The following is a 72089-nucleotide window of genomic DNA, read 5'->3' as shown; positions in this document are numbered from 1 at the left end:
GTAAGCTTGAGAAATCCATTTATGGGTTAAAGCAAGCACCTCGCAGATGGAATCTTTACTTTGATGAGAAAGTGAAAGAATTTGGCTTTTCTAGGAGTGAAGATGAATCTTGTGTATATGTCAAGGCTAGTGGGAGTATAGTTAGCTTTTTGGTATTGTATGTGGATGACATACTACTCATAGGAAATGACATCCCAACTCTGCAGGAAGTTAAGTCCTGGCTTGGGAAGTGTTTCTCTATGAAGGACCTAGGAGAAGCTGCCTATATTCTAGGGATAAGGATCTTGAGAGACCGGAGTAAAAGACTAATTAGACTTAGTCAGAGTACTTACTTGGATAAGGTGTTGAAGAGATTCGGCATGCAGGACTCCAAGAAAGGAGAGTTACCCATCCAGAGTAACGCCAGATTGAGTAAGACACAAAGCCCTAGTACTGAGGCTGAGATAGCAGAAATGAGTCGAATACCTTATGCTTCGGCTGTAGGATCGATCATGTATGCTATGACGTGTACTCGACCTGATGTATCCTTTTCTTTGAGCATGGTTAGCAGGTATCAGGGGAACCCTGGCAAGGCACACTGGACTGCGGTAAAGAATATCCTCAAGTACCTACGGAGGACTAAGGACTGGGTCCTTACCCTCGGTGGGAGTGAAGACTTGAGAGTTGTAGGGTATAGTGATGCTAGCTTTCAGACTGATAAGGATAATTTCCGCTCTCAGTCAGGCTAGGTCTTTACCTTAAATGGAGGAGAAATTTCTTGGAAGAGTTCCAAGCAAGAGACAGTGGCTGATTCAACTTGTGAATCAGAGTATATAGCAGCTAGCGAGGCGGCAAAGGAGGCGATATGGCTGAAGAACTTCATTGGAGACCTTGGAGTTGTACCAGCTATTAAAGAGCCAATGGAAATTTTCTGTGATAGTGAAAGTGCAGTTGCCTTAGCCAAGGAACCAAGGGATCACGGGAGATCCAGACACATCGACAGAAAATACCATTTCATCAGACATCGAATAGAAGAAGGACTCCTCGTGGTAAAGAGTGTATCATCGGATGAGAATCCAGCAGATCCCCTCACGAAGGGACTGACTCGGGTTAAGCATCTCCAACATGCTCGGAGCATAGGGCTGAAGGATGATATTAGATTTAGTAGTTAGATAACCTTGAAATTTGTAAAGTGTAATTGACATTAGATGATGAATAAAAGGTGTTTTATTTATGAGTAAAGTGTTGCTATCTCTTGTCGATCGTTTACTATATTTCTTTTGCATGTTTTGACTTCCAGAATAATTATGTTTGGTATATCATATTATTCGAACCTCCACAGTCGGTCATATGTCGGAAGTAGGTATGAATCAAGACTGTCATGATTGGTTGCAAAGGTCTAAGTTGTTGGACATGGCTACAACACTCATGAGTGCTCATAAGTTCTGAGCATTGGACTCAACCCACGCTCACTGGAATCACTTCATGGAATTTATCTCGAGTGATCGTGAGACGGTAATATCATATAATTCTTCAAACCTAGAGATATGATTTGTTACTTATGAGTTGGTTATGCATTGATTGTACGTTAACGCATTGGTAACTCGATGTTATAAAACGTGCTTTTGTGTATAATTCAATGAGTGGTAGAACAAACATATGAGTCGAAGTTTATCTGTTCCTTCTTGGATTAGAAGCTGATATCTGGGCCCCTCGATGATTTTGTTTTGACCTATGTACCGGGCCCGGTCAGAACTAAGTTGACGTGTTCAATTAAGTTCTTTGTCAAAAAAATCGGAAATCGGGAAACAAACTGCTGGACACAAAGTAAGACACTGTTCCATGTATTTGTCCAGCTGATATCTAGAACAGAGGATTATATGATCACTTAACTGAAATGGCGTATCATCATCTTCTCAGTTCCGAGAAACCTTGAAAAGAGCTACGATTGCTGATCGGTTCCTGAAGTCATACTTGCAGTTATAGTTATTATACTTATCCAAGTGGGAGACTGTTGGATAAGGTGTCTAAGTCCATAACTATTTCTGGTATGTACTTGACCCGACCCGGCATGGTCCATTTGGGTTGCATGGCATCATGCATTTGGATAGACTAAATGAGAGAAATAACACTTGTGGTTTATTAATATATTATAAGTTCTAATATATTAATAGTATTATTTAATTAGTATTGATCAAGAATTAATCTAGGATTAATTAAGTGATCAAAAGATGACTAATTAAATATATGGGTTGATCATGTAAATCATCCATAACTTGTATAGTGGGCTAAAAGGCTCCATGGATAATCAAGTTGGGTTAAACCCATTGAATGCTCCATGGAGGCTCCATGGGAGTTACAAACCCATGGGTCATGGAAATGAAGAGTCATGCCACATTAGGGTTTACATGGTGTAACCCTAGATGTGACACACTATATAAGCAACATGTTCTCCACCAAAATCGGGACACTAAAAAACAAGAGGGCTAGAGCCGATTTTGCAAGTGTAAGATTCTCTCAAAGTTTACTCCTTTGCATTTGGTGTTGTGTGAAGCATTTGAGGCATCACACTTGGGGTGCTAGGCTCACAAGGTTTCAAGGATCATAATCAACAACAAGGTAAGTTATTCTATCTTTCATTCAAGTTAAAAATGTTCCCCATGTATGCTAGATAGGAATATAACCTTGGAATTCAACTTTGCATGATTATTAGACAAACATAGATCCAAGGTTATTAGGGTTGCATGTACACTTAGGAAGTGTTAGAATGCTCAAAACCCATCAATGGTATCAGAGCCTAGGTTTGTTTGTTGTTTTTTTTTTGTGTGCAAACAGCTTGAAAAAAAATCGTTTTTCTGTTTTCTGCTCGTATGAAAGTTTGCACATTTGTTGCTGGAAATGGACTAGAAACATTACCCTAAACTGTTTTGATGTAACCTATTAGTTTAATTAATGTAAAATGTGATATTATTGTTACCATGCTTGATTTGACTGGTATAACACGACGTTCGAGACATCGAAATGATATGAAATTCGTCACTCGTAGACCTGTAGGTCCCACTGTAGCTAGCAGCAAGGTGTGGGATGGTCAATCCCGTATAGATCTATACACAAATTCACGCTCTCCCTCCAGGAGACTCTGGTACAAAACATGGCTCTGCATTGAATGTCGCGCCACGAAGTAGTATCTCAAATTATAATTATTGTATCTTAGTAAGTTCGTTATAGTATCTTAGTATCCTCTTGTTATAGTATCTTAGTATCTTCTCTTGTTATAGTATCTTAGTATCTTCTCTTGTTATAGTATCTTAGTATTCTCTAGTATCTAGCATGAACTGAACCCATAAAGTATACCCCTAGAAGTTTACTAGTAATTTACTTGGACTGTTGTTGAAAAGACTCATTTTCTACTAAGTTATGCTGATACTTTAAAAATGGAGTTTTGTTAAACTATAAAGTAGCATAACTTTAAAAGAGTTTTTGAAATGTTTTGACCACTTATAATTGACATAAGTAATCTTTTGAAAATGTTTATAACAAACAATTACACAATTAACATTGTGTTCAACTTGTATTCCCCCCCTTAAAAGCATTTAAAACAGTTTAAAAGATTGATTACGGGGTATGAACTCACCTTATGTGGGTGATTCAAACGAATATGCGCGTAAGGATGAGAAGTTCCACGAATGAAGTCCCGAGACTTAACGAGTCCTAAATGACATATAATGGCATATGTTGACATAAATATAGTGTTTAGAAGCAACCAAATTCAAGGAAACACCTTACGGGACTAGGAAACACTTCGACCAAGTGTTGGAATCACATGTGATTCACTAAAAGGGAGTGTACGCCCACTTGGAGGAGTGTGCGGCCATGGGTGTGTGGCCAAGGAGTGTGCGGCCACACACTCATGGTAATGAGTGCATAAAAGTCTATTCTAATGATACGAAATCTTGTAGGACTAATGCTCATCAAGTGTTGAAGCTAGAAAGGCACTTTGGAGACCCTTAAGCACTAAACAAAGGGATGTACGGCCACATGGAGTGTGTGCGGCCGTACACTCCTTGATGAACATGGTTTGGGCGTTTTCTAAGGCTCATATCTAGTAAGTAACAAGCTTAGGGGATGGTACTTACAATATGGAAGCCTTTAGGGGTGTTTGAAGGGTGTTTTCAGGGTGTTTGAGGGGCATACGGCCACAACTGTGTGTGCGGCCGCACACACCATATGTTCTTGAGTTCTGGGAATTTTCTAAGACTAAATCAAGTGTTCTAAACAAGATTCGAGCATAGGGGGAGAGTACTTACGATCCGGAGGCTCGAGAAGGCTCACAATCACTAAGAACAAGTGTGTGTTCTTGGTGAAATGGATGAAGATTTGAAGATCTAGCCAAAACATGATTTCCAATGGATGAAATCAAAGATTGTTACTTGTTTGAAAGGATTAACAACAAATCAAGGGAAGAACACTTACATTCTTGAAGATCTAAGCTGAAAATCGGGTGATAGTTGAGAGAGAACTCGTGTTCTAGGCTTGGGAGGGTGAAAAGGGATGAAAGGAGGCTGAGTTCTAAACTTATACACGTGAGTGTGCTGCCAGGAGAGGGGTGTGCGGCTGCACACTCATGTGTGCGGCTGTACACTCCTTGTGTTGGAGTGTAAGGCCCGATTTTGATGCTAGAAGTGTACGCGATCCATTCCTATGCTCAATGCTTGAATGTACTCACCTTTGGACCTTTAAACGGACTCTAAACGAGGCTAAATGATAGCAAAAATGAGTCTGACATTCAGTTGAATTGACTGGCTGAGCTTTACAAGACAAAAGTACAAAAATTTTCGGGTTGTCACACCATCCCATGCAGGTATTTACACTATATTGTCTAATAACTCACCATATTCTAACTCTTGGGTGCTTGATACAGGATGTGGTATTCACATATGTTCTAATTTGCAGGGCCTAAGAAGAAGTGAGGATGTGGAGCACGGGAAGATAAACCTGATCACGGGGAATAGGAAGACTGCACCTGTTTCCAAGATTGGAGTTTATACTTTGTTGCTAGATAGTGGGTTAAAGTTAGATTTGAATAAATGTGTTTACTCGTCAGAAATGGCGAGGAATATTATTTCCTTTCATGCTTTGTACAAACAAGGTTTTACCTTTTCTTTTGATAATGAAGTTGGTAGTATTAATGCTTTCTTTAATAATGTTCTTTATTTTAAAGCATTACCTTGTGATGGTGTGTATGAAGCTGTGTCGGTTGTAGATAATTTAGGAAATAATGTATTGTGTATTGATTTTTCTACTAGCTTGGATAAAGCATCTTTGTGGCATTGTCGTCTTAGACATGTAAGCAAGAAACGCATAGGCCAGCTCCAAAAGGATGGAGTCTTGGAGTCGTTCGACCTTAAGTCGGATGATAGTTGTGAATCTTGTCTACTTGGAAAAATGACAAAATCACCCTTCACTGGTACTTGTGCAAGGGGTGAGGGTTTGTTGGACCTTATACATACTGATGTATGTGGACCATTCAAAACCGCCACAAGGGATGCCAATCGCTATTATGTGACTTTTATTAATGATTTCAGTAGATATGGTTATGTCTACTTAATCAAACATAAGTCAGAAACTTTTGAAAGGTTTAAAGAGTTTAAACAGGAAGTAGAAAATCAATTGGGCAGGAACATTAAGATGCTTCAATTCGATCGAGGTGGTGAGTATCTTAGAACTGAGTTCCTCGACTATCTTAAGGAGTGTGGGATTGTCTCACAATTGACACCTCCCAGGACACCACAGCTGAATGGTGTGGCTGAGAGGCGTAATCGAACTTTGTTGGACATGGTTCACTCTATGATGAGTCGAGCTTCGCTACCAATCTCTTTTTGGGGGTATGCCTTAGAGAATGCCGCCCACATCCTTAATCTAGTCCCTACAAAGAAGGTTGCCAAAACACCTCATGAGATGTGGACTGGGAAAGTTCCCAATTTGGACCACATCAAGATTTGGGGTTGCGAGGCTTTCGTGAGGCGCAAGACTCATGATAAGCTCGAACCTCGAAGTGAAAGGTGTATTTTCATCGGCTACCCACAAAAATCCTTTGGTTACCTCTTCTATAGACCCAGTGAGAATGTGGTCTTTGTGGAAAGGATAGGGGTATTTCGAGAGAGAGAATTTATAAGCCAAGGAGACAGTGGGAGGCAAATTGACCTTGAATAAATTCAAGAGTCAATTGGTGAAGGAACCTCAGACACTAGCAATCAACCTGAGGAGGAAACTCCTATTGATCCGACTGACGAGTCTGTACCTCCGAGGCGTTCCACAAGGGTTAGGAACACACCTGAGTTTTATTATGGATTTCATATTACTACGGAAGGAGATACATTTATCAGTGATAGTACACTGGTAAATATGGATGAACCTAATAGTGTTAAGGAAGCCATGGCAGGCCCGAAGTCTGCTAAATGGAAGGAGGCTATGAACGGCGAGATACAGTCCATGTATGACAATCAAGTTTGGAACTTGGTTGACAATGTACCAGGCCATAAGACAGTCGGGTGCAAATTAATCTTCAAGAAGAAGACCGACATGGATGGGAAGGTGCACACTTATAAAACGCGACTGGTTGCGAAGGGTTTTACTCAGACTCGGGGTATTGATTATGATGAAACTTTTTCACCAGTGGCGAAGATTAAGTCTATTAGGGTTATGCTAGCCATTGCTGCATTTCATGATTATGAAATATGGCAAATAGGATGTCAAAACCGCTTTCCTTAAGGCTGAGGATGTTTACATGAATCAGCCAGAGGGTTTTGTCAGTGTAGAGTACCCTAATAGAGTGTGCAAGCTTGAGAAATCCATTTATGGATTGAAACAAGCATCTCGAAGCTGGAATCTTTGTTTCGATGAGAAGGTCAAAGAGTTTGGCTTCTCGAGAAGTGAAGATGAGTCTTGCGTGTATGTCAGAGATAGTGGGAGTATAGTTAGCTTTTTGGTGTTGTATGTAGATGACATACTACTCATAGGAAATGACATCCCAACCTTGCAGGAGGTTAAATCCTGGCTTGGGAAGTGTTTTGCTATGAAGGACCTTGGAGAATCTACCTATATCCTAGGGATAATGATATTAAGAGAAAGGAGTAAAAGACTAATTGGACTTAGTCAGAGTACCTACTTGGATAAGGTGTTGAAAAGGTTCAACATGCAAGCAATGCCAAACTGAGCAAGGCTCAGAGCCCGAGTACAGAGGCTGAGATAGCTGAGATGAGTCGATTACCTTACGCTTCCGCTGTTGGCTCGATCATGTATGCTAAGACTTGTACCCGCCCTGATGTGGCCTTCGTTTTGAGCATGGTCAGCAGATATCAGGGGAACCCTGGCAAGGCTCATTGTACTGCGGTAAAGAATATTCTCAAGTACCTGCGGAGGACTAAGGATTGGATCCTTACCCTTGGTGGGAGTGATGACTTGAGAGTAGTAGGGTATAGTGATGCTAGTTTTTAGACTGATAGGGATAACTTCCGCTCTCAGTCGGGCTGGGTCTTTACCCTAAATGGATGGGCAATCACTTGGAAGAGTTCCAAGCAGGAGACGGTAGCTGATTCGACTTGTGAATCAAAGTACATAGCAGCGAGCGAAGCGGCAAAGGAGGCGATATGGCTGAAGAACTTCATCGGAGACCTTGGAGTTGTACCAACTATTAAGGAGCCTATGGAGATTTTCTGTGACAGCAATAGTGCGGTTGCCTTAGCCAAGGAACCAAGAGATCATGGCAGATCCCGACACATTGACAGAAAATATCACTTCATAAGACACAAGATAGAAGAAGGACTCCTCGTGGCAAAGAGGGTATCGTCGGATGAGAACCATGCGGACCCCTTACGAAGGGACTGACGAGGGTTAGGCATTTATAGCATGCGAGGCGCATCGGGACGAGGGATGATATTAGTTTTACGGATTAGATAGTTATTACTGAAACTTGTAAAATGTAATCGACGTTTGATGATGAATAAAAGTTGTGATTTATTTATGAGTAAGGTGTTGCTATCATTTCATCTTTGCATGTTTTGACTTCCAGAATAATAAATTTATTCAAATTCTCCACAGTCGGTCATATGTTGGAAGTAGGTATGAATCAAGACTGTCATGAATTGGGCTTGTAGATGACTAATGGTGTTTAGCCATAGCAATGGTTGCTACAACATTCATGAGTGCTCATAAGTTATGAGTATTGGAATAAACCCACGCTCAAGACCTGGCCATCGCCAACCAAGAGGGGGGGGGGAACCAATGGTTACGAATCTGCATCGAATTTCCTCCGGAAACAACCCTTGGCAACCCGATATTTAAGGAAGCACAGCTAACCTAAGCGGGGGCAGAATCAATGACCCAAGGTTTGGGAGTCAAGGAACTGGAAGACAGACAAGCGGTGGACTGACCTCTTTAGGCAAGAGAGGCAGTAGGAAGAGAGCCATTAGAAAAGAAAGAAATTCAAAATGTTCCTGATGGAAGTGGCCATGGGTAGCTAAAGTGTCTGCACTTTGATTCCCTTCCCTGTAGATATGAGAGATGGACATGGAAGGAAGTAAGAAAGTTTTTAAAGATCAGATCATATAAGGGACTGTCCAAGGGACTACACCTCCACAGATGCTATCAAAAATAATTTTTTCTCACTCTCCACTGCTACTTTGGAGTAGCCTAATCTGTAACAAAGCATCAGACCAAAAAGGGGAGCTCTGGCTTCTGCAAATGTGTTGGTACCTGGGTCATAAAAGGTAGAAAAAGCAACCAAAGCGGAGCCCTTATAGTCCCTAATAATGCCACCACCTGCTGCCATGCCATTCCTTGAAGAACCATCTGTGTTCAACTTCAAAATACCAAAAGGAGGAGGAGCCCATTTGATCCATTTTCCTTTAGGAATCTTAGGGGAGACCATAGGGATATGCATTACTTGGAAACAAATAGAATCATGAAAACCAGAAGAATGAGTGGGATAATCAAGCTGCAATGCAATAAATCCTTACACCAGTATCACTTCATGGAATTTGTCTCGAGTGATCGTGAGACGGTAATATCATATAAGTATTTAAACCTAGATATATGAGTTGTTGCCTATGAGTTGGCTGTGCATTGATTGCACGAAAACGCATCAGTAACTTGATGTTATAAAACGTGCCTTTGTGTACAATTCAACAAGTAGTAGAACAATCATATGAGTCGAATTTTATCTATTCCTTCTTGGATTAGAAGCGATATCTAGGCCCCTCGATGATTTTGTTTTGACCTATGTATCGGGCCCGGTCAGAACTAAATTGATGTGTTCGATTAAGTTCTTTGTCAAACAAATCGGAAATCGGGAAACAAACTGCTAGACAATAAGTAAGACATTGTTCCATGTATTTGTCCGGCTGATATCATGAGAGCAGAGGATTGTATGATCACTTATCTAAAATGGCACTTCATAGTTCAACAGAGTTTTCGAGAGCTATGATTGTCGGTTGGTTCCTGAAGCTATATAGGCAAATATAGTTATTAGACTTATCCAAGTTTGAGACTGTTGGATAAGGTGTCTAAGTCCATAACTTATTTGGTATATACTTGACCCGACCCGACATGGTCCATTTTGGTTGCACTTCACCCGAACTATTTATATGGATAATATTATGAGAATAGTATATTTGTGACTAATTAATATATTATAAGTTATAATATATTAATATGAAATCATATTATTTAATTAGTATTGATCTTAAATTAATTATGAATTAATTTAGTGATCAAAATGTGACTAATTAAATATTGGGCTATTATATTTATATAGTGTGGGCTAATACTCATTAGGAAATGGGCTAAGCTTTCATGGGAGTGCATGGATGATCCATGGAGCTTTTAACCCATGGATCCTTGGAAAAGGAAAAGACATGAGTTATTAGGGTTTGCATGGTTCATGACCCTAATCATCTACACTATATAAAGAGGCTTGTGGTGCTTGAAAGGACACTATGTGTGTGTGCATAAGAGTGGCCGATTTCTAGAGCTTCTATACTCTCTCATAAAGTTTTCCAAGTTTGTGGTGATTTGTGATTTCCATTTGAGGCATTCACATTATTGGTGCTAGGCTCTCAAACTCCTAAGGAATCAACTCACTACTAAAGGCATGTAATTCTTCTAGTATCTTTTATGTTTAAAAGTACCCCATGCCATGCTAGATAGGTTATGGACCTTGGAAAATTATTTTGCATGTATTTTAGTCAAACATAGATCCAAGGTTTCTAGGGTTTCATGAACACCTTAGGAGTGTTAGTATGCTCAAAACCCAACAACATACAGATCCGGTGCTTTCAGTAGTACGGGCCCAATACTACCTTCCACACCAATATGTACTCATCCCAAGTCCTCCTCCTAGGATCCTAATTCACAGTACTCTATCCCTCACAGATATCAAACTACTCTCTCGGTAGATTCCTCTATGCTCATCTAGGTATCTATCCTAGATCACTCAACTCTCTCTAAAAGATTCCTGCTATGTGTCTCCTACTCAGTCCACACAGATCAAATAACAAATAAGATCACTCAATAGCATACCCTAGGCTAAGGCATCATGAATCAGGCAACTCTAGCTCCAAATTCTGAAGTACCTAGCCTATCCTCTAGCATGCATGCCTAACATCTTATAAATATCTCATAACACAAATAAGTAAGGGTATTTTGGGAAATCACCGTTCGGGCTCTGGCTGATTGTACACACTGCTCCAACTTGTTTTTCTCTTAAAACTCTTACTCATTTTAGAAAAATCATTCCTTTTGAATTTTTTTCTCAAATCCTCAGTTTGAGTCCAGACATACCCAAGGGTACATCCGAATCCCTCAAACCAAGGCTCTGATACCAACTTGTAACACCGTAAATTTTCAAACAAAATTTTCATTTTTCAAAACCACATAAATCTCAATATGAAATTCCAAAACCACAATTGTCAAATATAAATTGTTTGATAAATCCAGGATCCACAAAACATGAACTCCATCTTGTGTGTGTACAATCAAGCCGGCACCTTGTTGCGATCCTGAGAAGTACCTGAAACACATATCACATAACATAGTAAGCACAAAGCTTAGTGAGTTCCCCAAAATACCACACACATCTCATTAGACTCTCATGGCTATACTCGAATAAGACCCTCCGGTCAATGTGTCTCAGTAGAACCCTTCGGTCCCACAACTCGGGTGGACCCTCCGGTCCTAACTCAGTAAGCTCGGAATAATACACATCATAAATCACAAAGACATAATGCAGGATATCACAATACTCAATATAAGAATACAAGACCCTCCGGTCACACATAGTTACCACTCAAGGTAAGTATAGTGAGAAGACTCACCTCGTAAGCAAACAAATGAATCTCGTACACAAATCACCGATCTAGCCTCCGCCTAACACATATGATAATTATCTCTAATTAACACTCCAATCACAACTCTAAATAAACCAAAGGCTATTCTCTCTTTCTCTAACTCTTGGAATGGGTAAAAGACCATTCTACCCGTCCATGGTCTCAATAATCCCTGTCTTGACCAAACCCTAAAGTCAGCTGAAGTTAACACTCGAGTCAATAGTCCATGTTGACCCGACTCGTCGAGTGCACCTATGTGACTCGCCGAGTCTCCTTGTTCCTTCAGAAAAATCACGAAAACCAAACCTAATTCGTCGAGTTGTCTCATCAACTCGCCGAGTTACTCATGTACGGACTCATCGGGGAAAACCCTAGCCGTCTCGTCGAGTCAGCTCATTAACTCGGCGAGTCCATTCAGTCTATATTCTCATTCAGACGTTTAAAGGCAGATCTACAGCTCCAAACTCTAGATCTAGTATCCCAAGGCTCGAATGTCACGTAAAGCTGCAAGCTTTTACGTTCATGCATGGCATATTAGGCTCATAATGCCAATACAAACTCCAACAAGGGTTAAATTCACAAAACCTTGTCTCTTGCTCAATAAAGTACAGATCTTTGGGCTCTCACGTCCTCCTACAGTCCAGATCTGAGGTTTCAACCTCATGATATGCTCAAATAACTCATTGTCAAAAGGATGGATGGGAGAAAACCCTAAAAACCTCCCTAAACTAAGATCTCACAAAGGAAAGGTCAAGATAGAAGAATTTTACCTTTGCACTGAAGCTAATCACTGCAGAACTATGGATCTACAGCCCCTCCTTGATCAAACACGCCAAGCTCTCCAAATCTCCTTCCAAAGATGCACAAAACCACTCAAGTTAACCTCTCTCTCTCTCTCTCTCTCTCTCTCTCTCTCTCTCACACACACACACACACAAATCAATCTGATCGATTAGGGTTTCACATAGGGGAGTTGGGTGGCTGGTGAGGCAGAAATGAGGGCTTAAGGTCCTTTAAATAGGACCCAACCCCGGAGATTTTGGGTTTCCTCACACGGCGCCAACTCGGCGAGTCGGCTCTCTGACTCGTCGAGTTGGTCATTAAACCCACGTGGCCAATCCGACTATACTCGACGAGTTGGGCATACAACTCGGCGAGTCACTCAGTCAACCCTAAAAAAACATATATATATATATATATATATATATATATATATATATATATATATATATATATATATATTATACCTGAGAGTCGGGATGTTACAGACACTCTATTTTTTGTTCCAAATCGAACATCATTTTTTCCAATGTTCAATGTTGACCATTTTCCATTTGAAACCATATAAATTTTTTATTACATTTTTCTCATTTAAAAACCATATTTTTATATAATACAAGTTTTTTTTTTTTAATTCAAAGAATAATCTTATGTATAAAAATGTATTAGTTATATTATGAGAACGAAACTAACCTTAAGCTTCGAATAGTAATAACACAATTTTATCAATTATCACTTATGAAATATTATTTATTTTATTTTTTGTTTTAGGTTTTACACATATTTTTTTTTACAATTAAATAATTCTATTAGGTACACGATATGCAACTAACTAAGCTAGTCTAGTGGCCTAATTGCATACTACTGGAAAACTATATCCTAGTATACACATGATACATATTGGAGTATATAATATAGTGAGAAGAACTCACATGTACAATTTTTCATAGGATTAACATTTAACCGGACAATATTACTGACGAGCAACACGCCAACGGGGATTAACCTATAATACTATAGCTTATTAGTTCCTATGAGAATCTAGTAAGAAGATTAGATATTTCACTAATCCTAACGAATATTGAGATTTCTATCAAATAAGAACCAGCCAGATAAGACAATTGGGATGCAGGACCATTTCAGCTTACAACCTTTCTGAAATCCAACAACCAAGCCAAGGTGACCATTCTAGACACCTCTCCAGTAAGTAGATCAATCAATATTATAACTGGAATTACTGATAAATCTAATTTAAATATTCATAATAACGACTATGAATATAAATATAAGTTACCCTTAAAAGACTAGTAAGCGTAGCTTAACTTTACAGAGAGTTTCTAACGAAAATCGGGATTTATGCAGACAAAATTTCGATACCGAGCACTTCTATTCGTCGGGACCTCCTATGACATATGCCACAGTATCTCATTAATTAGATTCTTTAGAAACCCGAAAATACCTTAAAAGTTCGGATCTAGAGACAAAAGTGGGAGGTTTTTTGGTGTGGAGAAAATGAATGAGCAAAAGGGCTATATATAGTGATTTTTCGAAGGCACGCCACACAATTTGTTAGGGTGCCTCACAACTTTGGTCAAGGGTGTTGGCGTGGCTCCGATAGGGTGTCGAAACATGTCATATTTTTGTAGTGCGTCAGACGCACGCCAAGTCTTTTGTCGGGGGGCGCCCATGTACACGCGTATTTTAGTTTTTTCAAAAAATCATATCTTCTTCATACGAGCTCCATTTTTGAATTTCTCTATATCAACTCTTAGCTATCGACGAGATCTACAACTTTTATTTAGACTCCGTCGGCTAGTTTTCATTTTGTTTTTAAAGCTATATTTTTAACAGGCTTAGACTGTTAAAATCCGTATAGATCATAACTCTCTCATACGACATCCGTTCTTGGATGTCTTTATATCGACATACTCCTATTAATGAGATCTTCAACTCTCGTTTAAATTGTTTTTCCTAACAATCGACCGATCTTGATTGCGGTTTCTGTGTCGTACACTGCTAAGCTGAAACTTCTAAAAAACATAACTTTCTCATGCAAAGTCAGATTTGGATGTTCTCTATATGCCCGCTCTAGGTTTTATGACTACTACGACTTTCGTTTTGATTGCTTAGAAATAGAATACGTATTTGCCACACAATAACCCGTAGGTTCCATCTGATATATATATATATATATATATATATATATATATATATATATATATATATATATATATATATATATATGTAACACCCGGAATCCGGAAGACCAAGAAAGGAAAAGAAGACCCTAAGCCAAAGGGGGTCAACTCGTCGAGTCCATGGGTGAACTCGGCGAGTCGGAGCGGGTTCCGTGATGAGATTTAAGTGACCGACTCGGCGAGTCGGAGGGACTGACTCGACGAGTCAGGTCTGGGTTAGGAAACCCTAATTTTCGGACTTGGCACCCTATTTAAACATCATTTCAGGCCTCCACCCCAGCCTCCATCACTCCCCTCACCTACTCTCGAAACCCTAAGCAGCCATTGAGTGCCCTTAAGCTTCTTTTGCCATTTTTGAGTGATTTAAAGCTAGAAGGAGGAAGGAAACCTTTGGGGATTCAAGAAGGGGGCAGAAGATCCAGAGTTTGGGTGGCATTTCAGATCAATGGAAGGTATGAAGCTCATACCTTAACTGATAGTCATCTAGATCCCCTTCTTAACCTAGATTTTGTCACTTTTGGGCCATTTCCAAGGTCAATCCGAGTATTGAGCTTTTGTGGACGAAGAGGACTTTAGATCTGAGTATTTATGAGCCTTAGGAGCTCTAAGTGAGAAGCTTTATTCATCCATAGCCTCATTTCTTGTTTTGGACCTTCATTTTAGCTTAGATTTGATGTTCAAGCTTCATAGCTCTTTGCATGCACGTAAAGTTGGCAACTTTACGTGTAATGCCAGCCCTAGGAGTCTAGATCTACAAGTAGGAAGAATTGGAATGGACTGTAATCGTCTGAATGAAGGTGTCACAAGTGGACTCGGCGAGTCTGTTCTTGGACTCGGCGAGTCGGGTCGCAAACCCTAACCCCTTCTGGATGCGAGTTGAACCAGTGAGTTGAGTCGGTGACTCAGTGGGTTGGTCAGGACCAGGACTAGGACTCGGAGGTTGAGGACTCGGCAAGTCGTGGGGTGACTCGGCGAGTCGAGTCGCGGATGTTAGGATTCCTGAGCTTATGAACTAGGCGAGTCAATAGGCTGGCTCGGCGAGTGGGGTCGACCTGGAAGGTTGACTTTGACCAAGACTTTGACTTGGGCCGGAGTTGACTTAGTTTGACTTCTGGAGGTCAGTTTGGGGGCTAAGTGTTATGTTGTTATTGGTAGCTCGGGGAGCTAGAGGAGCAGCGGTTCGGGAGTTGTTAGTCAGCAGTCAGAAGCGTGTCGGCAAGTTCAGCGGTGCAGGTGAATTTCCCTTTGTGTGGATGGGTCTACGGCCATAATGTCGGCCCATGTAGAAATGAGTAGGAAGACCCGGGGGTTAGCCCTAGGCACAGTATGCTAGTACGATATTCAGGACCAAGGTCCAATGTAGGGTGGGTGCCCCAGGAAGGGTTTGCATGATAGAGTATACTTGTTGTCTGTGTGATACATGTATGTGCCTGGTAGGGAGGTGAGTGTGGGCGAGGTCCCTTTATCTCACCAATAGCAGAGTGTGGATGGTGTTCCATATCTCATTAGTAGCAGAGCAGGGGGCGAGGCCCAAGTAGGAAAGGAGTGAGTGTGGTTTGGGCCCATATCTCACTATCAGTAGGAGTGTGGACGGGGTTCCATGACTCATCAGTAGCAGGACAGGGGCGAGGCCTTAGAACAGGATTCAGTAGTATATGTTTAGTTATGCGTTGTGATATGATGATGTGTTAGTATATGTTAGCGGGCGGGGCCCAGAGACAGGCGGGGCCTAAAAGAAACAGATATGTATGCCGAGCGGGGCTCGAAGCCAGGCGGGACCTGGGGCAGGCGGGGCCAGTAGTAGCGGGCAAGGCCCGAGGTAGAGGGCGAGGCCCAGTATTTGCAGTATGCAGTTTTGTGTGGTATGTGGTAGATTGGGGGAACTCACTAAGCTTCATGCTTACGGTTTTCAGTTTTGGTTTTAGGTACTTCCGGTAGCGGAGGGAAGAGCTCGGGGTGATCGCATGGCACGCACTATTGATTAGTCAGCCTGGGATGTTTTACTCTGATAATGAAAATATGTTTTGGAAATTACACTCCGATTTATGTTATGATTTTATTTATGGTTGACAATTATGTTTTAAGTAATGTTTTCAAACGAAATTTTTAGTCATGATTTTGGGTCGTTACAAGTTGGTATCAGAGCCTTGGTTTGAGAGATTCGGACATACTTTCGAGTGTGTCTGAACTCAAACTAAGGAATTGGTATAGAAATTTTTCAAAAGGAAAAATCATTTTTATAAAAGGAGTTTTGAGAAAAGGAAAGAGTTTTAGAAAAAGCGAAAAAAATTTAGAAAGAAAGGAACTTTGAAAAGAGAAAAAGGGTGTGGTGCATGCAATCAGCCGAGCTCAAGTAAGTACCCCAAAATACCCATACAAGTTTATGTGATGTTTATCATTTGGTAGAACGGCATGCTAGATTAGGGCTAAGGATCTAGGAAGGATGCCTTATGTACCTGTTATATGTGTTTTTGAGCTGCATAATAGTACTGGTTAGACAGTAGTAGGATAGCCTGTTTAGGTTATGCCTAAGTATATGATATTATGTCGCATGCTAGTACAGATTCTTGTTATGGGATTATGATTGCTTGAGTATGTTAAGGTTAGAATTTCCTTTGTCTGAATGTTGTTGCTCTGTGCTTTGTGGGATTCCGAGTGGTGGGAGTTAGCTGTTAGGTGAATACGTTAAGTCACATGTAATCAGGGTTGAATAATCTCAGAGTATTGGATTTGACCCTATTGCGTAGCTCTCGTTTGAGTCTTAACCGTTGTAAGGATGAGTCCCTTACTTGAAGGATTATCCGAGCCTCGTTACATGTGATGGTATTTAGGTGATGGCTAATTGGCATTACGAGGAGACTTTCAGCAGTTGAGGACTGGTTTTGGTTGAGTTAGAGGTTTCCCTAGGGTAATCATAGGATGAGTTAGTGCTGGGAGCAGTAGTAGTAGTAAAAGGGACCTGGTGGAGTCGAAGCAGTTCTTGAGGAAAGTACGGATAGATGTGGAAGGTAGTATGGGCCCGTACTACTGAAAGCAGAGGATCCGTAATCGATTCGGGAAAGGCCGAGATGAGACCGGGAAACTTGTAGAGTGTGTGTATGATCCCTCGGTAGTGATGAGTATTCTGATAGTTTTATGATATGTTTTCAGCATGGTGACTTTGTGTGAGAGACCAGTGGGCGGATCAGGCGCCGGAGAGGGATCAGGCTCGGGTTCAGGAGTCGAGCAGCTCGAGGAGCGGATGAGGGAGTTTGTTTCAGCTGAGGTTACACGCAGTATTCTAGACCAGACTCCTGTGATCTTTGGTTCGGTCAAGGAGGGTATTTTGGAGCTTCTGGATGAGAAGCTGGGAGCTTTTCGCACTGAGATGATGGCTTTGGTAGGGGCGCGTACCTTGACTTTTCGAGAGTTCAGGGCTTGCGGAGCACCAGATTATCACGGGGCTAGGGATCCCATTGCTAGCAGCAGGTGGTTGGCCGATGTTGCCAACGCTTTCCCTACGAGCCAGTGTCCCGAGGGGGACAAGGTCAGACTCGCCTCCTGTCTTCTGAAGGAAAGAGCGCGGGATTGGTGGGAGGAGTTTGGTCATGCCATGGGGGATGATGCCGCGTTGGACGCGATGACATGGAGTGATTTCTCGGCCAGGTTCAGGGCTGAGTTTGCACCAGTTATTGAGGTGCAGCAGTTGGCACAGAAGTTTTTAGGACCTTCAGCAGACGACTGAGACTGTGGCGGAGATCACCGCCAAGTTTAGGGAGAGGGATCTTCTGGTTCTGCAGTATGTGGCGGACGAGGAGATGAAGAAAGCTCGATATCACGAGATGCTGAGGAGCGACATCAGGCAGTTCATGAGCAGGTCCAGCTGCAAGACGCTGGAGGACATGATTGCACGAGCCAGAGTAAGGGAGATTGATTTGCAGGCAGAGAGGAAGAGGAAGCCAGAAGAGGTTCAGACAGCCACAGGTTCAGGCAAGAGGCCCAAGGGGCCAGATGGGAGATCGAGGGATTTTCGGGGCCGCAATCATTGTGGCAAGTGTGGCAGGACGCATGAGGGTGCGTGCAGGAGTGGTAGTGGTGGTGATTCTGGCTGCTTCAAGTGCGGTCGGACTGGTCATTTCAGTAGGGATTGTACTGCTATCACCACTCAGGGATCAGACCTGATATGTTTTCACTGCAGTCAGAGGGGCCACAAGAAGGCCCAGTGTCCGAGTTTGCTTTCAGCAGGATAGGTGGCGACATCTGCCCCTGCGACTTTGAGGATCACCGACGGCCGTCAGGGCCGCGTGGCGGTGCCTGCGGTGGGGAGTAGGGCTTTTTAGTTATCTACAGTAGAGCCGCGAGCAGCACCGGGTGTTGAAGGTGCGTATCTTTTGCTCCCCTGATTAATTTTATTCGTGTTTATATTGTTATGGTACTGCATCTATGATAAGTGAATGTATAATATGATTTATTTCCTGTTTGTATTGGGGTTATATGCCAATTGCATACCATGGGAAGTTAGAGTGGTAGTTTGAAGATGTTCTCTTGGAGGCAGGTTCCTAGGATGTGTCACTGTAGCAAGTGTGTGATTGGGGCTCTAAAAGTATCCTGTTAATCTTCAAAAGTGGGTCAAAATTGATACTAGTGAGTTTTGGACCATTAGCAGTAGTAAGCGTTGGGTTATCAGCTGGTTGGTTAGTGTATGGTTGGAAGGATTGGGAATCCTATCCAAGTAGTGAACTATAAGGATCTAGTTGAATCGAAATGGGGGAGAGTCCTCCCAGAGCTCAGGAACAGAAAGGAGCGTGGATTCAGGATGAGTCTGCATTCCCACTAGGGAGGTAGACAGCTCAAGTGGATGTGTGAGTTGGAAATTTGGGAGACTTCTCAACATGGAGTTCGCGTTTTCGCAATTGCAGATGGTTGGTCTGGGAAAGACCAGGTGGGAGGATCGTCAGCATGGTTCGAGCAAATCAGGGCATAGATTGTGGAAGCGTCCGGCATGGGATGCCTTTTGATTGGCAGTCAGTAGTAGAGGTAGTTGGAGAGGGTGGTAAGACTGCGGGTTGGTCGCAGCATTTGTTAGTATCTCCTAGTTAGCGGAATCTGGGCGAGGCCCGTATTTCCCAGTTAGCATGATAAGAATCAGGAAGGGATAGTTCATAGAAATTAGTAGGGAGTTGGTTTCATAGCCCTAGAAAGGTGGGACCTTGGGGGAGACCGCTCCTAGATATAGTGGGTGAGACCCGTGGGCGAGGCCCGTATGTTAGTAGCAGTATAGGTGGGACCTGGTAGAGATCTTGCGGTCAAGTTGGGGGGGGATCAAGGATCCCAGAAATTGTAGAGCCACAGTGGCATGATAACCGGTGGCATCTAGTTCCAGAGAAGGATTTCGTTCAAAAGTCGTGTGAGATGACTAGGTGAGAGCCCTTTTGCTCAGCGACCAGGAAAGTCTTGGTAAATGTTGGGGAAGCAATCAGTGTTCCAGGCAGTTCAGTGTTTCAGAAATTTTGATGCTTCAGACAGTCAGTGCCTCAAGCAGTAGCGGTATTTGGGGATTTCATGTATGGTTGGAGTTGCGGATAGCTTGGGTTCAGAACCCGGTGGGAGCCGGTGACACAGTAAATGGCAGAGTAATTAGGACCAGGATGGTCTCGGTTCATTCAGAAGGCGAATGAGAGACATCAGAATCTTCAGTCAGGGACAATATTGATAAGGGAAGTTTGGAGTAGAACAATTAGTTGATCGAAAGTGTTACGCCTTTCACGGCAGGGTTAAATAATCTCAGAGGGAAGGGTTTGATCCTGTTGCGCAGCTCTCGTTTGAGTCTTAACCGGTGCAGGGATGAATCTTTTACTCGAAGGATTATCTGATCCATTTTGCTGGGAAGGGCTTCAGCATCAGGATAAGTAAGAGGAACAATCAGTGGGTGTCAGAGAAGTAACCAGCACTGGAAGTGGTCAGCGTGAGATGTGTTCTGCGGGTGGGAATGTCGATAGCAGTTTGTAGGGCAGTTGGCCGAAGCAGACTTCGAGGACGAAGTCTAGTTTAAGTGGGGGAGGGTTGTAACACCCGGAATCCGGAAGACCAAGAAAGGAAAAGAAGACCCTAAGCCAAAGGGGGTCAACTCGTCGAATCCATGGGTGAACTCGGCGAGTCGGAGCGGGTTCCGTGATGAGATTTAAGTGACCAACTCGACGAGTCAGAGGGACTGACTCGACGAGTCAGGTCTGGGTTGGGAAACCCTAATTTCCGGACTTGGTACCCTATTTAAACATCATTTCAGACCTCCACCCCAGCCTCCATCACTCCCCTCACCTACTCTCGAAACCCTAAGCAGCCATTGAGTGCCCTTAAGCTTCTTTTGCCATTTTTGAGTGATTTAAAGCTAGAAGGAGGAAGGAAACCTTTGGGATTCAAGAAGGGGGCAGAAGATCCAGAGTTTGGGTGGCATTTCAGATCAATTGAAGGTATGAAGCTCATACCTTAACTAATAGTCATCTAGATCCCCTTCTTAACCTAGATTTTGTCACTTTTGGGCCATTTCCAAGGTCAATCCGAGTATTGAGCTTTTGTGGACGAAGAGGACTTTAGATCTGAGTATTTATGAGCCTTAGGAGCTCTGAGTGAGAAGCTTTATTATGCCATAGCCTCATTTCTTGTTTTGCCCCTTCATTTTAGCTTAGATTTGATGTTCAAGCTTCATAGCTCTTTGCATGCACGTAAAGTTGGCAGCTTTACGTGTAATGCCAGCCCTAGGAGTCCAAATCTACAAGTGGGAAGCATTGGAATGGACTGTAATCGTCTGAATGATGGTGTCACAAGTGGACTCGGCGAGTCTGTTCTTGGACTCGGCGAGTCGGGTCGCAAACCCTAACCCCTTCTGGATGCGAGTTGAACCAGTGAGTTGAGTCGGTGACTCAGTGGGTTGGTCAGGACTAGGACTAGGACTCGGAGGTTGAGGACTCGGCGAGTCATGGGTGTTGGATTAATGTCTAAGTCCATAACTATAATTGGTAAGACTTGACCCGACCCGGCATGGTCCATTTGGGTTGCATGGCATCATGCATTTGGATAGACTATAATGAGAGAAATAACACTTAAGGTTGGTTAATATATTATAAGTTCTAATATATTAATAAGGTTATTTAATTAGTATTGATCAAGAATTAATTTGGAATTAATTAAGTGATCAAAAGGAGACTAATTAAATATATGGGTTGATTGTGTAAATCATTCATTCTTATATATGTGGGCTTGTGATCCAAGATTCCTTATGTTGGACTAAGTCCATGGGGTGACCCATGGATACTCCATGGAGGTTAAAATCCATGGAGCATAAGGAATGGGTAAAGTTATGAGTTACATGGTGTAACCCTAATAGCCACCATATAAAAGAATCCCATGGCTCAAGAAATCGTACACTAATGTGTGAGTGTGAGGGCTAGACGATTTCAAGGAGTGTTCAAGTTTCTCTCAAGTTATTCCAAGTGTATTTGGTGTTGTGTGAACCATTTGAGGTGTCACACTTGGGGCACTAGGCACTCAGGCTTCATGAAGACATTCTACATCAAAGAGGTATGTATTCTATCTTGTTATATTTATTATTTTATATGCTAGATTAGGATAATACCTTGGATGTTCATAATTGTATGTATAATAGAGAAAACATAGATCCAAGGTATTTAGGGTTGCATGTACACTTAGGAGTGTTAGAATGCTCATAACCCAACAGTGGTATCAGAGCCAGGTTTGTTTTCTTGTTATACTTGCAAAAGTAGCTGAAAAAATCGAGTTGGATGCATATATTCGATTGTTTTGGCTAGAATTGGACTAGGAACATTACCCTAAGATGTTTTTGGACTTATAAACTTGTTTTTGATGTGGTAATGTTCATGCTAATCCAATTTCTAAGATAATTGTCATAATTTTAAGATTTGTATTAGTTTGTATGTTCATGCTAATTTCTTGAAGATTGATGATTTGAATTATCTTGTTCTTATGAGGTTCTTAGATTAATAGAAAAGTTGTGTGAAATAGTTGTTTTCAATCCATTTTAATCTAAGAGTTGATTCCAAAGTGTGTTTTTGTAACTTGTCCTCAAGTTATATGAAAAGTCACATTTAAGAATCATAAAACTCATAAAAGTTGGCAAAGATTACAAAATGAAGAGTCTAGTTCTAATTAAATGGTTTTATGACTCCATAACTTGTCCTCAAGTTATGGAGGTTCAAGAGTCTCTTCATTAAATTAAAAAAAAAGTGTAACCTTAATTAGTTCCATAAGTTACAATAAAAAAAGTTTTTTTTTTATTAATTAGTTTAAAGTCTTCCATAACTTGTCCTCAAGTTATGGAACTTGAAGAGTTTTTTTTTTTTAATTAAAACTACTTTAAGCTCATAAGTTATGGAATTAATTAGTTTTGAATAGTTTCAAAACTTGCCCTCAAGTTTTGGAATTTGAAAAGTTTTCACTTATGAATACTTTAATTCCAAGTTAGCCCTTAGAATTTTAAAAGTTAAAATTCAACCCTTATACTTTATAATATTATAAGTTAATAATATTTATATATATGTATAAGAGTAAAGTCAGTCTTACCGTTAGTAGGCCTCATTCACGAAGCCGGTCTATAAGGGGGTATAAGGTTACTGCCTATAAAATGGCAGTTTAATGGGTGTCCACTCTCACCCACCACTTCCTTGACTGGTGGAGGGTCGTTAGCCGAACGGGTAGGACAAGGACTATAATTCTCCTTTCATTAAAAGTATTAATGATAAATACTAAGTAACTAAACTCTTATTAATACCCAATCTTAGTTACTTAGGAAAATGTGAATTTGGTGCTAACCCATGAAATTACACTTTGCACTTTGCTTAAGTCGTTAGTGGAGCGTGTGTGGTTAACCGGCACACTAACCTGGACTTAACAAGGTAGGCAAAGGGTAACTTAATATTTATCATAGTATCGGTGGAGCGTGTGTGGTTAACCGGCACACTGATTAAGGGGTAAATATTAAGGGTACCAAGTATATTTGCATGGTTATTCACACCTTGTTTTGTGATCCTCGGCATCCCAGTCACAAAACCTGAAGGGCACACTCGAGATTGAAACATGCCTTTGAACAGTTCAATGAATCTCAAAGATCTAGGACTTTCAAATCCAATTAAAACCTAATAAATTATTTCGTTTTTCATGGTGGAAATTGGTGAATCGTCATTCACCTACCTTCAAATATTTTATAGCTTGGATTACGGCATCCCTCTTCTAAGTTATAAAATAGTTTGTTGGGTCCTAGCCTTAATATTTCATATTGGGTGTCATATTAAGGACTTTAAATCAACTATCTTGAATATCTCCCAAAAAGATGTCTGGTCTAGACATTTATGATCTTCCCAAATCTCTTGAAACAAGCTTTCCTAAATGAAGATGATGTCCCATGGATATCATACTTCCTCCACCTCCTCCAATTATTCTCCCTAACCCACAAGTTCTTGAAAAGTTTAAGGTCACTCAAGCCCTATTGGCAAGCAAAGGTCTATGTATGATCACATCTTGGAGATGTAGTCACATATTGACAAGCCGGGAGAGTTGGGTGTCAAAGTCTTGAGAAAGTTGGTGGCTCAACTACTTTCTAAGTCACATAGTGAGTTCCTTTGGGACTCCTATGAAACAGACTATGACAAGACCCTTAATGATCTTATCTATTTGCTAAGATCAACTTCCTAAAACTTTATGGACATTGACAATGATGACATTGGATATCCAGTAAAGCTCTCTCTTCCCAATGGAAAGGGATCGGCCATAGTCAACTCGGTTGACCAAATGGTAAAGAGAGAGGCTAAGTCTTAGATAGTCCCATTATCAAGGGTCCATTGCCAAAGGAAGGGGCATTGGTTGCGAAGCTGCCAAATTTACCTAAGGATGTTAAAGTCAATAAGTTTGACTCTACTTCAGGTAAAGTCCATTGTCTAACTCTATTAAGTTCCTACTTGGAGATTCTTATTACATGATGTGACTGGGTCACATGTTGATGTTTGAAAAATCAAAGAAAAGTGAAGAAACTTAAAGAAAGAATATGCTGAATCTGATCGCGTAGATGGATTTCTATCGCATAGTTTGAAGATCGGATTCTTGAGCTACTTCTTAGGAGTTATGATATATTGCTTAGGAATAGATAACAACAAAGTTTTCATGTGCTTTTGCACTGTAAGGATAGTTTTTTCCGCAAAGTTTTTAAAATAAAAGGAAAATTTTTGATTTTATTTATTTTAAAATATCCTTACAATAGCATTTGTGAAAATCTTTGTTGCTTATAAGATTCCATTAAGAGCAAGAGTGAAAATATGAATTTGATTCTTTCATTTGTGGTAGTGTCCAAATTTACCAAATAAGGAAAGATTCTCATCACCCAAGTTTCAGTTGGATAGAAACTTGGAATCATGCAAGTTGTATAGTATGATGAATGAGAATTTTCAACTTTGGAAAATTAAGACTAGTTCCTTGTTCACATGTATATGTGAGTCAAGTGAAGGACTAAGGGATCAAGTACACATTCTTGTGCACTGATCAAGTCCACCATAAAAGATCGATAAGACTATTCGTCATGATTTACTAAGGCTTAGTAAATATGATTATACTTACAAGCTTAAGTATAATTCTGAGACATTGGAAAAGTTTCAATGTATGACAGAACGAATGAAAAGAATCAAATTAGGCAGAAGGATAAAAGTTTCTCAAATCTGAAAAGATGGGAGAGTACTTTAGTATCATGTTTTAAGATCATCTTAATGATTTTGAGACCTTATCACAATTCATCCTCTAAGTGCATTCTGATAGTTAAGAAGAGGAGTTATGAATTGTTGAAGTGGTTAAATCAAGAAGATGATTCATACATCGTTCCAAAAACAATTCTTAGAGTTATACTCTAAGATTGTAACTTGAGTGACATGTCTTAAAAGATGTTTAAAAACACTTGTCAAATGTAAGAGTAAAAGTTTTCTACTCTTGTACATTTGAAATTGGTAATTTGTGATGTTTTGGATAAAACAAAGATCAACTAAGGCCAATTGTGTTAAGTGTCTGTCTTGATTAGAATCCACACTATCTCTTGAATATTTGGCAAGAAAGTCTTATAGGTCAAGGAGACAGTGGGAGTCTAAAAGATCCTGAAAGAATTTCAAGAACTAATCAAGAATAAAACCTGAGGTTCTTCACTAGCACACGACTTGAGGTTTATAACCTATCATGTTGACATATTCTATGCCCATTCCAGTTAAAGTTGGCTTTGCATAGGAGTTCTGAAAGTTCTCAATTGGTTGCATAACAACTTGGAAGCAATGGCAGGCCCTGTACTGCCAGGTGGCAAGAAGTTAAGATTGCATAAGTTCAGTCCATATGAGTTTGAATTTGTCATTATCCTTGTCTTGTGACTATGGTTTTGACGATTCACATGGATAAGAACACATACACCATAAAATCTAAGGGTCATAAGGTTTCTCTCCGATTCATGAAAATGATGGTGAAGAAACACTTCCACCAAGTAGATTTGAAGCAGATGGCAAAAGGTCTAAACAATTGAGACTATGATTACGGCATCCCTTTTCATAGTTCTGAAATTGTTTGGACACACATGCATGCTATCTAAGGAAAGGTGTATGGTTTTGATAAAGTTTTATCAAAGCATCTCGTATCAGAAATCTGAACTTTGGTAAGGAAGTCAATAAAGTATTGATTTCTAGAAGTCCAGCTGATTTCTGAGTACATGTCAAAGCTAGTGGGAGCATAAGTGTTATGCTAATAATCATCATGTTAGTGGGAGCATGATAATTATTGTTAGTGTTGCAAGTTAGCAATGTTAATTATAGAAAACAAAAGTTTCAATTCGTGTGGCTGCAGGGATTGAAAAAGTTGTTTTGCTATAATTAAGGGAGAGGAAATTATACTTCATTTCAATTCTAAAAGCTTAGATTGAGATTTTAATCGTATTTAATCAAGGATATATATATGAATTTCATGTTGGAATGGCTCAACATAAGGAAATTCAATATATGGGTCCATTATTTGCGTTCTAAAATTCGATTATGATTACGACATCCCTTTTCATAATCTGAATTTTGAGAACTTGGCAAATTGAAATGGAAATATTATAGCAAAAGACTGGTTTAGTCTTTATGTGAGACATCATGAATCGTGTCCCATATGCTTCGGATATATGATCGATTACATGTGCTATATTCATCCTTTCTAAAATTTTCCAAATGCCTGGGGCATTATGAAGGGAAAAGGTCTAGAATTGGATATGACTAAAATGATTAAGCAATTGTCGAGGACAATCTAAGGTTTACCAAGATTGGTTGCTCAAGGACAGTTGGAAGTATAATGTTAATTCTGGAAGGACCATATTGACATAATCTGTAAGGAGGCAACTCTTGTTCAGAAGTGATAGTCAAAATGGAATATGGAAATGTTTCAAAGTTAGAAATTATTCAATCTGTGTAAGATTAGGAAACTTAATGAAAGAAGGAGGTTTCCAAGGAGCTGATCTCCTTTGGAATGCTCTGTAATGATTGTTGTCAAGTCTTTCTGACTTCGTGCATAATCATTAAGAGGATCAATGCATATAAGTTTAGAATCTAACAGATTTCAGTAAATGGCATGAATTTGGAATTCTTGCATTTGCAGTAAGGATTTGGGACTGTGAAAAGAGGATCATTGGAGTGATGTTCAATTGATCTATTTTACAAAGTAAAGATCATAGACAAACATAGTATGCATACTTGGTGTATGGCATGACTAGTGTTTAGAAAACATAGTGTACATGCTTGGAGCATGGGACAACTATTGTTTTAAATTCAAGTATAAAGTTGATAAAACCAAAACAATGAATAATGAGTAATCAGTATGGTGATAAATAAAAGTGTTTATTTATATTCATAGGGTTTGATACCATATTTGATTCATTTATTCTTGTGTTTCACTTTGCATGTTTTGAATTCCAGAATAACTAAGTCGCTCTTCCTGAATGATTAAGTTATTCAAACCATCCACAGTCGGTCATATGTTGGAAGTAGATATGAATCAAGACTGTCATGGGTTGGTTTGTAGAGGTCCAAGTTGGTGGACAAAAGTGGTGCTACAACACTCATGAGTGCTCATAAGTTCTGAGTATTGGATTCAACCCGCGCTCATTTGAATCACTTCATGGGTTTTATCACGAGTGATCATGAGACGATAATATCTTATATTCTTCAAACCTAGAGATATGAGTTGTTACTATGAGTTGGTTATACATTGATTGCACGAAAACGCATTGGTAACTCGATGTTATAAAACGTGCCTTTGTGTATGATTCAACAAGTAGTAGAACAAGCCATATGAGTCGAAGTTTATCCATTCCTTTTACCTTCGGGATAAAAGCGATATCTGTGGGCCCCTCGATGATTTAAAGATGATACATGTGAGTGGTTGGCCAAGCCAGGACTGATTTGATTTGTTCAATCAGTCAGTCATCATGAATCGGAAATCGGGAAACAACAAATGGACAGAGAGAATGATTGATAATCCATGTCTCAGTCCATATGATATCTAGAATGGAGGAATATATGATCCCTTATCTAATGGACAAGTCATTGACAAAGGTCAGAGTTCATCGACAAGGTCAGAGTTCAACAGAAGCTTTTGAGAGCTACGATTGTTGATCGGTTCCTGAAGTCATACGCAATAATAGTTTTAGACTTATCCAAGTGGGAGACTGTTGGATTAATGTCTAAGTCCATAACTATAATTGGTAAGACTTGACCCGACCCGGCATGGTCCATTTGGGTTGCATGGCATCATGCATTTGGATAGACTATAATGAGAGAAATAACACTTAAGGTTGGTTAATATATTATAAGTTCTAATATATTAATAAGGTTATTTAATTAGTATTGATCAAGAATTAATTTGGAATTAATTAAGTGATCAAAAGGAGACTAATTAAATATATGGGTTGATTGTGTAAATCATTCATTCTTATATATGTGGGCTTGTAATCCAAGATTCCTTATGTTGGACTAAGTCCATGGGGTGACCCATGGATACTCCATGGAGGTTAAAATCCATGGAGCATAAGGAATGGGTAAAGTTATGAGTTACATGGTGTAACCCTAATAGCCACCATATAAAAGAATCCCATGGCTCAAGAAATCGTACACTAATGTGTGAGTGTGAGGGCTAGACGATTTCAAGGAGTGTTCAAGTTTCTCTCAAGTTATTCCAAGTGTATTTGGTGTTGTGTGAACCATTTGAGGTGTCACACTTGGGGCACTAGGCACTCACGCTTCATGAAGACATTCTACATCAAAGAGGTATGTATTCTATCTTGTTATATTTATTATTTTGTATGCTAGATTAGGATAATACCTTGGATGTTCATAATTGTATGTATAATAGAGAAAACATAGATCCAAGGTATTTAGGGTTGCATGTACACTTAGGAGTGTTAGAATGCTCATAACCCAACAATGGGGTGACTCGGCGAGTCGAGTCGCGGATGTTAGGATTCCTGAGCTTATGAACTCGGTGAGTCAATAGGCTGGCTCGGCGAGTGGGGTCGACCTGGAAGGTTGACTTTGACCAGGACTTTGACTTGGGCCGGAGTTGACTTAGTTTGACTTCTGGAGGTCAGTTTGGGGGCTAAGTGTTATGTTGTTATTGGTAGCTCGGGGAGCTAGAGGAGCAGCGGTTCGGGAGTTGTTAGTCAGCAGTCCGAAGCGTGTCGGCAAGTTCAGCGGTGCAGGTGAGTTTCCCTTTGTGTGGATGGGTCAACGGCCACAATGCCGGCCCATGTAGAAATGAGTAGGAAGACCCGGGGGTTAGCCCTAGGCACAGTATGCTAGTACGATATTCAGGACCAAGGTCCAATGTAGGGCGGGTGCCCCAGGAAGGGTTTGCATGATAGGTTATACTTGTTGTCTGTGTGATACATGTATGTGCCTGGTAGGGAGGTGAGTGTGGCGAGGTCCCGTATCTCACCAATAACAGACTATGGATGGTGTTCCATATCTCATTAGTAGCAGAGCAGGGGGCGAGGCCCAAGTAGGAAAGGAGTGAGTGTGGGCTGGGCCCGTATCTCACTATCAGTAGGAGTGTGGACGGGGTTCCATGACTCGATAGTAGCAGGATAGAGGCGAGGCCCAAGATAGGCGAGGCCTTAGAACAGGATTCAGTAGTATATGTTTAGTTATGCATTGTGATATGATTATGTGTTAGTATATGTTAGCGGGCAGGGCCCAGAGACAGGCGGGGCCTAAAAGAAATAGATCTGTACGCCGAGCGGGGCTCGAAGCCAGGCGGGACCAGTAGTAGCGGGCGAGGCCCGAGGTAGAGGGCGAGGCCCAGTATTTGCAGTATGCAGTTTTGTGTGGTATGTGGTAGGTTGGGGGAACTCACTAAGCTTCGTGCTTACGGTTTTTAGTTTTGGTTTCAGGTACTTCCGGTAGCGGAGGGAAGAGCTCGGCATGATCGCATGGCACGCACCATTGATTAGTCAGCCTGGGATGTTTTACTCTGATAATGAAAATATGTTTTGGAAATTACACTCTGATTTATGTTATGATTTTATTTATGGTTGACAATTATGTTTTTAGTAATGTTTTCAAACGAAATTTTTAGTCATGATTTTGGGTCGTTACAATATATATATATATATATATATATATATATATATATATATATATATATATATATATATATATATATATATATATATAGGGTACATACAAAGATAAACCCTAACTGATAAATCTTATCTATACAACATTTGAATATTTGAATAATACGTTCCTATCTAATCTTCTTCTGTTTACATTCCCCCTTAATTGTAACCGTTTCAAGGTTTAGATTGTATTTAATCTTTACAACATGTTCCGAGTGGTTGGCTTAGTAAACCCATCAGCTACTTGATCTCTAGAAGAAATGAACCTGACATATAGTGCACCCATAGCTACCTTCTCTCAGACAAAATGGAAACCAATCTCTATGTGTTTGGTCCGTGCATCAAATATAGGATTGGCCATCAAATATGTTGCTCCTAAATTATCACACCATAAAACTGGTGCTCTTGGATGTCGAACTCCCAATTATTTAAGTAAGGACTGTATCCAAGTTGCATCAGCTGTTCCGTTTGCCAAAGCTTTGTACTCGGCCTCTGTGCTAGATCGTGATACTGTTGGCTGTTTACGAGAGCTCCACGAGATCAAGTTTGGACCTAGAAATATAACATACCCTGCAGTAGACCTGTAATTATCTAGACATCTTGCCCAGTCTGCATTTGTGAACACACTTAATAATGTGGAGTTTGATTGTCTAATTCTTAACCCGGTAGATACAGTCCCTTTAACATATCTTAAAATTATTTTGACGGCTTCCTAGTGTAGAGAGGTAGGTTTGGAAAGGTATTAGCATACCTTGTTTACTTCAAACGAGATGTCAGGTCGAATTAGCATGATATACTGTAAACCCCCAACCATGCTTCTATATTTGAACGCATCTTCTTCAGCAAGTGGTCTTCCATAGTTACTAGTTAGTTTTTCCGTTACAGACCTAGGGTTGAAACTGTTTTACAATTCTCTATGTGGGCACGGTGTAGTAAATCACTGGCATATTTGTGTTGAAGCAATGTGATTCCCCCTGAATTGTGAACACCTTCAATCCCTAGAAAATAATTCAAACGACCGAGATCTTTAAGTGGAAAGGAGGAAGACAACGTACATACAAGCTTATCTACCACCTTTTGGGATGAATCGACAATGATTATATCGTTGACATAGACCAACATGTAAATAATAACTCCAACATGATTGAAGAGAAATAGTGAGGTATCGGCCTTAGAGGATTGAAATCCAAGATGGTGTAGTTTTTCACTGAGATGGGAGAACCAGGAACATGGTGATTGTTTAAGACCGTAGATCGCCTTTTGAAGCTTACACACATAATGGGGTCTGTTGGAATCTTCAAAACCATGGGTTTGACTAATGTATACGTATTCATGTATGAGACCATGAAGAAACGCATTGTTGATGTCGATTTGGCAAAGATGCCACTTGTGAGAAACAGCCAGAGACAAAATTAGTCTTATTGTTGCGGGTTTTACAATGGGACTAAACGTTTCTTGATAGTCAATGACATACCGTTGAGTGAAACCACGAGCAACCAAACATACTTTGTGCTTGTTAATGGAACCGTTTGTGTAACACCCCTAAAATTTGAGCCAATTTAAAACTTTTTAAATTATATAAAACCATTCAGTTATTACAGTTTGTTTTCAAAATAGTTTAGACATCAGAGTTCGCAGAAATCATAATCATAAATCGAGGAATTGTACGGTCAAGCCTTCGCCTTCACGCGGTCATTTGCTGAACCTGAAACAATAAACTGAAACTGTAAGCCCGAAAGCTTAATGAGTTACCCCCAAGATACCAACCTCATACAACCATAACATATCATATAACAAACACAAAACAACCATGCATCTCGAGTCTACAGTGTGACTGGTACGCCCGCACCGGGCCTTCAGTCCACCTGGTCCACTCTCTAAGTCTACAGTCTGACTGGACCACCCGCGTCGGGCCTTCAGTCTATCTGGTCCACTCTCCGAGCCTCGGCACGTCTAGACTGCGCTCTCGGGACCTTCAGCCTATCCAAACCACTCGTCGGGCCTTCGGCCTGACTAGATTTGCCCGTCCCGGGCCTGCAGTCTACCCGGTTCGCCCAGGGTATCTTGGCCTACTGCACACAGCAGGACCTGCCTCAACCCCTTCTCCCATACCAATAAAACAATCATGTGCACATAAATATCATTCGCTAGCATGTATATAACAGATAATCATACCGATCTAACAGATCACTAGCATAGCAACCATCCTATAACCAGGATACCGACCTAACCGGTCACTAACATAACATCATCCTATATACCAGGATACCGACCTAAACCAGGTCACTAACATAATACCATCCTAACTACCAGGATGCAGATCTAGCAGATCAATAAACATATCAACAAATACCCGGATACAAATCCGATAAAGGGTCAGCCTTGGTGCCTTAGACCCTGTTGATATAGTGAGGATAACTCACCTTCCAAATGTCGCACTGGAGTGATAGGCTAAACTATCGAATCACCAACACGAACTCCACCACCTACCGTTACCATAAATCCCTTTTTCATAAATTTCCAAATTACCAAAATATCCCCAGAGGTCAACTGGTCAACCCTTGGTCAAAGCCAAAGCCAACAGTCAAGGTCAACAGTCCATGTTGATCCGACTCGTCAAGTGCACTTTACCGACTCGTTGAGTCCTTCCTGAACTCGAGAATTCATGAAATCCTTGGTTGACTCGTTGAATTTCCCTGCAACTCGCCGAGTTCATGCGTGTCCAAGGGCTGGGGAAAAACCCTAGCAGACTCGCCGAGTCATTCGACCGACTCGCCGAGCCCAAGGCAATCTTCAACGGACTCGCCGAGTTGTTCATCCAACTCGTCGAGTACATGACCATCTTCATATGACTCGCCGAGTCGACCTTGCGACTCGACGAGTCCCGTCAATCCTTCAACCATACAGATGCTTTTTAGGCCATTTTAAGTTTCCATACTACAGATCCAACTTCCAAAGGCATGTTTATCACGTAAAGTTGCAACCTTTACGTGCATGCAAGGCTCTATAGGCTTAGAATGTCAATCCCAAGCTTACAATGGAGTTTATCTCAACATGGAGGGTTCATGCTTGCTAAAGCTGGAGACTTTATGGCTCTAGGGTCCAAGATGAGCTCAGATCTGAAGTTGCGACTTCAGATCCTAGCCCATTCCTAAAAATGGTTATCACCCATGCTATAGAAGCCCTAATTTTCAACATGAAGAGATCTAGAAAGAACAAGGTCAAGGTAACAACTTGTTACCTTCAAATGATGCTAAACTGAGGTAGACTTCAGATCCCCAAATGTTCTTGCCTTCAACTTCTTGATCTTCAAGCTTCTAGCAACAAAATCTTCTTTCCAAGTTTGAAATGTACACTAATATGGAGCACACACACGAGTTAGGGTTTCTGGACTCTCAAGAGGCAGTAAAGGGAGGCTAAGGGGAAAATGATCCTTTAAATAGGGTGAAAAACCCTAGAAATTAGGGTTTCATCCTCCAGCTCCTACTCGTCGAGTCCCTTCTTGGACTCGGCGAGTAGGTCACTTAGGTGCGCGGCCTAACCCGCTGCTACTCGACGAGCCAGGCAACCAACTCGTCGAGTAGACCTTGAATCCATGAGAATTTATCACCATAAATTGATATTCGAGAATCGGAGCGTTACAGTTTGAATGTTGTTTAACTTTAAAAATCTATTTACAGACAACTATATTGACACCAGATGGTCTGGGAACAAGAACCCATGTGTTGTTTGCATAAAGAGCATCATATTCTATTTTCATTGCTTCGTACCAAGCTTGATCAGGAAGAGCTCGCTTATGAGAAGTGGGAGTAGTGAAAAATGTCCTCCTGTATGGATTGTACAGAAAAGTGCCATCATTGAACTGTTTAGGAAATGCTTTGCCCAATTGACCACGCGTAACAGCACCTGATGGAGCATCTACTGGGATGGAATTAGTATCAGGAGCTGCTGGTGATGACTGCATAAGAGAAACTGGTTCATGTGAGGTTGATGATGTTTCTGGTGGCTCCGAGGCATCTTGTGTTACATTTGGATGTGTTAGAACGGTGTTTTCATTGATTTGAAAGCCTTGGATCGACGGTAATGGTGATACCAAAATAGAATACATATTTGCCACATAATGACCCGTAGGTTCCATCTGATATATATATATATATATATATATATATATATATATATATATATATATATATATATATATATATATATATATATATATATATATATATATATATATATATATATAGAGAGAGAGAGAGAGAGAGAGAGAGAGAGTTAGGTTCAAATGTGGATTAACATCTATTGTGCGGACGTATGGACAGTGTTATTCTGTGAGAATGACAAAGAAAATATGTTGTTTGATAATGTAAATACGTTCAATCTTACATAATTATTGTCATTATCACATATTCTCACTAATTAAATCGGCTATAAGGTTATTATAGACTTTTATTATTATTCTCATTCTGTCAGAAGGTTTATTGAGTCGTATTCTGTAAGATTGAAAATGAGTGAAAAACGATACGTGAGAACAAAAATGAATAAGAATTAGTGAGAATGCAAGAAAATGACGATTGTTGTGTGAGGTTAAACGTATACACATTACTAAACAACCTATTCTCTTAGTAATTATCGTAAAATAACATTGTCCAGACGTCCGCACAATAATTGTCTATCCACCATCAAATATTTGAATAATACGTTCCTATCTAATTTTCTTATGTTTACACTTACGCTAATAAGCAATCTATCTAAAATTCACTTTTTACGATACACAGAGTTGTATCGGTTTAATCGGGAAACTTCGAAAACATAATTTCTTCATACGAAGTCAGATTTAAGGGTTTTATATATCTACGAAAATCATATCGATGTTTTCGACATGTTTATGATGATTATCTTGGCTCAAAAGTAAAATATATCTACTGTGTATTTTATAATAGTAATTGTTTAATATAACGATTTACGGAAGTAGTAAAAATAGGGTTTTACAGTTAGACCGAAGTCCGAAATCACAGTTTGAGAAATTTATTAAGAAGTTTAGTTGGTGATAGTCGGAAAAGTGGGATCTTACTCTTGCACAAGAAGAATTTTCTGAAAACCATTCACGGGGTATAATTCACCACCCATATAGTTAATCGACGAAAGCAAACTATTCACCAAAAAATAAATATCCGTCTGATAAAGTGCGTGTTTTTGGGAAAATTATATGTTTATGATTTACCATACATACGGCAATGTGATGTTACAGTTATTGTAAGTTAACTGGTTTTGATTAAAAATTGAATCCCAGACTTTTCTTTCAATAATATATCAGCCCAACATGACAAAAACCATGCTTCCCATTTATTTTTAGGTTTTTGATTCTTTGAGCAGTCATCTACAAAATCAAATTTGGTGAAGGAGCTATTGAAATAGATTGGAGCATCTTCAAGACCTACTACTTACATTTTATTTGATATGTAATTTATATAATTTTTTTTGTATTTTTTAATAGCTTAGACTAAAAAATTATAATTTATTGTTTTTTATAGTAACTATTTGCGCAAAAACACTAATCAACTCTAGAAAATAATTTTCGAAAAAAATTATTCGCACCCGTCGCTTAGCGTGGGTAAACGGCTAGTATATATATATATATATATATATATATATATATATATATATATATATATATATAGTATTCTAGCATTTTTCCTAGGGAATACGGAAAATTCAATTCTTTCACTATTCCATTTGTAAATTAAGGTAATATTTTTATTGTTCCATCGATAATTTTTAAATTTCTGACAAATGTTTTTCATATGTTAAATCTGCCTTTTTTATAAGATATACGTGAAGTCTCATATTAACATTAAAAAGAGTCATTATGGAAAGATATAAGACTCCTAACATATATAAAGACATAAGAGATTGTGTCACACCGATATAGGATACATTAATACTTCCCTCAGAGACGGTTACTCGATAAGGTCAGAGAAGGTTGTGTTATAAGCCACATGGATGCAAACAAGGACTATGATACCACTTAAGATATATGTAGATTCAAATATTAACTCTCAAAAAACCGTTAATTATAAAGAGATGAAAACTCCAACATATATAAAAACATAAGGGAACCCGTTGCACCGATATGTTTGATACCCCAACATTTTCTAGTGATCATATTTTTAAGTGTATAACAATGGTATACATAAAGTTTATACAATTTTATATTTCTTATATTAACTCTTCAAAAAAACCATTAATTATGAAGAGATGAAAACTCCTAACATATATAAACACATAAGGGAATCTGTTGCACCGATGTTTGATACACTAACATTTTCTAGTGATACATTTTTAAGTGTATAAAAATGGTATACATATTATACAATTTTATAACGTTCAAAGAAAGAAATTTATCATGCTTAAGTTCTCCCTATCATATTTTTACAGGCTTTAGGTTTATGAATCTATCAAAAAGTTGTATAATTAGCATATTTGTTATTATGCCTATAAGAAAAATGAAAACAAAGTCAGTTAAGAAGTGCAATTTGGTCATTTGCAAACTTATATTTCTCGAAATTCCTCCATCCCTTGTGCATGTGGAAAGTAATGAACCAAAAGTATGGATAAACTTTGAGTTCATCACTCCTTTTACAACAACACAAAGAATCCACCTTTACTGTCCCTCGTTTTAGAGAGAAAAGCCAAGGATTTACATATTCATATATGTGTGTGAGAGAGAGAGGGGGCTAATATATATGTAAGAGAGAGAAGGGGAGAGAGACAAAGAGTTGGCAATAAAGAGCATTAGCATATCAAGAAAACTGAAACATGTCAAGGTTTAGTAACACTGTAATAGGTCTGTTGAACCTATTCACACTCTTAGCTTCAATACCGATAATAGGTGGCGCCTTATGGCTAGCAAGAAGCAGCGCCACCTGCGAAAGCTTCCTCCAAACACCACTTCTGGTCATCGGATTTGTAGTCTTGATCGTATCTTTGACCGGTTTCATAGGTGCATGCTTTCACCTGGCCTGGGCACTTTGGGTCTACCTGGTGGTGATGCTGCTCCTGATCGCAGCTTTACTGGCCTTCACCATCTTTGGGTTCATCGTGACAGGAGCAGGCGGTGGAATGAATGTTTCCGGCAGGGCATACAACGAGTATCACTTGGAGGATTATTCGCCATGGCTTAGGAAAAGAGTCGAGGATCCAAAGTATTGGATGACAATCAGAAGTTGTATTTTGGGGTCAAAGACTTGTAGGGATATTGTCATGTGGTCTCCTGTTGATTATTTGACGAAGGATATGTCTCCTATTCAGGTACTCTCTCATTCTATCGGATTTCTTTTAATTTACTGTTATATAATTACAGTGTTCAATCTTTGACCCATTAAGTTTAAGAAATTAAGCTTACCTTCTAAGTATATTCAAATGAAGAAAATTCTCGTTTCAAAAAAAAAAAATGAAGAAATTCTCGTTTTTAAAAGTTACCAACATCAAGGATCAAAGATGAGACATCATGTTGTCTACATGGTTGGTGCTCCTAATGATGGATCCATATATACGTATAGATCAAGTTAATTTAAGACAAATATATATGTGATGAGTATTTTGACATATACAGATTGTGTTAATGGTATCTAACATACTCATAATTGAAGTAAAATAATTTTAGTTATAATGGAAAGTAATATAATATTGTTGATATAGTTTTGAGTATACAAATATATGGCTCAATATATTTGCTAAACTATACGACTGATAAAAAATATGTTATTGAAGTTAAATAACATTTTAAATTAAAAAACAAATGTTATTGAAGTATCAATACTTTCCTTACAAAAGAATTAGAATAACTTTTAAATTATGTTTCAAGATATGTACTTCGAATCTAATAACTATTTGAAGTTATTAATTTATTAAAAAAAGTAATCATTGAAAGCCATAATATATATAATACTTCTTTACAAACAAACATATAAGAAATGACAAACTGCACCATACCATGTGAGCAAACCAAACCGCCCTATCACTTGATAGTCAATCACAGAGTACTAACAATATTTGTACGTTCCAAGGTTTAATTTGTAGACAGTTTGTGTAAAATTCTGCAGCTCCACCACTAGGCTACAAATCTAAGTCCGAACAAACAAGTAATAACAAATAAGTTTAATTGGAATTATATAAAAACATTTGATAATTATTTATATCAATATTGTTTGATGGCATACTTATGCAGTCGGGTTGTTGCAAGCCACCAAGTGAATGCAGCTACGGGATGACGATGATGACACAAGACTTAGATTGCTACAAATGGAGCAATGATCCGAGCACATTATGCTACGAGTGTGATTCATGCAAAGCCGGGGTTTTAGAGAATGTGAGGAGAGATTGGCGCAAGCTCTCAGTTCTCAATGTTATCATGACACTGCTTTTGATCGGTATATATTGCATCGGTTGTTGTGCATTTAGGAATACAAGGAGGTCGGAGACAGATTACCCATATGGTGAAAACCAAATGTCCAAGATCCGACCCAGATGGGATTTCTTTTGGTATGCATCTCACCACTGGAATCGATTTTTATTTATTATTATTATTATTATTATTATTATTATTATTATTATTATTATTATTATTTTGTCGTTTGAAAGGATGAAAGATCAATTTTACAAGAGGGTATATCTGTCTTTTGAAAAGACATTAAAAATCAAAAGGGTAGATATAAGACATGTGTGTTTATAAAGATTACATATTTTCTTTACTTCGAAGAAATAACTTTGTTGTTGTGACTTTTTGTAGGTGGAGATGGTGGCATGACAGAAGACACCAGCTTTATTGAAAAGTAAATTTCAACAATATTTTGTATTTTCGTGATTAAGCTCGACAGTTAATCTTGTTCTAGAAGGTGAAGTACGAAGATGAGTAAGAATATAGTTTAACATTATTATTATGTTTCTACTCTGTTTTAGGGTTGAATGTAATTTTGCATTTTGTGACATCTGTAATTATAGATTAAATATTTACCCTTTATGAAAAACTTACTTTAACTTTTCTCTTCTAGCAAAGTTCAATGTTTAGTTAATTTCATACAATGTGTGAATTTGTAGCACAATATCAAATACAACTGGACGGAATAGTGTTCACTTATTGTTACTCAATTGGGATCATAAAGCGGTAGTTGTCACGTGAGTTAACAACTTGAATTGTTCATCATTCTATGCTATCTATCCAATTTTGATCAGAAAAACATAAATCAGTTGAGGGCTGGAAAAGAAAAGAACACTCTTAGTGATGCAGATGATTTCGGGAGCATAAGTAAATGTTCATCACTGAACATATGTATACGTTTAGTACTGAACATATTACATAAAAATGAAGACCGAAGACATTACCTGCACAGCCGTCCGAGCAGTGGTGGACGCAGAACATTTTAGTAGGAGTGGCACTAAAATTTTTTTTTCTGAAAAAATCTAAATTAGTAGCGGCACTCGTATTTTAAGCCGGTGCACCTAATAGAAAAAAAAGATTAAAATTTTTTTTTTACACTACGTGCCAGAATTGAAGCAGTGGCCTGAGACCCCCCGGGCTCCACTAAGGTCCGCCACTGCGTCCGAGTCAGAGGCGCTGTGTTGCAGCAGCCGGAGGCAGAGACTACGCCGGCAACGACGTAGAGAGGAACGTATTTTTTAAGAGGCTTTTTATCCAATGAAGATTTAGTTTATAAGAGACTACCAAACAAGCTAAGAGGTTAGCTCTTAATTTGTCATTAGTAGTTTCGTTTGGAAAAATGGAAGAAAATAGGATGATATCATTGTAATAGATTTATTTTGATTTAGTTAAATTAACAAAATAAGATTTATATCATTAGCACCTATATCCTATAGGCATAATTTCTTTTATTTGTACATAGACGTTATCTTTGTACCTCAAGGTATAAACACTTTAGAACCTGGATGTTATCTTTGTAATAACACTGAACGTTTCATTTCATTTCTTTTTTCTTTCTTTGTAATTCATCTTTGTAATAGCAATGGACTTTTGTTTCTTTGTAATTTAGCGTTTTGATGTGTGGTTAAGTTTTGTTATCCTTCTTAGTCATGGTAATCTCCTTACTTTTTCTAGAATCAACCCGATTCTTGAATATAAAATGGTAATTTGATCCAAACTATAAAAAATGTTTAAAGTGATAAAACCTTCACATCTATTTTGCCAATTGCATTTATGACATAACTAACAAGACATCTCATAGCCACTTTGTTGCGTAAGTAAGACACATCATAACATAACAGTTTGTACTGTGTTTGACAGACTCCAACTAAAACTAATGTGAATGAGAGAAAACGTTTAACTTTTCGTCCCACCCAAAAAAACAAAAGAATCATAATGATCTAAGACCTAATATACTTGCATATTGAGAAATTTCCCATTTTTTTTTTTATCTTTAAACCTTTTCACTTCCATCTCTTTTGGGCTCTGTTGTCCTTCCTTTAGCTGCAAATCTGTCAGACGCCAATCTTTCTTCCAATGCTCTTGCACCCCTTTCCCTGGAAATGGAATTGCAGAGGGAATTGGAATTTAAAGGAGTTGAAGGTAGGAAAGTGTTTTTTTTAATAAATAATAATATTACCTTCTCCTAGATGCCTCAATGGAGTCAGAACCAGGTAATGCAGCACTACCTACAGTATACCCCCTTGTCTCAATGGAACTTTCAGACCTTCCACACATCATTTGATGAAAAACTGAAGCAATGGGATCAATCAAAGGTCTGCAAATCAACAAGTTAAATTACATGAATGCCCTTGAAATCATATAACCTTGGAAACAAGGGTACTGTAGAATGTAGATCTTCATTAGAATACCTTAAAAATTCAGGAAAGAAAGTAGAAAAAGCAAATTCATCACTAGGGTCACCCTTGATTTTAGTTTCTTGTTTTCTTTGAAAGTATCTGAGATAGATCCAACCAATATACGTTCCAAATATCAAAATTGGAAAGCATGTTTCTGCTGGCTCTTCTGTAAAGAAGCTCATAACAATAGACACAAATAACACCATAGATGGCAACCACTGCATAATCCAAAAAAACACAATCAAATATATAGAAAGAAATTTATTTGGTGTACCATGAATACGTTCGTATGTTCATACCTTTGCTTTAATTCTCAATGGAGAGAATTCTTGGTCAGGAACTATCTGTTTGACACCAACTAAGAGACCTGAAAGGGCCCCACCAAATCCAGAAATAGGCATGTAACTACAATAGATTAGAATTGTTAGATGTTGATATCTGTTCATGCAATTATAAGATACATTTCTTCCGTCGTTATAACTTACAGATAATTTTCCTCCATTGTTATGTAATACAAGGAGATGGCCATGATGAATAGACACAGAGAAGTCAAGAGATTGACAACAAAGATGAATATCAAGAACTCTCTAGAACCCCAGATGGGTTCAAGGAGCTTTCCAATGAAAAGAAGACCGATTGTGCTAATAAGAATCTGGAAAACAAATGTAATGCATCAGTCTGTATACATTGTCAACAATTGATTCGTTTTTCTCCTTCAAATGTATGGAAACTACAAACATAAACCCTAAAAAGGTTCGTACCCCGTGTATGCTTTGTTCAATATAACCAGCTGTTAAGAGATTCCAACCGAAAGGAATTGTCCTGTCATGCAAATTATGAACATGAATTTAAAATTACGAAAACGTCAAAACGAAACAGTGTGTTATGGTGGAAGGAAGTTAATCGATACCTGGCAGGAATGAGTGCAACATAGGTAAGGGATGTAGGGAAGATATGAACAGCAACGTGTACACAAACAAGAACGAACACTAGGCCTTTACAAAGTTTTGTAAATCCTGCAAACACGTTCGGACCCTGATCCAATTACCATTATCAAAAATCAATCAAGAAATTACAGTTGTATCTTCAATTGTTCGGAAGAAACTTGAACATGATTAGATTTATATGGATCTAGGTATGATATCGAACAAAAAAAATGAACAAAAATCAAAATTCTCAGCAAACAGGCGCTTACTGCCGAAGAACTCATGACAACAGGGCCGTAACTCAAGAATGTTGATCTGATTTAGGGCTCAATTGCTCGGTTTGTTATACTTTAATTCTGAGTAATTTGTGATAAAAGAAATTGAGAATGTCTGCTGGATGACCGGAAAACAGGAGACCGGAAAACTGCCGAAGAACTCATGACAACAGGGCCGTAAATCAAGAATGTTGATCTGATTTAGGGCTCAATTGCTCGGTTTGTTATACTTTAATTCTGAGTAATTTGTGATAAAAGAAATTGAGAATGTCTGCTGGATGACCGGAAAACAGGAGACCACCGGAGTACGGCGGAGGAGATCTCAGTCGACGGGCCTTCTTGTTTAAAGTTTTTACAGATTATTTGATTAAAGCTTTTTTTTCACTGTGTAAATTACTAAATTTTATTATGTTTATAAATTAATAAATTATATTTCTGGTGATTTTTTTATAGCTTACCGTATTAGGGAGGAGGGAGTCGTTCCCTCCCAACCTACCGAACCCACTGCCACATCAATTTTTGTCTCTTCTTTTCCTTCATCTTTCCCAACCCACAACATACGAAAATCCTATCTTTTTGAACCCACTCAATTAAAAAAAATACAAAACAATTAAATGTAAAATCTTAATTAGCAATAGAGTTATCGGCGGTACCACTCCCGCTTCAACGAGTGGGTTGATTGGTTTCACTAACTCACTTCATCATCTCTCTTTACTTTCTCTTTCTTATTTACTCTTGTACCATGTGTTTTAAAACTTGTACCTTAGTTGTTTTGTATTTTTTTTAATTGAGTGGGTTGAGTGGGTTCAAAAAGATAGGATTCCATGTGTTGTGGGTTCAGAAAGATGAAGAAAAATAAAAGAGAAAAATTCATGTGGCAGTGGGTTCGGTGGGTTGGGAGGGAACGACTCCCTCCTCCCTTATAGATGATAAATTTTCAAACGGGTTGTTGATAAACAATTTATACAAAAAAAAATATTAGGACTTTTATAAATGATTGAACTTCATAAGATGACACATCATTGTTTTATATTCTATACTAGGCGAATCCCCGCACGTTGCGCGAGAATAGAATTATATAGTTAAAATAATAACTTTTACCAAATTATTATTTAATATTTCTACTTTGAAACAAAATGTTAGTAGTAAAGCAAACATATAGTTAACCTATTAGTTTTATTAAACATTATAGTTTAATTTTTAAGTCATTGTGACATATACAGTTATTTGATAATTTTATAAACCGTTTAAAATTGTGTAAATTTTATATCAAATGAATGATAATATAACGGGTAACAAAACGTATGAACAAAAATATGAACTGAAACTTTTAGTAACATAACAATAGAAAAACATCTATTATAACATTTGTATTAAAAATATATATATATACAACGAATAATAAAAAATATGAAAAATAAACACTATAACTTTTAATAACATAAAAACACTAAAACGTCTATTATAACATTTATCTTAACTCTTCATATTTAAGTCACAAATCTCTTCAAATACATTAATGTTTTTAATGAGCAAAACTTTACAACCTTATAAAAGAAAGGAAAATAAAAAGTTATTAGTGATTACTAATTGATAATCATAAGTTAAAAACTCTTGAGTTGTAACTAATAAATATACATAAATTATAAAATTCTTGAGTTGTAGTGTGAGTTTCAAATGAATGCGGTACTTGGAAATGTATATTTATTATTATTATTATTATTATTATATTCGTCTAAATAATTGGTTTTGATGCATCATTTTAATTCCTTCAATTATTAAACATAAAGATATTTAATTATAAATTTATAGCATACATAGGTGCATATACATGTTAAACAAATCACATATAATATATATTTTTTCGTAAATGTCATATGTAATTCTTGTCGTAGTAATATGGATACATTACTTTCATATGAAGAACATATCATGATAAGTCTATCATAATTACATATCAAATGTTCAAAATTATGTTATCTTTTAAATATTGTCTTTTAAATATGTTGTGTAGGATAACCCAACAAAAAAAATAATAGAAAATAAACATAATCAAAATAGAAAAACTGCAATCAAATAAATAAGAGCATTGGGTGGTTGAATATATAAATAAAGATGTTACATAAACATACATTTAAATCAAAAGAAAAAACTAACATTCGTCAATTTTGCTCAAACAAATAAACTTATATCCATTTTATGAATCTTCTTTCTTCATTTAACACCATTCAACCATAGAAACTTGATGACAATTCTTCACTAACCTGCAATCAAAATATTTTTCTTGAAAAAGAAGAATCAGAAAGATATTCCAAGCAAAACATTAATGTTTGGAGAGTCACATTCAAGATTGAGTAATACACACAAATCATATATAAAGATTAAATGAGAAACTGAATATAAAGAAAGAATAGAAAAGCTTCATTTGTTTTGGTTGAAAGAAAAAATCATATTACAATTACCATCGATGCGACATAACTCATTTCTTCAAATCATCATATTTGGATCGTGAATGCTTCAACTATATGAAAACTTTTGAATCACAATATCTTCAAATCCTTCTTACATGTAAGATTTTATATAACACAAAAGACACAAAAGATTGGCATTTTTATAGTAAACTTTTCACTAATTGCTAATTAAACATAATATAAGTTATAAAACTTTTGAGTGTTAAATCATAATTAAGAAAACTTTTGAGTTGCATTAGTTAAAAAAGGGGTTTCAAATGAATGTGGTTTGAGGAAGTTAAAAAAAGGGGTTTCAAATGCATGAGATTCAAGAAAAAATACTAGCTTTATAAGTATGTATGATAATTCTATCAATTTTTTCTTATAATGTATTGAACTCTATAAAGTTCAATAAAAAATTAGAAAAACTAATTTATAGTATATATATTTGAGAATTAAAAACTTTTTTTTTCCATTGAAGAGTTCAATGGTCACTGATCTCAAAATTCATTGAATGTCAATGGGACTTCTGAGTATGATAAGTTTTATTCATTGAAATTATCATTATGGATGCTCTAAGTCATTATAAATAAATTATTGTCAATATATCACAATCAATTATTGTCAATATATCACAATCAATTATTGTCATTTATACGATTTGGTCACTAATTTTATTTTTATTTTTATTATTTTTTATTTTTTTGCGTAATAAGTCATTAAATTTACAAGTTGCATGTTAATTAAGTCACTTTCGTTAATTTTTAATGGATTTCCAGTTACCAAGCCTACGTGGCTATCTGACTTGTACCACTATGTCACACCCCCAAACCTGAACGGCGGGAACGTTTGGGGGCGGAGGACGTCATGTACAGTATCATAACAATTGAATAGTAAAGAAAGTACACACCACCATAATATAAATAAATTTGAAAAGTTTACATGATTGTATGTGTTACATGTTTGAATATCAAATACAATATGGTGATTCAAAATATGTTACTAACGCCAGCGCGTTAGTCTTCAAAAGTAGTTGCTACCCGATTTAGCATTTTCCTGAGAATACAAGTTATTTCAAAGAAAAAGTGTCAACAATAAAGTTGGTGAGTTCATAAGTAGTGTTTTGATAAAATGTATGCCATTCAAAAGTTCGTGTATGTTTTCCAGAAAATCCAATATTTTCTTATGAGTGTATGAAATGAGTATGAGTGTTTGTTGTATAAATTGTATGTATTTGAACCAGGAAAATCCTATATTTTCCTAAAAGTGAAATGCAGTCTCAAATGACCAAGACCGTAACCTGTAAGCAACTATGACATGCTCAAAAGAATGATGTTGTAAATCGTTATTGTACAAAATGAATGTATTTGAACCAGGAAAATCCTATATTTTCCTAAAAGTGGAATGCAGTCTCAAATGACCAAGACCGTAACATGTAAGCAAATATGACATGCTCAAAAGATGATGTATAGTCTTATTGTAAAACAAAACTATAAGAAGATTTGTATTTGAATGTGAAAAGAACTGTATCTGTTACTTTTCCCGTAAAAACGTAAATACGTAATACCATAATAATTGTCTATCCAGTGAGTTTTTATAACCGTATTATCATAATTTGTCTATAGCGACGTTCTTCAGGCGTCGAAATGAGATGACACTTGTCACCCCGGGGACTGTAGCTAACAGTCAGGGCGCGGGATCATTAGTCCCGTATAGATCTATACACACTTGTCACGTTCTTCGGACGGGAGATTCTGGTTATAAACAGGACTTCTAGTGGTACCTTAAAAGGTATATTGAAGATGAATGCCTCACGAATTCTCAATTAAGTCCCGTATTAAAATGAATATGTTTGTTTCTGAAATGATTATCCCTTTTCACAATGATAATAAAGGCATAAAAATGATTTGTATGTTCTTGTATGCATAAAGATGTCATAACGAAAGTGGTTACCCTTAATATGATGCAAACGTATAAATAGAGCTTTATGATATTTATACTCATGTTTCATCCCGTGAGGGTAAAGTAGAGCAAGATGTTTTGTATGTTAAACACTTCCATTTGATAGTTAAAATAACTGTATGCAAAGTATACCAAAATATTCCATATTTTCACTCGGGAATAACCGGGTGTTTACTTGTATTCTCCCTCGTAATGTGTTCAAAAGCATTTAAAAAGCATTTAAAAGCATAGAAATGGGGGTATGAACTCATCTGATAGAAGTGGTGAATTGAAGAAGGCGAGACTAAACTCGGGCAGTACTTCGACTGGAAAGAAGCACATTCCTCGGGAACTTCGGGACTTCGAGACTTGCGTCGTGTGCTAGGGTTGTTATCAGGGCTTCGGGGTGGTCTCGGGATGCTTAACACAGATTAGAAGTGGGAGAGAGGATAGGAATGAGCAGCCAAACTCGTAAGGCTTCAATTTCTATATATAGGCTAAAAATCGAAGTTCACGTCGTGAGTTTTGCCAATTCACGTCGTGAGTTTGTCCCGATTCGCTCATGGCATGCGTCATCTGTCAAGTGGCTCTGAAATGGTCAGTCAGACTGTTCACGTCGTGAACTTTAGTGTTCACGTCGTGAACTCTGAAAATTCTGACACATCGTCGAAACTTGTGCCTCGAACTTCAGAAATTCATATCTTTCGCATACGAGCTTCGTTTTCGACGTTCTTTATATCCACGCGTAGGTGAGATTATGCTCTACAACTCTCGTTTAGACTTCCTTGGCTAATTTTGAGTTTACTTTTAATATTACATTTTTAACAGGCCGGGACAGGAAAAGTCCGTTAAAAATCCGTAACTTCTTCATCCGATGTTCGTTTTCGTCAGACGTTGTACCGTTGAAATACCATTGATGAGATCTTCGATTCTTATTTAGGTCATGTTGGCAAAAAGTCGCTCGATCTCGATTTCGAGTTTTTAGCTGTCTACTGCTATGTCCGAAACTTCGAAAAATCATAACTTCCTCATATGAAGTCAGATTTGGGCGTTCTTTTTATGTATGTTTACGGTTTTGGGATATCTACAACTTTCATTTAGATACCTAAGGTTGAAAAGTATTTATTGAAATTTCGTAGTTTACCCTTAACAGTATTTTACCGGTTTTGTTGCGGATCTTCGATTGGTCATAACTTCTTCGTTATAACTCGGATTTCAGTGTTATTTATATTTTTGGAAACCTAGTTACGATCTCTACCAATTTATTTATCCCAATTAAGGTTATTGAACAATTTATTTTTGACCTAAATTTGACTGGTGTTACACACTATGGTCATGCCATATATATATATATATATATATATATATATATATATATATATATATATATATATATATATATATATATATATATATATATATATATATATATATATATATATATTGTGGGCCACTCAAAAATTAAAATAAAAATAAATAATTAAATAAATAAATAAGGTAAATAGGTAATTTGATTATTAGTTTCCAGAAATAATATCCTATAATTATGGTAACCATTGACTTCAGCTACCTAGGTTTCTCCATCCATCGTCGGCTTTTTAAAACCACCACCTATTCGATCCCAACACCATTACTGCCGAGGTTGAAGGGCACATCCGACAGCCCCCAGCCATCGGAGCATCACTATCAACCGACGATGCTCTACCACCACCACAACCTATCTCAGACATCAATTTCTCTATTGCCGATACACCAGAGGATCTCGATCCAGAGAAAGAGAGAAGGCGTTCGTTGAAGACATGATTAATTAGGAGCAGATGAGGAAAAAGGTCGGGATACGCTTGAAAATCCCCTTCTGTTCAACAATTCTACACAGTGAGGAGTCTGTCGGCAATGGCAGCAATCGGTGGAGGAAGCGTTTCCTCAAATTCAAAATCATCATCGTTTGCTTCCTCTCATCGGCGGCGGTGGTCCTGGCTTCATCGTCACTCCGCTCCCGCCTTCCTTGTCCGTTTTCTATGCCGATTCTTCTATCACTCAAAATTCAGGTATATGCTTGTATCTGTGTGCGTAAATTGATTATTCCAATCGATTCAATGTAAATGAGACTTTTTTAACATAAATTGTACCGGTCTTGATTTCTAGGGTTTTATTTGTGTAGAGCTTTAGGGGAGGGTTTAAGCAGTGGCGATCTGTAAGTGTAAATGTAGTTGCAAATAGGTATAGTGTAAAAGAGGTTGTGTCAATGACCTTCTTCTTATATGTAAAGTACAAAGTAAAGGTAGTTTGTCACTATTTTCATATCAAATTTACTTCTTCTTATATGATAAAAATCAGTTTGTTTCTGTAGATGATTCAATGGATGATATTGGTGCGATTCCAATTCTTTTGGAATGGAATCACGAATTCCAATTCTTTTGGAATGGAATCATGAATTCTAATTTTGTTGGAATGGAGTATGAATATTTTCTCACTGATTTATGCATGTTCTACAATTATTGGTTATTGGTTTTGGTGCAATTCACAAGTCCACATATTTTTCCAAAGGAATTTAGTTTTTTATTTTTCATTTGCTAATGCATTATTGGAATCTAAACTACAATTTGGTTTTGTTTTCATAGAAGTTGATGCTTGAAGAAAGAACCACAAACTTGAAAGTGATTCTAAGCAACATTATTCTTTTAGAATGTATTAGTGTCGTTGTTAGATTTTGATGTTTTCTTTCCCGTTTTGAAAGTTTTTTTAGTTTTATGCTTTAACATTATTCTTTTAGAATGTAATTCTTAACAATTGTTACCTGTATTCTATAAGAAATAATGTATTTTTTGTTTTTATTCTTCAATTGATTGTTCAAGAATTTGTTATTCTACAAGAAGTTTTTAAAGTCATGATCAAGAAATAGGTTCAAGAATATTTTTATTATTTATGATTCAAGAATATTTTTATTTTTGAATATACTCATAAACATATTCTGTCAGAATGTCCGAATTAAAAGAATTATAATTCGTAAAATCGGATTTTTAAAATTAATAGAATCTATGATCCCTTAAAATATGCAATTTTCCTTTATTAAATGTATACTAATTGACTAAAATACCATTGTAATTAAATTAGATGATATTTTTCAATTATATTTAATTCAATAATATGTATAAATCACTTTCTTAAAATAAGTAAAATTGATTGGCTCACATTTATATATACAATAACAAAATAATTACTTTGAATAGAATAACCTAAGCCCTATATATATATATATATATATATATATATATATATATATATATATATATATATATATATATATATATATATATATATATATATATATATATATATAGGGCTAATGTCATAAAAACCCTCAAGTTTTTAGGGTTTTGTCGGTTTTACCCAAAGTTGAATTTTATGTCCGTTTTTACCCTAACATTTTCGAAAAAATGTTCGGTTTTACCCTTTTACCGGTGATAACAGGTTTTCCAGGTTACCATTATATTAAATTCGCAAAAAAAATCCTTAAGTTTCCCCTTTTTTTTACGTTTTTACCCTTAAGTTTATAATTTTTTTACACTTTTACCCTAAGTATTTTTTTCATAATATACGTATTCATGCAGAAAAATCGAATTTATATACGAAAAAATGATTAATTAAATATCGTATTTATAATTTTTTAATGTTATATATATATATATATATATATATATATATATATATATATGTTTGTTTGTGTGTGTGTGTGTTTGCAAGGTTATACCATTTAAAAAGATAAATAATATTTTTAGAATTATGAATACGTGTTTTATAGATATAGTTTTTACAAGTATAAATACATATTTTTATATTTTTATATATTAATATGTATCTATACTTCTAAAAATATATTTATACTTAAAAAACATATATCAAAATACATATTTACACTTCTAAAAATATATGTATATACTTATATAAACAATGGTTCAACAAGTTTTTTTATTGATATGTATATTTTTAAATACATAAAAATATGTACCTGTAGTTCTAAAAACATATTAATTTGTGTTTTTTTTACATCTTAAATGATTTATCCAAGAAAAAAACTCATACACACACACACACACACACACATATATATATATATATATATATATATATATATATATATATATATATATATATATATGAAGAAATAACATTAAAAAATTGTAAATACAATATTTAATTAAATTTTTTTCGTATATAAATATTATTTTTCTACATGAATACATATAATATGAAAAAGAAAATACAAAGGGTAAAAGTGTAAAAAAAATATAAACTTAAGGGTAAAAACATAAAAAAACTATAAACTTAAGGGTTTTTTTGCGAAGTTAATATAATGGTAACCTGTTATCACCGGTAAAAGGGTAAAACCGAACATTTTTTGGAAAATGTTAGGGTAAAAACGGACATAAAATTCAACTTTGGGCAAAACCGACAAAACCTTGAAAACTTGAGGGTTTTTATGACATTAGCCCATATATATATATATATATATATATATATATATATATATATATATATATATATATATATATATATATATATATATATATATATATATATATATATATATATATATATATATATATATATATATGGAAAATGTAACCGTAGAATAATCAACTATTGTTATTTGTTCAATTTGATCACAAAACTATTTTTATGCACAATAATTCATTAAACTTACAAGTTGTTTGTCAATTAAATCACATTTGTTAAATTTTTAACAGATCCCACGTTACCAAGTTTACGTGGAAGTGTGACGTGTCGAAGAAACTTATGTGGCAGTGCGCCACGCCATTAGTCATCCACCCCTTTTTTTATACCTTTTCTACTTAATTTATATCATTAAACAAATATATGGGTGACAAACTCAACCCATATCTCTGTCTCTCTTACATACAGAACCATACTTTGGAAAATGTTCAAAATAATTTTTTGGAAAAACAAGTTCTGCAAATCGAAACATAGGTCCGATAATCGGATATGAACACTGGTGTTGTCGCGTTGAGCGGAATCAGGTTTTGACTTACACTTTTGACGTAGACGATGTCGGAGTTCAAGTATCCTTATGGTTGTTGAATCAGAGTTGAAATCGATGCATACAAGGGTTTCTATGAACGGCGGTGCTTTACTGCTCGAGAAGGAAGAAGAGAGAAAGCCATCTTCGTTCGTGTACCACTGGTTAGAAGGGAAGAATGGACGAAAGAAAACAAGAAATTGGTGTTGGTCTGACTCCTGTTAAAGGTCTCGTTCATGTGAACGAGAAGAAGGTTAGTATTATGTAGGTAGGACATGCCCTAATTAATTTTATTAAAAAGATAAAACATAAAAAATGAGAAAATGTCATTGTAGCACAATCAACTATTGTCATTTACCCAATTTGGTCACTAAACTATTTTTTTTACGCAATAGGTCACTAAAATTCCTCGGAATGTCACACTTCGATGTAAGCTCGGTAACCGGGATTCGTTAAAAATTAACAAAAGTGATTTATTTGTCATGTAACTTCTAAGTTTAATGACTTATTACACAAAAAAATAGTTTAGTGACCGAATCAGATAAATGACAATAGTTGATTATACTACAAGGACATTTTCCTTAAATTTAAATAATTTGATAATATATAAACAAAACTGCTAATATGGTTAATGGTTTGCAAAAAACGCTAGATATTATCTACAAAAATTCAACTAGCATGGAAGGTCAAAAAAATATGCCACCGAACATATGTATACGAAAAACAAACAACGCACATACACACACTACGCGGGTGTTTGGGATTGTTTGTTTTTTTTTTAACTCTAAAAGTGATTATGGGCAAAAATATTTATTAATTTATGGTGGTGACAAAAAGAGTTTTTAATATAGTGTTTAGACTAGTTTTGTGGTGACAAAAGTCAATAACTCAATAAGTTAAAAAATGGTTGATTTAAAATCTCATTTGTGAAGTTATTGTGGTTAAAAAACTAAAAAAAGTTTCAAAAATTCAAATATACATGAACTTTAAGTTTTTTTTTTAAACTAATAGAAAAAGTATTTTGAAAAATGCTTTACTTTTAGTTTGGCAAACAGTTTTTTTACCTGCCCAAAAAATCAATAAGAACAATCACAAACACCCTCCAAAGCATCTTCATCTTCATCTTCATCTTCCTTTGACATTAAAAGCAAACAAATATACTCATGTCTCCCCAATCTCTCTCGTCAACTTTACTCTTTTTATTTTATTTTATTTTATTTTTTTAATGTCCAAACAAGATCACAAGATTTCAAGGTCATAAGTAGAAAACTTCTTTTTAAAATGAAGAGCATAGGTTGCCAATCGACATCTCATGTTGGATTTTTTCCCTAAATTCAAAACCACTTCTCAATCGAACCACACCAGTCAATTAAACCATTGCTTTCCGCTTGAATGGAAAATCAAAACCCATGGAAATCAATCTTGTTTTTGTTTCAAAATCAAAGTTCATGGAACTGGATCTAACCCAAAAATATAAATCCCATGAAAATATGGAATTAATGGAGAAAATGAAACATGCATCCAATCCAAACACAGCATGTCTAGTCACAAATTCAGTAAATCCACCAATACCAATCACCAATCACTGATCCCGTGATCTGGTGACCACACTGCAAGCACTAACCCGGAGGAAGTCGAAAACTGGTGTTATGCTTGGTTGATGTGTCTTCCGATTTGAAGTCCAATAAAAAGAACTAGTAAGGAATTGGGTTAATTCATCTCATGTAATGAGATACGGATTGGGGAAGAAATCAAAAAAGTTAATGTGTATCTTTATTTGTGTTTATGAGAAGTGGAACCTTTAAATGTGATTTATGTATGGTGACACGTGTGTAGGGGCGTTTAGAAGAAAATAAAGAATTGCATGTAAGGTGAAGAAGACAACAATGAAGTAGGGGTGACAGTTTACATATGATGGCAGTGGTGGAAATGAATTATACAACACCTAATTTGATATTATGCTAATCTTTTACATTAAAATGGTATAACACTTTCGTGTATCATTTTTAGTCTCACATCTTTCATTTTATTCTATTATATTCTATTATAGTTTAAAATATGTAAATAAGTAAATCCTAAATGTAATAATTATTTATTATTATATTATGTTATATATTAAATTGATATTAATTAATCATAAATATAAAAAGATGTGCTTGAAATATAGTTATTTTATTTACCAGATGTCATTTTAATAAAAATAATACCTAATTTGAATTAATAATATATAAATAACTAATTTGGATAACCTAGTATTATATTTTATAGATTTTTTACACAAAAAATGTAGATGTAGATAAACAAATAAAAAGGTAATAAGTTGAAAACGACTTTTGACAATCTGTATAAGTTAAAAAAAAAAAAATATGCCAGTGAACATACTTTTAGGTGTAAAAATGGTGATTGAAATACTATTACATCATCTTTTTTACAAATTTTGTGTGAAAATTTGATATAGGATATTGAAGATGGTCTAATGGAATTGAAAACCTTTATTTAAATCGAAGTACGTAAATCAAATTCAAATCAATTTTACATAAACATGAGCTTCGTTCAAGAATTTGAAGCGGTCCATGGAGGCAATCGTTTCTAGTACAGTCTAAACCACAGAAGTTCTTGGATAAATTTATTGCTATCACGAAGCTGTTGACTTTCTTACGTAGCATAGTTGATGTTGAATTAATGAATTATTATGACGTATTTTCAACATTGGCGTGATACCTTTTTTCAACTTGTTTACCAAGCTTTACTTCAATTGACCAGATATTTAATATTTTACATATAATCTTCGTCCACATGCACCCAACAACAGCTCGTCAATGGATGATCATATCCATCCCATACTTCCATTCTTCTTCATTCCCTTCTTTCTCCTGTCAAATTCTGCTGCACTGAACACCATATCAGTAAACGAAGCCATAAAAGACGGGAACACAATCGTTTCAGATGGTGAGATGTTCGAACTCGGCTTTTTTAGCCCCAAAAACTCAAAGAATCGGTATCTGGGTATATGGTACAAGAAGATATCAACTGGTACAGTTGTATGGGTCGCCAACAGGGAAACACCAATTACAGACAACTCCGGCGAATTCAAACTCAGAAGCTCCGGAGGTCCGGTGATTCACAGTGGCGGCACCACCGTGATCTGGTCATCCAATTACACGGTCTCCGCCACAAATCTTGATCCCGTGGCAAATCTTCTGGATACCGGAAATCTTATCGTGTTTGCCAATGGGAAGCTAATTTGGCAAAGTTTTGATTACCCTGGTGACACATTGCTTCCAGGAATGAAAATCGGGAAGGATTTGGTGACAGGATTAGAAAGATGCTTGACATCATGGAAAGGTCCGGAAGATCCTTCTCCGGGTCATTACATATACTCACTGGACACAAATGGGTACCCACAAATACTTCAGAAACACGGGTCAAGTTTACACTTCCGGATCGGACCATGGAACGGGGTTAGGTTTCACGGTTTACCCATTGAAGATCCGAATCAGTTTTACTCATCTGAGTTTGTTATTAGTGAGACAGAAATATATTACAAATTCAAACTTAAAAGTTCAGTTTTCGAGAGAATAGTTGTGATGTCTGATGGCAACACTGTGCAACTTCATTGGACAGATCGAATCCAAGATTGGGTTCATTTTGGAGATGCGGTTGTTGATGCTTGTGGTCGTTATGGAGTTTGTGGGCCTTATGGAGTTTGTAGAATGAAAGAGTATCCACCTTGTAGGTGTATGGAAGGTTTTAGGCCCACAATCCAAGAAGATTGGAACGCAGCTGATTGGTCGAGAGGGTGTCGACTTAAAAAGCCTTGGGATTGTGGGGGTGGGAAGAGTGATCATGGGTTTAAGAAAGTTGCAGGATTGAAATTTCCAGACACACGGGGTTCATTGTATAATAGGAGTATGACACTTGAAGAATGTGAGATGACCTGCAAAAGGGATTGTAATTGTACAGCTTATGCGAATTTAGATGTTAGAAATGGTGGAAGTGGGTGTTTGTTATGGTTTGGGGATTTGATGGATATTAGAGAGTATGATGAAGATCATGATATTTACATAAAAATGGCTGCCTCTGAGTTAGCAGGTATGAATCTTAATTTCCTTTGGAAAATTCTAAATTTTAATCAGGGAAATCTCCAATAAATTCTCAATATTTTGGACGAATTTACGATTTAATCCTAAATTAAATTTTGTTTACAAAAAAGGACAAAATACCGGCTAAAACTTCGGAATAACCCTCCGTGACCGGTTTCGCAGATTTAGCTAGTATTCCGGGTTTTTTCGTTAACTGATCAAAATTTTGGGGCTTTTCCTTTAATTGATCAATTACCTTTAAACTTATTGTGAATTTCACTCATCCGCATCTCAAACTACTACTCCTTTCTGTTTATCACTTTTTCTTATCCACCTCTCCAAGTTGTACTCTTTCAACTTATTTAGTGTTTTAATCTAGCACGAAACGACATATTTCTAAAGTCTATACTCTAAACCAATCAACCAGACACGAAAATAAATTGATTGACACAAAAATAAACGGGTTGAATCATGCACTTCAACACGCTCATGTTAAACTCGTACCTCAATTTGCCAAGGACAGTAGCAACATCTTGGTAGCAGCTAGTCTTGCCTTGGATAGACCACAAAACACAGATTCGTTTGAACTTGGATACCTCATTTCACACACGCACACACAAGTTCCATATCAGAAACTTTTATGTGTGTGTGCACATAAAAAGGAAAGACAAAGATGTATCTGAGGGGTGTGTATATGTATCTCTTATCGCATCCTTCTCAATTTTGCAATAGATAGAAAGAAACAGAGGGAGAAAGAGGGCAGATGGATTAAAGTTTTAAACAACCAATAGAATGAAGAAGAAAATGAGTATTAACAAGAAAGGTTATCCCATAGATTTAAATATACCTGATTAGTGTTATTATGTATGTTTTGTGGTTATCTCAATACTTAAACGAATGTTGAAATCAAAAGAAAATATACAATATTTTTGTATGAATTTCATCTTGCAATCATGAAGCTCTCTATCTTTGGTAAAGCTTTTTACACAAATTTATGAAGTTTGTTAGTTTTTTGGATTGTATAGATACTTTTTTTTATAAATTTCGTGACTTTAAAACTGAATATATGACGTTGTATAAAAAGAAATGAAAAAGTATACTCATTTAAAAAACAAACCATTTTTTATATATTGATAAAACGATTATTCCAGAGTTTTAGCTGAATTAACAAAAAAGTCTCAATATTTTGACGAATTAACGAAAAAGGCCGGAATACCGGCTAAATCTGCGAAACCGGCCACAGGGGGTTATTCCGAAGTTTTAGCCGGTATTTTGTCCTTTTTTGTAAACAAAATTTAATTTGGGACTAAACCGTAAACTAGCCTAAAATATTAGGACTTTATTAGAGATTTCTCATCCCTTTTAATTATGCATTTCTTCAGCTTTTAGAAATTAAGACCCTGTTTGGTATGTAGGATAGATGACATAAGAGACTGTATTGTGTTAAGGACTTAAGCATGAATTGGATCCGGAATGTGACTAATACTAGATTGATGTCATGACAAAATTTGCAATTTTTGTCGAAAGGGTGCTCTCTTTATCTCTTGGGCAAGACGTGAATGATCTTTTCATCCTTATCATAAAAAATAGTGTTACAAAAGTTGTCCACCTTATCAGACATTATTTCCAAACTTATTTACAGTATTGCAAATCTTACGACTGTTATCTTTCTCAAATGGAAGGGTTCTTAAATTCGAGCAGCAACAAGAAGAAAGGAGCACTCACCATTATCCTATCGATTTCTTCAGGTATGCTGCTTCTGTCTGCAGTAGCTTATGCCTGTGCAATTAAAAAGAAAAGACATCACATGAAGAAACAAGGTAATGAAAAATATGTCAATCTTTTTTCCTTCTATAAACTAAACAGCATGTACCTGCATAAAAGATCATGATTATTGGAAAATTATGTAACCATGAAACTTTTAACATGCCATTTTATAGGAAACTGGGAGTATGATTCTGAAAAAAATAGTACTGGTTTTAGCATGGAAGATCTTGACGAGTTACCGTTTTTTAGCCTAAATAGCATAGCCAAGGCAACTAATGGCTTCAACATCAACAATAAGATTGGAGAAGGTGGTTTTGGTCCCGTGTACAAGGTAAACTTATATCCCTATTTCTTTGACTTTCTCTTTTAAGTCTGTTAAGTGGTTCTTTCTACATGAAGTCAAAAAGAACATCTTACTTACTAATGCTTCTTAATCTCTTAGGGTGTGTTGGAAGATGGACAAGAAGTAGCAGTGAAACGGCTCTCAAAAACATCCCATCAAGGAGTTGATGAGTTCAAGAACGAAGTCTTTTATATTGCAAAACTTCAACATCGGAATCTTGTGAAGCTTCTTGGATATTGCATTCACGGAAATGAAATGATTTTGATTTATGAATACATGGTTAACGGAAGCCTGGACTCATTTTTGTTTGGTTTGACTCTCTCTCCATAAATAGTACTATTTTTAGTACCTTACTTTTATTATTACACATCATGCAATAACATAGATGAATTTCTTACCAAATTCATACAAAATCTAAATATTTCACTTTGGGCAGATGAAACCAGAAGTTCAATGCTTGACTGGCCTCATTGCTTCGGGATTATCCATGGAATGGCTCGAGGTATTCTGTATTTACATCAAGATTCCCGCCTTCAAATCATTCATAGAGATCTCAAAGCAGGTAATATTTTGCTGGATAAGGACATGAATCCAAAAATATCCGACTTTGGCCTTGCGAGAAAATTTGTGGGATTTGATACCTCTGCTAAGACAAAGAAAGTGGTTGGAACATAGTAAGAATCTTTAATTTAAATCCAAGAATAATCACAAAATTAACCAAGATATGAAGTGACATGAAATGAGACAAATTGACCGCATTTGTTATCAATAGCACAAAATAACGGCTGGTTTTGCAATTAGTTTGTAGTGAAATTCAAAAAACAAATGGCAAATTACTTTTTACCGAAAAAAGGAGCAAAAAGCAGGAAAAAACCATATATATTCATTTCCTCTTGTTCCTTTTTCTTGCAAACTTTGAATTCCAAATGTTAAATGTGACTTGAGAATTGACAATCCGAATGGATATCGACCTTCCCGAGCAGAGTAAAGAAACCCAACATCTGACATCGATGGGATAAGTGTTTGTAGTAGGCTGACCCCCGCTGTATGGACCTACGTTGATATGTGTAGCTGGCCCGACCTGTTTTAGTTAGGGTTACATTTTGTACTTTGTTTATATAATACAACTGATAGCTGGGGTTTTAACTGTGGGAAAATACCGGCAATAGTCAAAAAATGGGGGGTAAATTCAAAATTTAGACATGAAAATGAACATTTCCAGGTATAGACATGTATTCCGCGGAGCTCCGCGGAATGGATCTTTAGAATTTTTTTTTTTTCACATCGTTTCTTCGAGGTTTATATTAATTCCACAACTAATTATTTTCAAGAAAAAGATTATGATAGTATGATAATCTTTGCTTGAAAATAATTAGTTGGGGAATGAATATAAATCTTGAAAAATTGATGTGAAAAAAAAAAAAAAAAAAAAAACTGAAGATCCATTTCTCAGAGCTACCTCCGCGGAATGAGTTCATTCCTCTGAGGTAGCTCCGCGGAATGGATCTTGAGTTTTTTTTTTTAATACACTTATTTATTTACGATTTTGCCATTCCGCGGAGCTACAGTAGATTCCGCGGAGCTCCGCGGAGCTACCTCCGCGGAATCCATGTCTATATCCGGAAATCCAATTTTTTGTGTCTATTTTTTGAAAATACCCCCCATTTTTTGACTATTGCCGGTATTTTCCCTTTAACTGTACTATCGGTTTTCAAGGTCGTAAATAAAATACTACCTCTTGCCCTGTGGACGTAGGTCATATCGACCAAACCACATTAAATTTTGTGTCTTTACGTGTGTGATTTACTCTCGTTTACTCCTAAAACCAAAAAATGCGTTTACGTTTCGTAGTTTTCTAACAATTTTGCAATTTGCATGACAAGTTTGTGGTCATTTTGTGCTATATGGTAACAAATATCATCAAGTTGCTAAATGTCACATCATATAATGGTAATTTTCCTTTAAATATATTTATATATCTCCGCAAAAAAAATGGAAAAAATTATTAATTACTTTAAACTTGCTTCAGTGGTTACATTTCTCCAGAGTATGCAATGCATGGACGTTTCTCTACAAAGTCAGATGTATTTAGTTTCGGTGTTTTAGTGTTGGAAATAGTGAGTGGAAGGAAAAACCAAGGATTTTCTCACAAAGATCATAGTGACAACCTTCTTGGACACGTAAGTGAATTTTGGATTTCCTTAAACTGTTGAGCAATTATTTTTTGCATACTCAAAACTAAATGAGTTCTAATTTGATTCAGGCATGGAGACTCTTCAAAGAAAACAAGTCCATTGAACTCATGAATGCATCTTTAAGGGATTCATGTGTTATGTCTGAAGTATTGCAATCAATACATGTAGGGTTATTGTGTGTGCAACATAATGTAGAAGATAGGCCAACCATGTTGTCAGTGGTTTTGATGTTGATTAGTGAGGGAGTGTTGCCTCAACCTAAACAACCTGCTTTTTTTACTGGAGAGAACTACCCTGAACACTATGTTAAATCATCAGATGAATACATGATAACACTACCATATGCTCGATAGTAATAAGAAGAATTTGTATGTCAGATGTATATATACACTAAACTTTGTAACTTGATTGGTCTGAATCCTTGTGTAGACTTGACAGACTTTGTTATTAACTGTATAATGTCTAAATATGCTTGCTGCATTTTCCCTTTCAGACTGGTATAAGAAAAAAACATTGAACAAATTATTTCATCGAATTTTTTATGTCATTGTTTGGGCACTTGCTCTTCAAGAACACCATTTAAGAATGTTGTTCGGATTAACATAAAACCAACTTCTATTTGTGTCTAAATCAGAAAGTGCTACTTGTGGATTATTCTCATTAAATTGAATTTTATGCAACTAGTAGGCATAGATCTATCAGTTATGGAAAATGAATCTTTCATCATTAGAAGTGTCTAACCAATACGTCACAGATTAACATAAAACTGGGTTCTATGTGTAATGTGGTTTGAAATTGAAAAACTAAATTAATCTTTTCAGTTACGAAAAGAAAAAAAAAGACAGCAATTTTGCGTCCTTTCTCCAAAAACAAATAAAAAATAAATAAGGTTTAAAGTTGCTTGATATATAATTTGGTTCAATGTGGGCATAAAAGTATGCAGAAAATTGTAATCAAGATCTCTTAGAGAAATAAAATGATTTTGATTAGGATAACTCATTGTATACAATCTGATGAAATAAAATTTCGAAATTTGATGAAATCTTTAAGAAGTTACCACAAACTTTGAAATTGACACTAATATAATATAAGTTCATTTGATTACAAGATGAAGTTTTACAAGGCCTTTACATATGAGAATTTTGGAGCTCAAAAGCAAGCATGCATGTTGCATATTAATTGGGGAAAATTCCTTTAGGAATAATGACATCTCCAATGTTGTTGTGCCATGGGTCAGCCAAATGAGTTGCCAAGTTCTCCAATGGTCCGGTTCCAGGGTAAGCCGATTGTTGCACACAAAATCCCACAAATGCCAACAAAGCCAAACGTCCTACATTTCATTTTAATATATACATAAGTCAAAAGGGTATAATTATATATATACATATACATATATGTAAAGACTTGTAATAAATGTTTTATTTACCATTTTTGATCTCTTTGACCTTGTACTCTGCGAAGGTTTTAGGGTCTTTTGAGTAGCCTAATGGGTCAAAAGCACCACCGGGGTACTTCTTCTTTTCTGTGTCTTTTTCCATGCTCCTTTGGTGTTCTACGAATGCAATGGAGATGAATTCGATAGCCAAGATTGTGGGTAGGGTACCCCATGGCACCGGGTTCCCTAGGTATGTTGCTTGCCCGCCGGGCAGGGCTGCCCATTCTTGTGCTTTTACCCAATTGCCCAATCCTAATGCTTCAGGTAACAAAATCCCAGGCTGCAAATTTGTAACGTATTAATAAATAATAATTGTAACTTGTATATATATATATATATATATATATATATATATATATATATATATATATATATATATATATATATATATATATATATATATATATATATATATATATCAAACATATAACACTAATCATTGCTATTTTTTTCGTTAATGAATGACTTACTACTGCAAGCATAGCCCATCTGCAGTGAATGAGCTCTGACTCTTTGAATCTTTCAAGGTTCTCTGGGACCTCACCAAGACCAAGTGGGTCAAACCCAAAATCCCTGAAACACACACAAGATCAGTAAATCAGCTTCAAAAATCGTTTCTTGTGAAACTAGTTAATCGTCAGACGGAAGAAAACGTACCCAGGTGCAGATCCGTCAAGGTACGGTGGTCGTGGTTGTCCGGGCATCCACTCGGCGGACATGGAAATCCGAGATGCGTTGGTGGTAACTCCGGAAAGTGGCACAGCAGTCGCGAATCTTGATTTGGAAGAGGAGAGAAGCGAGGGGCGGCCCACGGCGGGGATGCCGCAGCTCATTAATGTATTGGAAGCCATTCCCAGAAGAATGTATGAATCTGGAAATGGAAATGGAGGATTTTAGCGGTGGTGGTGGTGGTAGTTGTGGTTGTGGATGAATAATGATGGTGGTGACTGGTGACTAAATATGGAGGAGATTTTTAGGGGCAATATCCATATGCTGATTATTATTGGCTAGGTGTTGGGAGATACTAGCTTGTTATTGGACCACGTGGAAGGTTAATCCATTTGATATGCTTACGTGGAGGGTAAGGGTAGTTTTGTAATTTACGTTGTGTTATTTGATTTTTTTGTGGTCAATTGGTGGTTGACATTTATTTGCCATGGAAAAGGAGGAATCGGAAATTGTGGCCATGAACGAACCCGGGGTTTCGCCATCTGTTCATGATTTTTTTTAACAGCAAAAACAAAATTGGTAAAGTAAAAGCATTTTTAATAAAAAAACTAACAGAAAAAATAATTACAAGGATAAAATTTTTGAAACGACAACAGAAACCAAACACTTAAAACCTGAATAACAAAGCCAAAAGTTAAAACAAAAATGACCACCAATACAAGAATTGAAACTTATATCAAAGATAATGATGATGGATAAGAAAAAAAATGAGTGACACTCCAAACTACCAAAAATATTGCGACTCTCATGCAAAGGAAAATCAAACTAGAACAGTTAAAATCATCGATGAAACAAACTCAAACCGTCAAACAGAACATATAAGTTTTTTTGAACAGAAATATGTTAATTTGATTACCTGTTGAATGTGTTAAATGTGACCGGAGCTTACTAATCAGCCGCTAGCCTATTTGATCTTAAAAATATTGTGTAATAATAATCTATTTGATCTTAAAAATATTGTGTAATAATAATATGTAAATGGTTTATTTGATTTGATGAATGTTGTGAAATAATGTTTGTATTAAGTTATGGATTTTGTTTATTAAAAATTAGATTGATTGTATTAAGTTGTAAATGCATTTTATTAAGGGAAATTGAGTAATCTAACCACAATTTAAGATGTAGTTAACAAAACTAACCATTTTTTTTTTCGAAAACTAACCATTTGGTCCGGAATGAGCCATTCCGGACTAGAATAAACGGCCCAAGCTCAATACTGTAGTCTAATATATATGGGTCCCACACATAAAAATCTAGAATGCGCTTTCCGGATTCTAAAAATCCGAAGTTCGTTTTACCTGCTTTCTGACCTAATTTTCAATATGGATTCGTCAAATCAAGTAAATTCTACTCTTTAAGTTACTTGCATTTGAGTTTTCAAATAAGTATACATATTTCAAAATGTGTTGAACACTCCAGAATACGATGAACGAGTCCGGAATGTCCATTTTTTGTATGTTTTTTTTGTTGTTGTTCATATATGAGGTGCATGTAAGTATCTTAGAGTGTGTTTAAGACCGTTTTTTAGTCTGAAACTATGTTTTCTAGAGAATCTGGAATGGTTCGGTAGGTTAGGAATACGAAGAACTTATTCCAAAATACGAAGAACTTAATCTGGAATATGAAGAACTTAATCCGGAATGCCAAACCGGAATGAAAATTGATTATTAATTATTTTGGTGTCTGACATTGTTGAATAACCCCTATTAGTCCAAAGACGAATTTACGTGGATGTTGTTAAAAAAAGTGGGTTTTACGGACGAAAAAGTTGTATTTCATTTCCAAAAGCTTTGAAAATTGCGTCCGATAAAGATAAAAGCAATTAAAATTTTGTTAAAAAGGTTAGTTTATGGTAATAAATTAAAATGTTGTTGGAATTTTGTTTTTGCAAATAACAATCCAGGATGCTGATTTAGAAATTAAAATAAAAAATAAACCAGCACATGCACCTATAAAATTATGAATGAAATCGGAAAGGATGTTAAAGCTTAAATCGAAAGCAGATAGAACTCTGAAAGATAGGACCGGAGCAAGTTCAGACAAACTTGTTATTATAGACTACTTGCAATGTCATTATAGTTTTTATAGATAGGTTTCAATAGGTTGGTTTTATTATTGGATATGTTTATGCAAGTTGTTTTTAATGTATATGTTAATATATTTTATTTTCAGTCTCCAACATCCAGTGACTCGATCGATGATGATGAGTTGCCAATAGAATATGATATATGTAACGTCCCAAAAATTACAAAGCGATTTTGAATTTTAAAATAAAATAAACAATTAAACCTTTGCTTCAAAAACCATTGAGCGACATTTGTTTGATTAAAATCATACATTATCAGAGTTAAATTTACAAAACCACAGAAACAAACATTTTCGATGTGTGTTTATAGTTTCGTCGAGCTCTTATCACGAACGACATGCAAAATGTTTAATCCACAATTGTAAGCGGAAAACATAGTGAGTTCCCCAGTATACTACATATTCCATCATACATACAATGCATCCACACAAAGTGTTCGGCTATAGCGCCGACCAACCAAGTTCATATCCTCATAAACATACGTAACAATCATACATGAAATAACATGTCTGCTCCAGCCCCAGGTGAATGCTATAGGCCAAATCATATTCTTACAATAACATCTTACCATGGGCCAAATCATGGTCTTTCATTGCAATGTCGAGGTCTAAATCTGGGTCTTACATACAACTACTATGTGCCAGATCCTGGTCTTCCATACAAATGCCAAGGGCCAGATCTTGGTCTTTCATATAATTGTCAGGGGTCAGATCCTGGTCTTACATACAATTTCCAGGGGTCAGATCATGGTCTTTAATATAATTGTCAGGGTCCAGATCCTAGTCTTCCATATAGTATATAAAGTCATGTGTAGTCAGGGATCAGACAGACAACCGAACAGATGACCCACCCGAGAGCGAACAATCAAATAAGAACATCACAATCAAGCATTAGACCAAGAGCTCCCATGCTATCCAACTTAAACTACATAGAACCCACAATATCTTTACCACCCAACAATATAACATAAACACATAACAGATGCTAACATATCTAAACCCTTAGCAACTAGCCCTCCCTAGTTTCCATACCATTGCCCACTTCTCAAATTAAGTCCTTCGTTGGTTAGTCATACATAATCCTGATAACTGGCTTACCCCAGTTACCTTAACCAAGCATAACTCATAATAGTATCATATGATCAACATGCAAGCCCCTACCAGTCTAGCCTACCAAGACACCAAGTGTCCTAAACTGCATAAGCATAACAAAGGAGTTATCCTATCCATCTAGCATACTTGTACTCTAGCAGTGCCTCTATAGTACCATGCAAAGGATATATAATGGGATACATGGCATAGTGAGAAACTCACCTGACTGAAGAACCGGAGAAGCACAGCAACACCCTCACACCTTGCGTTGCTCGATCTCGCGAACCGACTAACACCAAAAGTGTAACGCCCTGTTCCGAATCATTTCCTATTTTGGGGTGGTGATCAGGGATTGGGTATTAGCAGGCTTAGGACCCTTGAAGATTTGAGTTTTGGGCTCATTTGGAGGTGGATGATGTAATTTGGATGATCCGGGTATTCGGTTTGTGTTTTGGAGTCAAATGGTATTTTGGTAATTTGTCAGCTCGGGCTTTTTGGAAATTTGAAGTTTTTTTGGAAATGGTAAGGCATGTACGAGTTGATTAGAGTGTAGAGCTTCTCGTTACCTTTTCAGGGATATATGGATCGTCAGAATCGTATTTAGATCGAAGAAGTTATGGCATTCAGATTGTGTTAGGGTTTTAAGGGAAACCCTAGTACGTGGGACGTACCTAGGGAGTACGCGGGGCGTACTACTGCGGAGGAGGGTACGCAAGGCGTAATGTCGTATACACTGAGCGTAGTGCGAAGGGCTAATTGGGAATGTGAGGCCTCGTACGATGGGCGTACGAGGAGTACGCGGGGCGTACGAGGGGATTTAAGAAACCCTAATTTTTGGTATTGGACCCTATAAAAACTCATTAAGTCTTTATGGTTGGCCTCTTTACCAGCCTCCAAGTCCCCAAAACCCTAGAAATCGTCTCTAAACCTCCATGGATGTGATTTTGAGCTCATGGTGTGCATTTTGGTTTTTTTGGCCATTTCCAAGAAGACGGAGTTTGGTGCAAGGTTGTGGATCAAGGAAGAGCTTGTGGATCTTGATTATGTGCTTCATTTCCAGCTTGTTTGAGGTAAAAAGCTTTGATCTTGTTCATTGTTGGCTTAGATCTATGTGGTATGGGTTTTGATCCTTTTTTTGCCCCAGGAATGAGATCTAGTGGTTTGGTACCACTCTAGGAGCTATGAGTTGCCACTCTTGGTGTTTCTGAGGTTCTAGATAAAGTTGTCTCCTTCAAGGCTTATAAAAACCCATGCATGAGTTTGAGTTCATTTAATGGAAGTAGGATGTTATATTTCGAGATTGGGTTCTTTTGGGGCATGCAAAGTCACTAAGTGTGACAACCCGAAATTTCCACCTTGTACAAACCCTACATTTCAATCTAGTCAAACTTACTCCTGCTAAGTTTTAGCACAGTTTAGAGTCTATTTGAGCATTCTGAGCTTAATTCATCAAAAGAATAAGTGAAAGGAAGTGTTAAGTGAAGTTGTAAACTATCAATCAAGCCCTAGCCATCATCATGTGGAGTTTACGACCACACCATATGGGTTTACGGCCGTAAACACATGGTGGCCGTAAACCCCTTGTATATGCATGACACTTAGTCATTTTTCATTCATGCTTCACCTTCCAAGCTAGAGAAATCAGATTCTCTCCCAATGATCTTCGAGATTTCTCCTTCAAATCTTTACAAATGTAAGTAAACCCTTCCATCTATGTGTTGTTACATCACTTCTTCTTGATTCATCCTTGAATCCATCCACAAATTCCATCTTTTGATCTAGATCTTCAAGATCTTCAAGAACACCAAGAACACAAAAGTGTTTTGGGCCGAAAACACCCCTCTTTAGCCTTCAAATTGTAAGTCCTTACCTCCTTTACATGTTTATTAGTTAGGATAATGATTTAAGGACTTGAAAACACCAAGAATCCAAGAACAAAGGGAGTTTACGGCCAAGGCAATCTTCCTTCGCCGTAAACCCTATTATGTGGTGTAATGTTGCCACAAACCTTTTCCTAAGCCTTGAAACCAAGTCTAGAATACTTCCAAGAAAAGTATAGGACCTTAAACATCAAAAGAACCAAGAACAAATGGTGTTTACGGCCAAGACAATCACCTTGGGCCGTAAACACTAGTTAGTGGTGCATATGTACCACCATTCCTTCCTAAGGCTTAGACTTGAACATAGAACACTTCATTGTGACTTGTAAGACCTTATATCACAACTTGGTACAAATTACCATGAGTTTACGGCCGTAAACTCATGGGGGTTTACCCCTTGGCCGTAAACTCATGTGATACATCCATGTTGGCCATAAACTCCAATGAGAGGCCATACTTCCCTTAGATGCAACCCTTTGGTACTTCTAGAACTTGAATCAAAGTGTTTTCCATGTCCTAGGGTGTCTTTACTTACGTAATTAGTTGTTAATTGACTAATTAGATACATATGTCTATCATTATATGTTAAATAGGATCTGTGTGTGTGCTCAAGTCTTCACTTGACACTTAGCATCCTATACCATCCGTTCATCCAAACCACTCACTATAGGTGAGTTCATACCCCTTAATCAACCTTTTAAATGATTTTAAATGATTTTATGGGGGGAATACAAGTTGAAACATTATAGTTATTATATCAATCACATGTGATTAATAACTATCAAACATATGGATTTTCTTACTTTTCAAACTGTGTTATCAAACAAACTACTTCAAATCATTTTACAAACTCTTTTACATGCTAAATACTTTTATTAAAATCTTTTAAACTTATATTTTTGTCAAATGTGTATCTATATAGATATAGTTATATAAGTAGGATTGAAAGGACTGAGGACTGATAGCTCACCTTACTTCCTGTTCCTTGTTTGGTTGTGGACTTAGGGTATCGGTTGTTTGTCCTGAAGGTCGTTTGAATCTTAGTTATATATTATGTATATGTATATAGATATATAAGTTCCTTTATTCAGTTCAATACCTTTGGGTAGCAAAGGTATACAATCATGTTCATTCATACAAACAACATTACTAGTAAACTATAATAGGTATAGTTTAGGAAGTTACTAATACTTTTACTAGAACAATGAAACATACAAAGAGTCAGTTCATACATGAGTCAATACACACTATTATGAGAAACAGAGAGAACATACATACATACTAGACAGAGAAAACATATAATACAGCTAGTACATACATTACATACACAAGTATACAATAACATAAATGTGAACCATCGTTCGAGGCATGGCATCACCTGTCATGGCTCGATTTGTAGCCAGAATCTCCTAGAGGGAGAGCGTGAATTTGCGTATAGATCTATACTGGATTGACTATTCTACACCTTGTTGTTAGCTACAGTGGGACTTGCAAGTCTACGGGTGCCAAATGTCATTTCTTCCGACGTCTTTCATTGTCGTGTTATTAGTCGATAGTATGGTGCAACCAATTCACATTTAACCTTAATTAACGGTCGGATTAAGGTAGAAAGTACAGAAGTAGTTACTATAATACAACACTACAGTACTTTATTATTTCCCCATTGCATTCACATTGTGATATTTTCACATAAAAAGTAATGTAAGACTATATTTTTGGTTAATGATAGTCACACTTGGGAAAATATACACTTTTACAAGAAACGAACATACATTTCATTTGATGCCTTGGTAGAAGGCTACGTTTAGTAGAAAATATAGGATTTTATAGGAGATACAAACATTTACAAACTTATACATCAAGTACTTACAAACATTTTTACACAAACAATGACACTAAAATGCTTATGAACTCACCAGCTTTAAAGCTGATAAACTCTTTCAAAATAACTTGTATTCTCAGGTCATCAGTAGACAGGTACCGATGCCAAGCTTTTGAGAATATGGAGCTCGTTTAAGACTCATATCTTATTTTGATTTACATTTTTGGTGTCTTATAAACTTTACAGAACACGCTTGTATGAAATTATATTATTAATGCAATGGATGATGTTGTTGCTTGTTTACTACTATACTTTGTTGTGATACTGTACATGACGTCCTCCACCCCCGAACGTTTCCGCCGTTCCGGTTTTGGGGTGTGACAGATTGGTATCAGAGCATCGTTTATAGTGAATCGAGTATATCAACCCATAAAAGATATACAAACTATAAACACAACGGGATTAAAATACTCTGACCAATAGTTTATACTTTTAAATAATAAAATATTTAACTAAGTATACATACCTGCATTCATACTAAAATCAGTGTCACTAGGACAGAACAAAAGTATTACGATTGTTGAATATCACAAGTAGACTCAGGGATGTATGGTCAGTTTTGGGAGTGACATAGCCTGATCAACTATGTTGATCTGAGAAGTGATTAGCATATGCCTAAGAATGGTTGTGATATGGCAGCAAGTCTAAAAACTTACCAACACTACTACAATGAAAACATTAGAACAGAACATAAACTTAAAATACTATAAAAGTATTTTGTGTTACTATAAATTACTTATGTGCAATCTAAAAAGGTCTTTATCAATAGGTCAATAGTTGCTAAGTGGGTATGCTAAGGTTATATGTAACTAGGATGTCATAGACTTAGAATCTGTAACCTTTGCTTTACTCCCTGTTCCTTGTTTGGTTGTGGGTTTCGAGTTAGGGTCACTTATTCGAAGGTCTATCCTGTTTTGATTACATATAACTGGTATGCACTAAACAAATATTGAAGTAACTGATAAAGATCATCTTATAATTATCTAATTAGTACGTCTATGTAGTTATTTCTTATACCCCTTTTCTCGCGTAGATATCATGGCTGGATTCCATCTCCCCGGAGATCCATACTTCCCAAACGAAGGCAATGTTGGATGGCTTGGAGAAGAGCCAGAAGATGATCATCCAATCCCTTTGGATGATCACCATGCTGAAGGCTTTTCTGATGGTTCTGACTCTGAACCAGAGGTCAACAACCTACCCCCAGTAGCTCCAAACCCGAACCCACGTCCAGCATTTCAAGGACTCACACCTCTGTGGGCAACAAACTTGAACAGATGGAGTCAGGAACAGGGTCAACCCATGCCCTACAATGGGGACCGAAGCTTTTACAATCTAAGCGAGGGAGGTTCAGCCGACCGAGTCCTGCCCATCATGGTCCGTAGGATTGCTCGGAACACCGAGCAAGGTCGAGCAGCCATCGACCGAGTCGTGGAAATTGACGCCAACTCTGGCGTTAACACAGTCCGCATTCGTCAGCTAGAGTCTGCTCATGAAAGAACTCAGAACCAGAATGCAGCCCTGTAGAGAGAACTTACTGAAACCCAAGTTGAAGTCAGGGAACTTCGAGCTCGACATGCAATGACAGAAAGGCGCATGAGAGACATGGAGCGCCGTCTGTCAGAATCAATGACTCACTCTAGTGGCTCTCGTCGTAGATAGAGCCTACTCAACTTTATATTTTGGATATAACTTAGTTTATGTAAAAACTCTAGTTTAATTTCCTATCTTGTGAAGACCTTAGATCTGTTAAGTCATGATTTGGTCTTAGTTCTGTCAAAATTTTCCCATCTTGGGTTGATGTAAGACCTACTTCTAGGTCATTTTTCCTGAACTTGTTACATCTGTAATACCAGTATAATTGACAGATATCAAATCTCATGGAATTTAATATCCAAATGCTATCATTTGTTAGTACTAGATCTACATTCAATCATACTATTCAATTGTGTTGTTGGGCTACGGAGAGTTAGTCCATGAGTCACTCTCATCAATTTCTCTATTCTTACCAGTATCGTCATCTTTGTAAACTTTTAGTTAAAAGATGCCTCCGCGCCGATCAACGAGACGCAATCCTCCGGTAACTTCAACACCACCTACTCCTCAAATCAATACGACAGCTCTAAATGCTGCAGTAGCTGCGGCTGTGGCAACAACCATGGCTCAATATCATTCTTCCAGTGCCACCGGAGGTGGAACACCTGTTCATTCTACTCACGGTGAAGCCCCCATGCGCTCGAGAGAGTGCTCCTACAAGGACTTCACCAACTGCAAGACAAAGTCCTTTAAAGGGACTGGCGGAGTCATTTCCCTCTCGCAATGGTTCGAGAAGACCGAATCGGTCTTTGAAATATGCTCCTGTTCAGAAGGGAGCAAGGTCAAGTTCGCTGCTTGCACCTTCGAGGAAAAAGCCCTTACATGGTGGAATAGCCATGTGAAGTCACTATCTCTAGTGGTGGCAAATGCTATGGGTTGGGAAGCTCTCAAAGAGCTGATGATTGAAGAATATTGCCCGAGGGGCAAAATCCAGAAATTGGAACAGGAACTATGGAGCCTAACCATGAAGGGCTCCGACATAGTTTCCTATACCGCCAGGTTCAGCGAGCTGGTGGCCCTGTGTCCCAACATGGTTCACACGAAGGGAAAGAAAATAGAGAGGTACATCTGGGGGTTGGTGCCTCCATTTCAGGGGAATGTCTTAGCTTCAAACCCCACTACATTCGATAGTGCCAAGCGGTTGGCATAGTGGCTCATTGACCATGGGGTCCGTACCCCATCAGCAACAACAACCCTAGCCATCTCAGAACCCTCCAAAGCCGCCGACAACAAGTGGAAATTCTGGGAGGACAAGAAGAAGAAGAAGGCTGCCAAAAAGCAGCAGGTCGTGGCAGTTCATGCTGCGATAGCACCTGCCGTTGCTGCTCCGGTAAAGCAGTACGCTGGAAGTTTGCCCAAGTGCAACAAATGCAACTTCCACCACACAGGAGCCTGCTGGGAAATGTAGTGTTCAAACTGCAACAGGAAGGGGCACACTGCCCATTTCTGCAAGGCTCCGGCAAAGCCAATCACCCAAGTCCCCGGCGCTGGTATAGGCCAAGCTTGCTCGGTTGTGG

General features: G+C 37.0%; 4 protein-coding genes across 5 annotated transcripts; 2 read left to right on the top strand and 2 right to left on the bottom strand.

Moving 5' to 3' along the window:
- Positions 1–36616: 36616 nt before the first annotated feature.
- Positions 36617–39060, top strand: LOC145134102 (tetraspanin-6-like). The gene is made up of 3 exons (XM_079069013.1): positions 36617–37328; positions 38248–38561; positions 38809–39060. The coding sequence occupies exons 1-3, from the start codon at positions 36837–36839 to the stop codon at positions 38846–38848; spliced, it is 846 nt and encodes a 281-aa protein (XP_078925139.1). The 5' UTR covers positions 36617–36836; the 3' UTR covers positions 38849–39060.
- A 1133-nt stretch (positions 39061–40193) lies between these two features.
- LOC145133657 (rhomboid-like protein 19) lies at positions 40194–42413 on the bottom strand. Its single transcript, XM_079068592.1, has 8 exons — positions 42052–42413; positions 41767–41891; positions 41618–41678; positions 41342–41508; positions 41156–41261; positions 40869–41074; positions 40637–40774; positions 40194–40553 (listed from the first exon to the last, which is right to left on the bottom strand). Exons 1-8 carry the CDS (start codon positions 42064–42066, stop codon positions 40451–40453), a joined length of 921 nt encoding a protein of 306 aa, XP_078924718.1. The 5' UTR covers positions 42067–42413; the 3' UTR covers positions 40194–40450.
- An 11852-nt stretch (positions 42414–54265) lies between these two features.
- On the top strand, positions 54266–60255 carry LOC145132433 (G-type lectin S-receptor-like serine/threonine-protein kinase At4g27290). Of its 2 annotated transcripts, none has more exons than XM_079067211.1 (7): positions 54266–55578; positions 57317–57388; positions 57509–57666; positions 57778–57988; positions 58115–58352; positions 59708–59858; positions 59942–60255. In XM_079067211.1, exons 1-7 carry the CDS (start codon positions 54306–54308, stop codon positions 60224–60226), a joined length of 2388 nt encoding a protein of 795 aa, XP_078923337.1. In that variant the 5' UTR covers positions 54266–54305; the 3' UTR covers positions 60227–60255. The 2 variants fall into 2 exon arrangements, with proteins under 2 accessions (XP_078923337.1, XP_078923336.1); XM_079067210.1 differs by having other exon boundaries at positions 54267–55578; positions 57251–57388.
- A 671-nt stretch (positions 60256–60926) lies between these two features.
- Positions 60927–62259, bottom strand: LHCA1 (chlorophyll a-b binding protein 6). The gene is made up of 4 exons (XM_079064597.1): positions 61966–62259; positions 61779–61881; positions 61300–61588; positions 60927–61203 (listed from the first exon to the last, which is right to left on the bottom strand). The coding sequence occupies exons 1-4, from the start codon at positions 62157–62159 to the stop codon at positions 61049–61051; spliced, it is 741 nt and encodes a 246-aa protein (XP_078920723.1). The 5' UTR covers positions 62160–62259; the 3' UTR covers positions 60927–61048.
- Between the last annotated feature and the right edge of the window lie 9830 nt (positions 62260–72089).

This window comes from Lactuca virosa, chromosome 8, assembly GCF_052849685.1.
Source record: "Lactuca virosa cultivar CGN04683 chromosome 8, Lactuca_virosa_CGN04683_v6, whole genome shotgun sequence".
NCBI classification, from domain to species: Eukaryota; Viridiplantae; Streptophyta; class Magnoliopsida; order Asterales; family Asteraceae; genus Lactuca; species Lactuca virosa.
Note: the sequence above shows the minus strand (reverse complement) of the source record. Positions and strands in the feature narration are given on the sequence as shown.

Bases quoted from the DNA above. Each gene is read 5' to 3' on its own strand.
- LOC145133657 (XM_079068592.1), bottom strand. The intron at 41,679-41,766 runs GTATCGATTAAC...TTTGCATGACAG, and splicing joins GTTGCACTCATTCCTGCCAG to GACAATTCCTTTCGGTTGGA. The intron at 41,262-41,341 runs GTAAGTTATAAC...AATCTATTGTAG, and splicing joins ACAATGGAGGAAAATTATCT to TTACATGCCTATTTCTGGAT.
- LHCA1 (XM_079064597.1), bottom strand. From the start codon at position 62,159: ATGGCTTCCAATACATTAATGAGCTGCGGCATCCCCGCCGTGGGCCGC. The intron at 61,589-61,778 runs GTAAGTCATTCA...ACAAATTTGCAG, and splicing joins GATGGGCTATGCTTGCAGTA to CCTGGGATTTTGTTACCTGA. The intron at 61,204-61,299 runs GTAAATAAAACA...AATGAAATGTAG, and splicing joins GGTCAAAGAGATCAAAAATG to GACGTTTGGCTTTGTTGGCA.
- LOC145132433 (XM_079067210.1), top strand. From the start codon at position 54,306: ATGGATGATCATATCCATCCCATACTTCCATTCTTCTTCATTCCCTTC. The intron at 57,389-57,508 runs GTAATGAAAAAT...GCCATTTTATAG, and splicing joins ACATCACATGAAGAAACAAG to GAAACTGGGAGTATGATTCT. The intron at 59,859-59,941 runs GTAAGTGAATTT...AATTTGATTCAG, and splicing joins GTGACAACCTTCTTGGACAC to GCATGGAGACTCTTCAAAGA.
- LOC145134102 (XM_079069013.1), top strand. From the start codon at position 36,837: ATGTCAAGGTTTAGTAACACTGTAATAGGTCTGTTGAACCTATTCACA. The intron at 37,329-38,247 runs GTACTCTCTCAT...ATACTTATGCAG, and splicing joins AGGATATGTCTCCTATTCAG to TCGGGTTGTTGCAAGCCACC. The intron at 38,562-38,808 runs GTATGCATCTCA...GACTTTTTGTAG, and splicing joins CCCAGATGGGATTTCTTTTG to GTGGAGATGGTGGCATGACA.